This window comes from Dasypus novemcinctus, chromosome 12 (genome assembly GCF_030445035.2).
Source record: "Dasypus novemcinctus isolate mDasNov1 chromosome 12, mDasNov1.1.hap2, whole genome shotgun sequence".
Lineage (NCBI taxonomy): Eukaryota > Metazoa > Chordata > Mammalia > Cingulata > Dasypodidae > Dasypus > Dasypus novemcinctus.
Genome location: NC_080684.1, coordinates 34,398,287 through 34,459,162, shown reverse-complemented (window position 1 = coordinate 34,459,162; position 60,876 = coordinate 34,398,287). Strand labels below are relative to the sequence as shown.

Below are 60,876 nucleotides of genomic sequence, written 5' to 3'. Positions count from 1 at the left end.
AGGGCAAAGGGGAAGGCCGCCGACCGGCCCGGGGCCTCCTGGCCCCCGCCTCGACCCCTAGTCAGCCCAGAGCCCTCTCCCCGCACTTCCTTGGCCGAAGCCCTGTTGGCTTTGGCCTGAACTCACGCCGAGCCCCCCACCCCAGGGTGAACTGAGCACCTACTGCCTCCCGGAGCCTGCTGTGCCAGCGCGGGACGCACAGCGGGCAAGTGCGCGCAGCTCGGCGCTAAGGCCACTCCGGGTGGGGGTGGGCTCCGGGGAGGAGACGAGCCTAGGACGGTCGTGGGCAGCAGAGGGTGGGCAAGATGAGGGTGTTGATTCTCGCAGGGCCGTGCAGGCTGAATGGCGGGAGGCAGCAGGCGGAATCCCAGGCCACCAGGCTGCTTAGGCACCCAAAGGCACCAGGAACTGAAGCATTCGTTCATCAGATCCTTACAGGGCCAGCGCTCTATGCCAGCCACTGAGCTAGGCGCTGGCAACACCCGGCCTGGGCACCCTCCCTGGCATATGCTCCCCTGCCTTCCCCTTGTGGCTCTCCTTCCCCCAGCTACCCCCCCCCCCCCCCCGCCACTTCCCTGCCCGCGTGGGGCTGCCGGTCCAGGAGTAGACAGGAATTCCGTCACACTCAGGGGCAGGCACACCAGTAAGAGAGGAAGCCTGCAGGGTGCGCGGCCGGGAGGCTGTAGGAGCCGCTGCCGGTAGGCCAGACGGTCCAGGTACATTTCCTGGAGGAGATGATGAGCACTTAGAGGATTCCAAGGCCAAGGCCGCCCTTGTCCCCACCCAAGGGCAGGCGTAAAGGTCCTCTCTTCTGAGGTGTCTCTTCCTTTGCGTGGCTGTTCAGCCTGAGTACTGGGTATTAGGACAAGATGCTCACCCCACACACACGCACACCAGCCAGCCGGGTAGGAACCCGTCCTCTAAACCACCACCACCCCTTCTCCTAACGGCACATCCTCCGCAGTCCCACAGCACCCACGGCAGCCCGGCCGTGCCACTCAGGGACAGCAAAGGGGCTGGCCCATTTTCCCCCCAGCCCACGTTTAGAAGCAAGACCTGCCCCCAAGCAGGTTCTGAAGCCCCCCCCCCAGGTCAGGGTCTTCTCCAGCCCCAGAATTCCTTCTCCCTCCCTGCCCCACAGCCTCAGGACCTCCTGCTGCAGGGGAGCGGGGTATCAAGGCTGGGAACAGTAGGGCAGCCCTTGCCTTCAGAACCAGAGAGCCTGGACGACTGGGCTACAGCGCCAGCCTAGGAGAGCCGAACTCCTTGCTGGAGGGACAATCCCAGGATAACTGACCTGGAAGGGACTATGAGCGTTTCTTTACTCATGGGGCATCTGAGGCCCCGAGAGGGCAATTGACTTGCTTGAAGTCACACAGGGGAGCTGGATCTAGAGTCCACTGCAGATTTCCCACCCACGTGTCAGAGTCCCCAGTGGCCTGAGACAGGAGTTAAGGGAGAGGCCAGTGTCCATAGGAGCTGAGGGAACTCTAGCGGGCAGGACTGGTTCCAGGTGGCCAAGCCTGTCATTGCGAGGGCATTGCCTCCAGCTGTCACCAGGAGCCACACTCCTGCAGGCTCCAGGGTGGGGGTGAAGGACAGGATTGGGGTTGGACCGAGGGGCCCAGGTGGGAGGAAGGAGTTGATACTGTGCTTCCCTGGAGCAGGGCTTCAGTTCTCCTTCATCCCCCAGGAGCCCAGGAGAAAAGGACCTTCCAGCGCTGGCAGGAAGGATGAGGTTAGACGTAAGGAAGGCCTTCCCAGTAAGATACTAAGAATGTGAAAGACTTGGCTGGGTAAGCATGCCGGAAAAGGCCTTTCCTGGACTGGAGGTAGAGTGCAGCATGTTGGGGGTACCAGCTTGTGCCAGATGGACAAACTGCCATGGGCGACGCTAAGAGGTTTAGTTAGTGGGAGGATGAGCTCGGCCGCTTTACCCCTCAGTGCCCCCATCCTTCACCAATGTTCAGGCAATGAACTGTGGCTCCCCCTCCCCGAGCTCATTAAAATCCTCTTAATACATCACCCAGCCTCCTGGGCTGACAAATGTCCAATCCTGGCAAATGACCCTTCATCATGTCTCTACCTCCTGCCCCCCTGGGCGGGGCTCTGCGGGTCTGATCTCTTGAGGACTCCCTGCTGACCCCTCTCCTGGCTGTCCCCAGCCAAGAGGCCTGTGGCCCCCCAAGCCCCCGGCTGAGGTCAGGCTGGTCAGGCTGGTCCTCGCGATAATTGCCGGGCAGGTCAAGTGCCCAGGAATGGATTGGATAATGATGGTGGTAACGATGGCAGGGGGCCTGGGCTGCTGCAGAGGGGTCCCCGGGCTTTCATCACAGCCACGGTGGAGAACCCCAGCCCCCACCCCGCCTCCTGGGGAGGGGGAGGGCTCTTCCCGGGGATGCAGGCCGTGGGGGGGGGGGTCCACGCGTGGGCGTGGGGCTATGTGGGGCCCAGAGACTTGGAACAGGGCCTTTCTGAGAACATTAAGAAAAATCACGCCAGCTGATCCGGGGCGGAAAAACAGCAAGAAGGGTTTTGAAGAGCCGGAGGAGAGGTAGAAGAAGGAAGCAGAAACCAGAGAGAACCGGAGGCAGGGAGGGAGGAGCAGGTGGGGTGAGGAGGAAGGAAAGGAAAGGACCCCGGGGAAGGACAGGGGCTAGGGGCAGTGGGGGGCGGGGGAGGAGAGGAAGAGGAAAGGGCGGGGAGCCCTCTCTTTGTGGGCCCCTGGACCTGCCACTCAGGAATCGCTCGGAAGCAGGAGAGGAAGGAAGCGTGTCCTGGCTGGGGACTGGGGTGGGTGCCCAGAAAGCGGCCACGCCCCGCCGGCTGCTGAGTGCCCCCCTCACCCTGGGCTCAGGCTGCTCCCCGGCTAACCTAGAGAAAGCCCTAGCCCTTCTCTTTCCTGCGCTCGGCCTTCAAGGCCCCGTTTCCAGGGCCGCCCCAGCCCTGCTTGCCCCCCACTCACCGCACCCCCCCCCCACGTCCTGTCTTTGTACTTACGGCCAGCTTTGCCTTCCCACTGACCAGGGCCAACCCCCACCCCCCATCCAGCCCGGGAGCCCCCCAGAGCCTCCGTGGGAATTAGAAAGAGGTATCCTTTCTTCTGAAATACAGAGGGACTCTAAATCAGGCGGGGTTTACTACGCATAGCCTCTCGGTGTGCAGTAACAGGTTGGGTGGAAGAAAAACACACTAATAAAAGGGCTAAAAGGAAAGTAACGCTTTTCTCCTGTATTTTTACTCTGTACAAAGAAAGAAGTTGCGTCTTGTTTCAAAAGACCCCTTGCCTGTGTCCTGCCGTGGCCCACTGGGCGGCCTGGGGCAGAGTGTGGACTACAATGTGGACCACTGTCCACATGGCACAGTGGTGCTCCAGAATGTACGTGCCAGGCGCAGTGCATGTGCTGCGATGATGGAAGAGGTTGTTGATGTGGGAGGGGTGGGGGTGGGGCTGGGGGTATATGGGGACCTCAAATTTTTTGAATGTAACATTTAAAAGAAAATAAAGGAAAAAAAAAAGACTCCTGTTTCTCTGTGGCCCTCTTTGCATGTACCCCCCCCCACCCCCGCCTTGTTAGCAGCCGTGGCTTTGGCTCTGAGCTGAAAGAGTGTTGGGGGTTAGACGAGGACTCAATTTCCCATCACATAGGTACCAAACCTGTGTTTCAGAAATGTTGCCATGTTAATGGGATGATTTTCTTCATCTCATAGTTAAAATACCTAACTGTACACAGAATAAAATGATAAGGAGCTATGGATATATATATATATATATACACACACACATATGTTTGATGACTTTAATGCTACGTTTTAAAAAAAGAAAACAAAGTAATAGACCTCAAAAAAAAAAAATCCATTAGAAGCTCTCCTTTCTCCTACAGCACAGCCTCTGGGCCAGCCTCCCCAACTAAACTGAGATCCCTACCATGTATTTTATAGTCTAGTCTCATGGAACTTCTCACTAAACATTCAAAGCCTTTCATACCTCAGAGGCCCTCTGTCTGGAATATAATTTCCTCTTCTTTACATGGTGAGCTCCTATTCATCCTTCAGAACCCAGCTCAGATGTGCTTTCCTCTGTAAAATCTCCCCTGGCTGCCAACCACCCACAGCAGAGCTGTAACTCCTACCCTAGGGCTCTCCTAATCCTTTTTTCTATGTTTCAGGGTTGAGCCCAGAACCCTGCTTTCCAGAACTCTCTCCAGCCTTGTCCAAAGGCAGAGGATTTCACCCAAGCCTTCATGGCCCACCCACTGACATGCCAGCCCTACTGGAACCTCACTGGGCTCCGCCTCTCCCCAAAGCTTACAGACCAAGAGCAGAAGGGGAACTGGAAACCCGAGAGGCCCGGGGGGCTCCCCACCCCAACTCTGCCCTCACCGGGGCTGGGCCTGACAGGAGCTTCCCAACACATCTGGTTGCACTTAAATCACCCAGTGCCCAACTGCTGGCCGAGTTCCTACTTCTCGCCCCTCTGCCCTGCGTCCTCTCTGTCCTGAACCTGCCTCCCGGTCTCTCCTCCGGGATGCTTACCTGATTGGCCAGCCTCTGTATCCACAGCTCACCCTTGAACCTCCGCCTTCCTGGGTCTGGGTCTGGGTGGGAGACGGTGTGGAAGAAAGGGGTCTGCTCAGCACGGCTTGGTATGTGGAACGCATACTCTTAGCCATCTTCCAAAAGGCTTTGCGAACTATTAAAGAGCAAAAGGGAGACACGCACAGAGAACACAGCAAGCATAACATAGATGTGGGCTACGAAGAAGAGCTTTATGAGTCAGGCCCTGCTCCACCAGGGCTCCAGCTCTGAATGCTCATTCATTCGTTCACTCGGCAGCACGTGCTGATACCCAAGTGGGCCCTGTACTAAGTTCTGGGAATAAGGACTCAAACAGGACCCCAGTGCTTCCTAGAGAAACTCTCAGTCAGTGGGGGAGAGGGACAGGTGGATGAACAAATGCAAGATGCCGTGATGGACGGGAGTGGGGGAGGCGGTGGAGGGCAGCGGCTGAAGGTCGGGGAAGCTGGGGTCAATCAGGGCTCTGCCGCTGTCCCGCTGTCCTCCCCAGGGGAGCTGCTTAGCTGGGGCCTCACCTGTTAGAGGGGCACGGGGCGGCCTCACAGGGTTGTGGTGGGATTCCAATAAGATCATGAGTGTGGCAGCACTTTGTAAAGGGCTGAGTTGTTGCTATTATTACTAGGCTCAGACTTTGCCTGCCTGACACTCGTTTTTCTGACGCCTGGACAGCTGAGTCTGCCTCCCCGGGAGGGCAGGAGCCACACTGGGGAAACTTCGGGAGAGAGACGCCAGCCCAGGGCCTGTGTGCCCATGCACATGCTCTCACGCACGTACACACACATACACCTTTGTTACACAAGTCGAGCTCCTTTTTACAAAAACTAGAAAATGTCATTAAGTGCAAAACAGAAAATAAAAACCCAAACATCCTTAATCCCACCCACCCCGAGACAATCACTAGTATCATTTTGGAGTTGGCCGGACATTATTCCAGACATAAGTTTATAGAGACGTTTCTCCACACAGTTTTGTTATGCTTCTTACAATTGACAAACATTTTGGACAACTTTTCCTACCTATAAATACATTTATACCGCATCATTTTTAAAGATGGCTTAATATGCCATCATGTGGCCCTACAAGACTTAATTTAACAAGTGTCCTTTGTTGTCATGTTTTTTCTTTTCTGGTAGAAATAAGTCTTTATGAGCAAATGTGTTGCATCCCCCTTTGTGCACAAGTTTATTTCCTTGATAAATTCCTGGTAACGGGAGGCAGGGAAGGCACAGTCCCACCCTTCTAGCCCAGGCCTCTGAAGCGCAGCATCTCCTCCAGGCAGCCCTCCCAGACCAGTCTTTCTGGGTCCAGTACGTCCCTCGTGGTCCTCTCCTTTCTGACCCTTTCCGAGTCGCTTCATGTCCTGCCCTGAAAGCCCCAAAAGCCCTGAAAAACACTCTGGAGGCCTCACTGGTGAGCGCCAGCAGGGCCGGGTGGAGGCACAAAGCGGGCCTGTCTGGGCCCCGGGAAGAGGCCCCGCCCCTGCATGCTGCGGGCAAACATTCCTTGGGGACAGTGGCCGCCTGAATCCTGAGAACCCAGAAGGCCGGGAGCTTCCCGGGTCCACCCCGCCTCCGCCCCCCACCACGTCCGTTTTTCCCAAAATGGAAAGCGGGGCACTTTGCCTTGGGGGCGGGTGAGGAGGGCAGCTGCCGCCCACGCCCACAGCCCCGCACCCTTCTACCCACCCTGACCCAGCCCAACCGTCCCCTCCCTCGCAGTGGCCCTGGGGCAAACCCCTCCCCGGGCCCCAGCTTCCTCGGCTGTAAAACCAGGGCCTCGGATGAAATGGCTGCTAAGCTTCCTGGCGGTCTGAAAGGGAGGAATCTCTGCACAGGCTTTGGAGCCAGACTGCCTGGGTTCCAGCCCTTACTCTGTGAGCTTCAAGCTCCCGGGGACCGCAGCCTCCTCATCTGTAAAGTGGGTACACGATACCTACCTGTCCCCACCCGGGGCTGTTCTCACCAGCTGGATCCCCAACCCCCGTCCCCTTCACGCCTACCCAGATTTTGTCCACATACCCCTGTAGAAGAGCCCTCCCACCTACCTCCTATATTTGCTCTCTCATTTTCTCACCTCCCCCTCCTCTCGACCCTTCTCTGCTCCCCTGAACTGAGATCCTCTGCCACAAGTGCCAGAAAACTCTTCTCACAATGGCTTGTATAATAAGGAAAGCACATGGCCATATTTCATCAAATCTGGATGCCGCTGATATCCAGAAGCACTGTTACTTTATTTACCATTAGTGGAAAAAAACCCTGCCGGTGAAACTGACACAATGATTTCTTATCACTTAGAATTTTTGTTTTATACTTACTGAAACAGCTCTGGTAGACTTATAAGGAAATATATTTTTAACACAAATCACTTTTTTTTTGTCACTGTGGAGGATCTTATTTTGTGGCTTTTTTTTTTTTTAAGATTTATTTTATTTATTTCTCCCCCTCCCCCCTTCCCCCCATTGTCTGCTCTCTGTGTCCATTTCCTGTGTGTTCTTCTGTGTCTGCTCGCATTCTCATTAAGCTGCTCCGGGAACTGATCTGGGACCTTCTGGAGTGGGAGAGAGGCAATTACCCTCTCGTGCCACCTCACCTCCCTGTTCTGCTATGTCTTCTTATTTTCTCTGCTCTGTGTCTCTTGTTGGGTCATCTTGCTGCACCAGTTTTCCACATCAGCCAGCACTCCTGCACAGGGTGGCTTTCCCGCACTGGGGGGCATTCCCACATAGGGTGGCACTCCTGCTTGGGGCAGCATTCCTGCGTGGGCCGGCACTCCACATGGGCCGCTGCGTGGACCAGCTTGCCCTCATCAGGAGGCCCTGGGCATCTAACCCTGGACCTCCCACATGGTAGACAGGAGCCCAATTGGTTGGGCCACATCTATTTCCCCAAAAAATCACTCTTGCTCGTATAAAACAAAAAAAAAATAGGAGTTAAATAAATTGGTTAAGGCTTTCTTAAAACTACTTCACATTCAGAGTTTGATTCTTCAGAATACTTTTCAATTCTGAATTGTCAATATCTGTTTTTCCACACAGAATTATCATCTGGGCCATCACGAGGGTTGGTGATACAGCATTTCTTGAGAGTGCTCTACTGAATTAATTATTGCTGCATAAAAAATTACCCAAATCTTAGCAGCTTAAAGCCACATTTAGTATCTTACAGTTTCTATGGGTCAAGAATCCAGGAGCAGCTTAGCTGAGTAGTTACGACTCAGGGTCCCTTGTGAGGTTGCAGCCAAGCTGTGGGCAGGGGTCGGAGTCACCGGGGCCTGGAAAGCCCACTTCTGAGCTCCCCCACATGGCTGGGGGATGGATACTGTAGTTCTGCGCAGCCTGGGCCTCTCCGTGGGCTTCCTGGGTGTCTCCATCATAAGGGATCCAAGAGAGAGCAGCACTGAGCGGTCAAGACCCTAATATCAGAAGAGACACATCATGGTTTCCGCCGTGTGCTGTTGGTCACACAGAGCAACCCTGGACTGGTGTGGACAGGGCGATACAAGGGTGTGAGGAATAGGGGGCAAGATTGTTGGGTGCCATTTTGGAGGATCATTATTGTCTCCAGGATTTCCTTCTGAGCCTCTGACATCCATTCTGGGAAAAAAAAAAAAAAATTAAGATTTATTTATTTATTTATTGCCCATTTTCCGCTCTCTGTGTCCATTCACTGTGTGTTCTTCTGTGTCTGCTTGTCTTCTCTTTAGGCGGCACAGGGAACTGATCCTGGGACCTTCTGGAGTGGGAGAGAGGTGCTCGATCTCTTGCACCACCTCAGCTCCCTGGTCTGCTGCATCTCTTCTTTCTCTCCTCTGTGTCTCTTTTTGTTGTGTCATCTTAAAGCGCCACTCTCCACTCAGGCCAGCACTCCAGAACAGGCCAGTTCTCCACTCAGGCCAGTTGTCCGCTCGGGCCATCTCACCACACGCACCAGCTCGCCCTCACCAGGAGGCCCTGGGAATCGAAACCCGGACCTCCCATAAGGTAGCTGGGAGCCCAACTGCTTGAGCTACATCCACTTCCCCGTTCCAGAAATTTTGATGCTGGCAGATGATCTTGCCAGACAGTCAATAAAAGTTTCTGGTATCAGCTAGGATTCAAGAAGTTCTTACATGGTTTATGGACTGAAACGCGATAGGGTTGTAGTGGTCTTGTCATGCCACCAGGAAAGCAACTGTGTTTGCACATGCACCAGGCAGGCAGCTAAGCTGCAACTGCTGTCTGGCTGACATTTTGATTATAAGGCGTATACTGATTTCAGAAATGTTAAACTGTGAACATATGTGCATTGTAGAATTGATGGAATATAGTATTTAACATAAGAAGAAATCTTGAGAAAGTGCAGCTCCAGGGTTGATTAATTCAGAGGCTCAACACCTCTGGACCGAGGTTCGCTCCATCTTTACACTCCAACACCTTCAGCGTATCTGCCTTGTCCCCGGAAGTTTCCCTCCAATGTCATAACATGGCTGCTGTAGTTCCAAGCATCCCATGTAGGTTCAACAATTCCTCTCAGGTGGCTTCTTTTAAGAAGAGCAAAGAATCCTTTCCCAGAAATATCTAGAATATTTTCCCTCTTGTCTCAATGACTGGAATTGTGTTACTGCCTATATTAGTTAGGATTAGGTTCAGTTGCATATGCTAGAAAAGCTCAGAGTGCTTTAAACAAGGTGGACATTTATTCTCTCGCGCATAAAAGAAATTTAGAAGTGGGAGCAGATGTGCCTCAAGCAGTCAAGCTCCCACACGGGAGGTCCCAGGTCTGGTTCCCAGTGCCTCCTGAAGAACAAACAAACAATAAGCAAAATAAACAATAAAACCAACACAGGGAAGCCAATGTGGCTCAGTTGCTGAGCACCAACTTCCCATATACAATGTACCAGGTTCAATCTCCAGCCCCTGGTACTTAAAAAAAAAAAAAAAAAAAGGAAATTTAGAAGTAGTAGTGCTGGCATAGTGGCTCAGTGTCAGTGTCATCAGAGACCCACCTAGCTCATGTGATTTCACTCTCAAATTTACCTCACCTTCTAAAATGGGTGCCAGGGTTCTAGCCATCAGACCCATATTGAAGGCCAGAAAGAACGAAAGCAGACAGGCAAAAGGTTGTTCTCCAGCAGTCAGCTCCCGTCAGCAGCCTTCTCAGATGTCCCAGGGAACATCTCTGTTTACATCATGTTTGTTAGAACTTGGTCACATGGTTACATCTAGCTGCAAGAGAAGCTAGAGATGCTGTTATTTTATCTGGGCACTCCATCACCCTAAATAAACGTTTACTCTTTTAGAAAGGAAGAAGAGAGGAAAATGGATATTCGATGGCTACAAATAGTGTCTTCTTGCTTACACCAGTCCCTGGTCAGAGGGTCAAGATTCCCAGGATTGGTGTAGATATGTCAGGATTTACTCCTTGATTAAATATGGGGTTACCTTTCTTGAGGGGTGGATGCCTGAACAAAATCTGAATTCTGTTAATGAGGAAAGAAGCAGCGAATGCCCTCCTTTCTTGCTAACAGAATTGTGATTTTGTTAGGGGATCAGGCTGCCATGTTCTTCAGGGAAGGTTGGGTCCTTTCCCAACCTGGGGGTAAGTCTTGATAAGCCTGAGGAATTCCATTCGCTCTGCCAGTCCTAAGCTTTAAAATGGACATGTGATATGATCTAGCCAATGAGACATAAGGGAATGTTTTCTGGAAGACTTCTGGAAAGATTTCTTAGAAGCTCAAAGAAAAAGTTTTTCTTGGCCACTGAATGTTGTTTGCACATGATGTCTGGAACTGCAGCAACCATTTTGTGACTTTGAGAGAAGTCAAGGTGCAAAGACAAAAATCAGCATGATAAGATGCCAAAGAAAAAAGAAAGTAATATAGTATTGTAGCAGTTGGATATAGTTACGAATTCCAAAACTAGATATTGGATTATGTTTGTAAACTGGTCTGTACCTGGGTGTGATTAAATTATGATTAAGGCTTTGATTGGGCCACATCAGTAGGGTGTTGACATCAGACATGGCAAAGGACAGAGTTGGGGATTTTGATATTGGAGTTTTGATTTGGAGTTTGATGCTGGAGTCTTGAGCTGGAGGTGTGGAAATGTTCTGTATTTTGATTGGGGTGGTGGTTATCATGTACAGGTATATACATTTCAAACTCATCAAACTATACTTTTAAAATCTATGCATTCTACTGGATGTAAATTATATTTTTTAAAAGTTGATGAAAGAGAGAAAGAAAAAGAAAAGAAAGAAGAAAGGAAACAAAGGCAGGAACCTAGGCCCTTGGTAACATTGCTGAGCCATTGAATTAAATAATCATTCCACTTTGGGATTTTGTGTGTGTGTGTGTGTGCATGAGAGAGAGAATAAATAAGTATCCTCACTGTTTATGCCATTTTTAACTTAGCTCTTCTGTAACTTGAAGCCCATAGCATCCTGACTGGGAAGTTCTTTTGTGAATCCCAGAAAAGATAATGTTCCTAAACTAATCTATTCCAGTGGGTCCTTAGATTGCATTAAGGGATATTTTGATTAGATCACTTGATTAGATCACTTTAGGGCCTCTGACTGAAATACATCAGTGAGGTCTGACCAGGTTGGGACTCCACCCTCTTGCTGGGATCTTATATAAGCTGAGAACTGGAAGCAGACACAGAGAAAGGCAGCACTGACCCTGCCATGCGACAGAGAGGACCTCAGGTTCACCAGCTGCAGAAAGACAGGGCAGCCCTGAGAAGATGGAAGAGATCAGGCCCAGGGAGAGATACCTGATCACCCACAGCTGACCTGGAGGAGAAACTAGAGCGAGACTGGCAGACGCACCATCTTGCCTCACCACATGGCGGGCTCCAGGATCAGCTAGCAGCCAATCTTTGATAAGAAAGCGTCTCTGATGAAGCCTTGATTTGGACATTTTTGCAGCCTCAGAACTGGAAGCTTTTACCTTAACCCATTTCCCATTATAAAAGCCACCCCATTGCTGTTATCTTGCACAGGCAGCCTTAGCAGACTAAAACATTGAAGATTACAATCCCTCAGGTCAAAAGGGAAGAGAAGCGCCGGAGAGGTCAGGGCACAGCCTGGGAAACAGGGGCTGTGAGGAACAGCTGAGAAGGGCAAGAGGACTTTGAGCCCTGTACTTCCCAGCCCACCTTCCTCCCAGCCAGGCCTGATGTGCTGGGGTCCACTCCCCAGCCCAGTACAGGCCCTGGCCTACCCCACCCCCATTTGTAAACTGGCAAGCTGACCCATCAAAGGACCTGCTCTCAGGCTTCTGGGAAGGACTAATTAAGAGAAGATGCACAGGAGCTCCTAGCACAGCACCTGGCACACAGCAAGGGCTCCGTAGAGCTCCTGCCTTAGCTCACCTGGCCCTGGGGAGCAGGAAAGGCCTGAACCAAGCAGAGGCAAGGGGAGGGACTTGGGGCAAGGAGGGAGCAGAATTTAGAAACTCTGAGGAGGTAGATCATGGGACTGTCAATGACTGATGACATCAAGGACTCAGGCAGGCTTGGGTGACAGTGTAGATGGATTCGATTCTCAGACTTTTGATAGAGATTCCCTGCAGTACCTGTTTTTGTCGCTGAGTAGGTGCTGATAAAGGGAGATAAGCAGCAGGAAGGAGAAGCATATTTTGAGGGTAAAAAGAAGATTGTAACTTGAGTGTGAGGTGCCTGTGAGCAGTACAGAGTGGTGGATAAGAGCCAGCACTCTGCTACCCACTAGCCATATGGCCCTGGGTAAGTAACTGCTTCTCTTGGAGCCTCAGTTTGCTCATCGGTAAAATGGGGATTCAAAGCCTGGCACATAGTAGGTACTCATTAAATAGTGATACAAATTCTCACCATCCCTCCACTCTCTACTTCATGTGTCCAGGCAGGCAGCCTCATGCTGACCTACTGCTGCTCCTGTAATAACCACAGCTGCCATGTATGGAGCTTTTCGAGCTTACACTTAACCCTCTCCTGCCTCAAACAAGATGTTACCCTGTAGAGGATTTCCTCTCCGTTTCTTCTCTGACCCTGCCCTACCCTCCCTCTTCCAGGAAGCCTTCCTTGACTCCTGACTCCCCATTCCCTGCCAACCTCTCCACACGCTCCCCAGAGGGCTGGCCTCCAGTACCTGCCTCCCCAGGAAGGACCGCCAGGGGCCTTCCAGGTTCCAGCTTAGCTGAGGCCTGGACCTGGAGATGCCTGCCTGGGAAGGGAAGGGTGCCAGGCCTCACCGCACCCCGGTGGATGAGGGCCTGGAAAGGGTGGGGCCTGGGGAGAGGAGGCCACCCTGCCAGAGTGGCAGCAGACGGCCCGCTAAATCCTTGACCTGTGATTTAAGGGGTCAGACAGAGTTCAATAGAGCACTCCCGGCGGAGTCCCAGCTCATTCACACAGGTCGGGGGACGAAGGTCACACGGGGGGGGGCACTCCTCTCAGAGCCCCCCCGCCCGGGCTTCATCCCCAGCCATAACCGAGCACCCTGAAAACCCACGGCGCAGAGCCGCTCCCTGGGGTCGGGGTGGGGAGAGCGGGGAGGGGGGCACGCCGGGCAGCCAGGCACGGCCCCCCTCCCCCTCCCCGCTGGGGGCGCAGCCCAGGCGGATGGTCCCAGGTCCGTGAGCTCGGGCTTCCTGTCTGTACCACGGCGCCCCTAGGAATCAAAGGACCCTCTCTGAGGCTTCTGGTGAGAAGTCAGAGGAAAGCGCGCGGGTGCTCTTAGCACGGCCCCTGGCGCGCAGTAAGGGCTCGGGAAGGCGCCTGAAGGCCGCGGCTGGCAGAGCCCTTCCAAGTCCGCAGCCCCGGCAGCGCGCGCGGCTTCGCCAGGGTGGCTCCGGCCTCCGCTCCTCCTCTTCCTCTGGAATTCCCCCTCCCACCCCGGCGCCGACCACCTCAACCCGGCCAGGGGGGCGCGGGGCAGGGGCTCGCGGGGCGGGGACGCCGCGGGCAGTCCCACCGGCGACGGGGACAGAGGCTTCCCCGCGCAGCCGGGCTCCGCCAGGAGGCCCGGCCCCGCTCTCCCCGCCCGCCGCCTCCACCGACCCCGGGGCTCCCCGCTCGCCCCCACCCAGGTTCGCCCGCTGGGCGCGTAATGCAAATGAGATGCAAAGCAGGCCGCGGCAGCCGCGGATTGGCTGACGCGGGCGACCGTGCCTGCCCAATCCCTGGCGGCCCCGCGGCCGGGGCGCCCCCTCGCGGGCCCGGGCCCGCCCATAAATCAGCTCCGTCAGCGTTAATGGCTCCTGACTAATTGCCTGGACTTGGGCTCCGGGCTCGGGTCGCCCGCATTAAAATTCAATCAGGCCGAGCGCTGAGCTATTAAATATTCATTGGGAGAGCTTCCCGAAACCGGCCTGGGGGATGGGGGCGGATCGGGTCGGAGGGACCACCGATTCCTCAGCCCAGGAGGCCCCGCTCCTCCCCAGCCGCCCCGTTTCCTGCAGCAGCCGTCGGATTTCCCTTCCGCTGGGCCTGTTTCTCTCTGGAAGCCGCTGAGCCCTCCCTGGAGCCTTCTGGGAGCCTGAGCTCCCTGCAGAGTGAGAGGTTAACTCAAGCCAGGGCCCCTGCCCCGAGACCCCGCCGTGCCTCACCCCATGCACCCCTGACCCAGTGTCCACTGTGGACTCCCGTCTAGGCTGCAACCTTCGGTCCCACCAGGAGTGCAATAAGCTCAGGGCACAGATGGCGTCATCCTTGGCAGAGGCCAGGAGAGGCCCCCAGGTCCCCGGCGCTCCTGCCCTGGCCAGGGGCTTTGATGGCACTACACAGGCCACATCGTCAGCCTGGCTAGAGAGGGCATCAGGCTGGCCCCAAGGGGCCTGTGCTGGAAGGAGGGGTCTGCGCAGTCCTCCTCCCCTCTCCCCTTCCCCCAGGAATGCAGCCTGTCGCAGCTTCCAGGCTGCCTGGAAGATCTCAAGGAGGGACCAAGGGGAGGGGGAGGGGCTGGGGGTGCACTGGGAGCCTCAGGGACTTAAGCAGGAGGTGCACACCTCCCCCGGCAATACACACTAGGAAGGGCTATGAAGCCGGCTTGGCCCAAAGCCTGGGGTAAGCCACTTAGGTGAAGACCAACATTTTTTCTAAGCCCTCCGTGGTGTCTTGAGACATCTTTTCAAACAGCCCCAGTCCCTGGGTCAGGAGGTGTTTGGGTTGGGGAAAGGAGCAAGTATCAGGATATATGCTAGGAGCCACCCTGAGCCCCTCCCTCTGTCTTTACAGTGACTCCTCAGGAGCAAGCCACCTGCTCTTAGGGCTCCAAGCCTGCCCGTTGGCCTGCTCCCCGCTCCTGGTGCCTAAAGTGGGTGCAAGAAGTTACCCTTGTGGGGCGTGGGGGAGGCTGAGGTTGCCGAGTCCTGAAGGTGGGGAGGGGGGTGACACCTGGGGGCCAGGGGCCTGTGACCATAGCCTCGTCCCACATCTCCTGTCCCCGGCTGCTCTGCTCAGCCCCTCTCCCATGGGGGGACCTTGGCCAGGCTGTCCTTTAACCTACACCCCTTCAGAGCTTGGGGCCCCTGGAATCATCTCTGTCATGCGCCATGCCCTTGTTCCCTTCCTGGTTGCCCTGGCTCCTGTCCTCCATGAAACCAAATAAAATCTATCCACTGTCCACCCTCCAAAAAATCCTGCCTACCCCAGTCCCTGCACGGGCTTCAGAGTGGCCTGATCTGGTTAGACTCCCAGTTCTGCTACTTACCCGCCGTGAGGCCTCGGCCAGCCCCCAGGAGCCTCTGGGGCTCCCCTTCCTCCTCCCTGAAATGGGGGTGATAATACCAACCTCACAGGATCGTTGGGAGGGCTAAACGGGCAAAGGCCCCTGCTCCTCATTTCTCTAGGTCCTCCCAAATCTTATTCATCTTTTAAGGTCCAACCTGTGAGCCCTCTTCTGCAGACAGCCCCCCAAAGGCCGGGCCCAGACCGTTCCTTGCCTTCCTCGCACCCCCCTCAACGACGGCTTTCTTTCCCAGCATTTGGCTGCATTTCCTTAGGTTTTCCAGCTGCCCCGTCTGAGGGTTGGAGCAGGCCTTTCACTCTGCCAGGCTCAAGTGCTTCGAGCCCCAGGCTCCCACCCCAGCCCAGGCCGAGAGCCAGCGCTTGTGGTCTGGGGGCAAGTCCCATTCCACCAGCAGCCTCGGAGCTCCCTGAGGTCAGGGCGCCTGCCTTTTCCTTCCTCCGGATCTGCCATTCTTGGTGCCCAAGAGAGGCCCTGCCGCACACGGAGAGACCCGCACTGCCGAAGAGGCCACTGCAGCAGGTGGCGGAGCACCCCCACCTCCGGGTGCCACAGCCACGGAGCGCCCCACGCCAGTGGGGAGGGCTGCGGGCTGAGGGCACCAGTTTCTACCAGGCCAGAAGCAGCTCAGGACTGCAGGGCAGGAGGGATGTGAACTGGAGAGGATGCTGTTTTGGAGAACAAGGGGTCATCCCTTTTGAGACCCCCTCTCCCTCAGCGCCCTCCCAGCAAGACAGGGAGGCCAAGAGGCGCGCCCTCTCCAGGAGGCAGGCAGGCCCCGTGGCTGGGTGCCCGGGAGGAGGGTGCCTGGCAGTGATTAGGGAAGGGCTGGGCAGCCTCAGGCTTCAGCGGGTGGGGGGTGACCCCAGTCTAGCGTCCAATTCCAAAGCCAACTGCCGCGTGTGGTTCTCATTAGGGGTGACGGAGGTCTCCCCGAAGGCCAGGCTGGATTCCTGAGTCCCTCTCCCAGCACAGTCCCCTCCCACCCGGGCACTTGGGAACGCCGCGCCCAGCCCTGTGGGGTGACCTGCCAGCTCCCAACCTGGGCAATTTTCAGGGGCATCCCACTTCAGCTGGGTCCCCCCACCCACCAGATGGGGTTTGCCACCCACCAGATGGGGTTTGCCGTCCCTTAATGGTGACAACGGGGAAAGAGACCGAAACGCTTAACACCCTGGGAGGGCTAAGCCCTGAAGACCCTACACTGCCTGGAGAGCCGTCCCTCCAACCCAGGTCAGCTGCCATTGCCCCGGCAATCGCAAGTGCCCAGCTGGCCTTCAGCTGCCAGGCCCTTCCCCCAGGCTGCCCCGGAGTGGGTGCCCTAAAGCCCCAGGCCTGCCAGTCAAGGCATTTCCCTCCTGACCAAACTTCCAATCCGGGAACTCTGCAGTGGTCACAGATTGGCGGTCCAGGAGCCAAACCTGGGTCCCCGATATGTATGCATTTGTGTGTTTGGGACAAACAGAGTATTTTAAAGTTTTTAAAAATAGCTGTCAACATTCAAAAACCAGGAGGCATCACATGAGTCTACAGTTGTTTTTTCTCAAAAATAGCTGGCAACACTAATTCTGCATTCCTGCAGACAACAGCCGGCTGGAGCTGAGTCACCGGCTACGGCCTTCGGAGAGGCTCCCTAGGGCTCACGTGCCCCATTGTCCCCACCTGTCCTTATACTCCCAGGTCTGACGCTCAGGTGAGTGCAGTGGCCTTCGTGGCAAAGGTTTGCCACTGACCTTTTTGTCTGACATCCTGCCAGCATTACTCTTTCCAGCCCCTCCTTGTGCAGATATTTCAATTTGCTATAAGTTCAAGTCTAAACTACTTGGCCCGGTGTGTGTGTCACTTCATCCTCCCTGCACATACCTGTCTTCTTATCGTCATCCATTCCTCCCCTCCAAGACTCTATTTTTTTTTAAAAGATTTATTTATCTCTCCCCCCCCCCTGCCGCCCCAGTTGTCTGTTCTCTGTGTCTATTTGCTGCGTGTTTTTTTTTGTCCGCTTCTGTTGTCAGCGGCATGGGAATCTGTATTTCTTTTTGTTGCGTCATCTTGCTGTGTCAGCTCTCTGTGTGGTGTGTGCGGCGCAATTCCTGGGCAGGCTGCACTTTCTTTTGCGCTGGGTGGCTCTCCTTACGGGGCACACTCCTTGCACGTGGGGCTCCCCTACGCGGGGGACACCCCTATGCAAGGGACACCCCTATGCAAGGGACATCCCTGCGTGGCAGGGCGCTCCTTGCACATCAGCACTGTGCATGGGCCAGCTCCACACGGGTCAAGGAGGCCCGGGGTCTGAACCGCGGACCTCCCATGTGGTAGGCGGACGCCCTATCCATTAGGCCAAGTCTGCTTCCCCCTCCAAGGCTCTTGCTCCAGCCACATCAAACTTCTCGCTCTTCCCAGACACGTCATGTACTTTCACACCCCCGGTCTTCACAATGCTGTTCCTTCAGCCTGGTGCACTCTTCTCCTCTTCTCTGCCTTTGCCTCTGGTGAACTCCCAACCCCAGCCCCAAAGCCACTGCCTCGGTGGCATCCTCTTGACCCCTCCAGATGGCAGTAACTTCAGGTTCTCCAATTGGTCCCTATGATTCCAGAACTTTTCACACTGTGTCTTCTCCCTAGAGTGGGAGCCCCTCCCGGGCAGGAAGCAGGCCTGCTCTTCCTTGGCATCTCCCAAGGGTCCCCTGTGTTGAGGAGTCAGGCCGCTGCCTGGTGGTGGGGATGGTCGGGGGACTGTGGCAGGGTGAGAACCAGGGCACCTTGGCATGGGGAGGTGGGGAAGGGACTTGGCATGCCGGGAGCCTGACCTTGTTCAGGATCACCTGGGCCCTCCAGGGTGGCATGGAGGTTGGGGGAGATAAAAATGAAGCAAACCAACCCATGAGCATTTGGGGGGACAGATTCCTGTACTAGGGCAGTGAGACGCTCTCCACTGCCCTGTGAGCATTCCAGCAAGGAGATTATACTTTCAAAACAAACACCCAAAACCAAAAAAACAGGAGCAAAACATCAGAGCTCAGGGTGCTGGGCCAGGGTTCTTAGGAGAAAAAATGAGGCGGATTATTTGAAACTTGCTGGCCCTGGGGGTGAGTCACAAACATTTCTCTGCTGCCTGAATGCTGCTGCTGTTACCGGGGCTAGGATGGAGAGGTAAGACCGAAACACCCCCTCCTCCTGCAGCTGACGTTAAGAGAGCCCAGGAGATGGCCCAGAAACCAGCAAGGTCCATGATCCTCCAGCCTCCCTCTTCCCCAGCAGAGTACCCGCCTCTAGGCTCCCTGTGGGGTGGCAGAGCCTTCCACGGGGATGACCACCCCTTCCCAGTGCTCCCAAGGCCGGGCACAGGCCTGACATGGCAGGGCCTTCCAGGGAGCGCCCGCCTGCTGGTTATCGCTCCACTGTCCCTGTGGAGTCAAATCTTCAGGACGCATCCAAGAAGGAGGGCCTGCGGTATCCTGGTTGTGCAGCGCAGGAAACGGGCCTGGAGCCCGGCAGCCACTTGCTCAAGGTCCCCCAGTCTGGGAGAAGCTGGGTGGGCTTTTCAGTCCAGCACTGCACCGAGTGCTGTCTCCCGCCTCCTGCCCGCGGGGCCCCTTCCCCTCCCACACACCAAAAGACAGGCGCGCGGTTCAGAGATGGCTGCGTGGAGGACCCCAAACACCGGCTAAGTATGCTCTGCACCTCCCGGGGCGCACGTAGGGGAGGGCGGCCCCAGGGTCCTCCCCAAGTCCGTCCACGACTTGCAGAACCAGAACTTGGGCCTTGGAATGCTGTGTGATTGCAATCGGGGGCTACCCCATCCTAACCCCCACCCCAAGAAAAGAGGCTAGTGGGGTGCTCTCCGTTCTCGCCCGCCCTCGCCCCGTGGCGGGCTCGCGGGTCACCCCGGAGCTCCCCGCGCCTGGGTTGGCGGCGTGCGCTTTAGAAGGGGCGTTCGCAGCATTGGGGCTTGAGGTGCGGCGATGGCCGGGGACCCTCCCCCAGGCTTGGGGTGGAGGGGGAGGAGAGAGCAGATGGCAGCAATTACAGCGCCGACCCTCCCCCGCCGGTAGCCCGGGGCCGGAAGATCAGCGTGGTTCGCTCAATCCAGCGGACGGGAGGGGCGGCGGTGTCCCCCGCCCGGGGCTGGCGGGGTGGCAGCCGGGAGGGGGGCACACGTCCGAGAGCGGCTACTGCCGCGGCGCGCAGGGGCCCACGCTTCTGGGGGGAAAGGGTCTGAAGGCTAGGTTGGGACCCTTCCTTCCCCCAAGAAAGGGGGGGGGGGAGGGGGAGATTCCCTTAAGAAAGGCCAGATCCCCCTCTTCTTCGCCCCCACGGAGGCCCCAGCCTGTCTCCGTCCCCAGAGAGTTCAGGCGGGGCCCCAACGGCCCGGGCGCCTGCAGGTTCTCAAGGCTCCCAAGATTTTCAGGGTGGGCCACGCTGTACGGTTGTGCAGGTTGTGCCCTAAACCAGGGCCGGGCGGAGGGGACGAAGGGGGTCTGATATCCAAGCGGGCCGCCCTGGCAGGTGCTGCCTCGTTCTGGAGGAAGAGGGGCACCTTTGCTGATTCTCACAGTCACACCTGGATGCTGGGATTCTGAGCTGCTGACTCCAGAGAGAAAGCACGTGAACAGCCAGTGTTGGCCTCTGTGGGTGAGCGGCGGGGCGGAAGACGGCAGAGGGAAACGCTCTCTTCCTGAATTCCTCTCCCACCTTCACCTCTGGTGTCCAATCCATTAAGAAAGCTTGTGCCTTATGCCTCTAAGTTATATCTTTTAAAATTTTTTTATTGTATTGTGATTATATATATATAGGATATAAAGTTTCCCATTTTAACCACTTTCAAATATACAACTCGGAGGTATTGATTACATTTACAACGTGGTGCTACCATCGCCACCATCCCTTACCAAAACTTTCCCATCACCCCAAAAGGAACTCTGCACCCAGAAGCAATACCTGAGTTCTTTCTTGAATCAGCCTGGTCTTCCACCAACTGTCCAACCCCAATTACAGCCTTGCACAAGTGCAAAGCCTCTGACAGCGTTCCAGGATTCCCAACAATCAATTCTCCACACAGCGGCCAGGGGGACCTTTGAAAATGCAAACCAGAGCATGTCACTTCCCACTTAACAACCTCCCATGCCTTCCCTTGGAAGAAAGCCCCAGCCTGCTGACCTCTCCTGCTACCCTTCGCCCCTCTTCCAGGCCCTGCTCCCACGCGCTGCCTTCTGTTCCTTGAACTTGACAAGCTTTCCCCCTCCTCTCACCTTGCCCTTGCTAGTCCCTTTGCCTGAAACACTCCGTCCCTCTCCTGCACCGGGACGTCCCCTCCCCATCGCCCCTGACCGTGCTGTAAAGCATGCCCCACCCACCTGCCCACTCGGCTTTGTCACGTTACCTTCTATATTAATCTCACAGAACTTACCACTTCCTATAATTATTTACGCTCTTGGTTTGTGGTCTCTTTTCCTACCAGAACGTCAGCTCTGTGAGTGCAGAGAGCCTGCCTTTCTTGTCCACTAGCAAAATGCCTGGTGCAAACCTGGGAGCTGCATTTGAGGAACGAAGGAGTCCCTGGAGAACCGCCTGGATGCTGGCCCACGTGGCTGCTCCCAGGCGGCTTCTCCCTACAAGGGGCTGGCTGCACTCACCTGCGTCTACCTGTGTGCACCCAGGTGCCCCAGACACACGCGCAGGCCTGTGGCTGACAATCCTGTCCTCTTAGCTGCAACTCCCCAAGAGCACTTACTAACCGCCAGGCAGGATTCTAAGCCCTTTGCGTGGCTTCACTAGCTTCTTACAACTCTCCGCTGGAATGGGTGTCAATATTATCTTCAGTTTACAAGCAGAGGCTCACCAAATATACACCCACCTCCACAGCAGGACGTCCACAGGAAGGCACGTGCATTGTAAACACCGAGTGTACCGTTGAACGGATAAATGGGTGGAGTCAGGAAGCATGAGATGGGGGTGTGGGAAAGAGTTTCACCAGTTCTATTGTAGATGTTGCCTTATTGTAGATGTTGCCTTATTGTAGATGTTGCAGTTGTTCCCTATTATTGTAGATGATGTTGCATTTCTAATAGCAAACAGCTGCTCGGTAGTTTCCAACAAATAGGAGGTGGAAACTAGGGTGGAAGCTCTCAGTTCCAGAAGCTGTGAGCCCCCGGTCCCATCTTTACCTCCTCTCTTGTGTGTCTCTCTCTGTCTTTTATTTTGTAAAGTTTGGCATTGCCTTCCCTTCGAGCCAACTTATCGCTGATCTGACCGCAGCAGCTGATGGCCAACGTGGGGCCCGAAGGGAAGCTTGGCATGAGGGCATTGGATGACTACTGCAAGAGGATGGACAGAAGGAGAACCACAGGAAAGGGTCAGCAGGGTGGGGGTGGGGGGCATCGGGCCAGTTTGGCCAAGGGGGTGGAAAAGGAAGCTTAGGCCCGAGCTTGTGAGCCCGCTCGGGGGTGCAGCTGTGGCAACAAGGAAAGGACTTGGTTCCAGATTTAACTCTGCCACCCACCACAGGATTGATCGATCTCGGGCAAACCACTTACCCTCTTGGGGCCACAGCAGCAAAGTGGAGTGGGAGGAGGGGGTTGTAATCACAGGGTGGGCATCAGGATTAAATTAAAAAATGCCCATGGAAACAGACTTGGCCCAGTGGTTAGGGCGTCCGTCTACCACATGGGAGGTCCGCGGTTCAAGCCCCGGGCCTCCTTGACCCGTGTGCAGCTGGCCCATGCGCAGTGCTGATGTGCGCAAGGAGTGCCCTGCCACGCAGGGGTGTCCCCCACGTAGGGCAGCCCCACGCGCAAGGAGTGCACCCGTAAGGAGAGCCGCCCAGCGCGAAGGAGGGAGCAGCCTGCCCAGGAATGGGGCCACCCACACTTCCCGAGCCGCTGACGACAACAGAAGCGGACAGAGAAACAAGACACAGCAAATAGACACAGAGAACAGACAACCGGGGGGAGGAGGGGGAATTAAATACATAAATCTTTAAAAAAAAAAAAAAATGCCCATGAGTGTTCCTCCAGGGACTCACTGCCTCCTCTGTACCTTGCCTGACACAGTTAGTTCTCAATAGGTGTTTGTTGAGTGAATACAGGTGTTGGTTGAGTGAATGCCTGAGGGACTGACCAGGGGAAGAATAAGAGGAAAATAAATCCATTGGTGAGTTAAAGAGTGAATAAAGCAGGGATTAGAACACCTGCCTCTGAGCCTCAGTTTCCTCATCCGTAAAAGGCAGTGGTAAGGCTTGGTCCGTCTTTCTCTCGGGGCTGTGGTGTGGATCAGATGCTGGGAGGCCGCCCCTTGTTCTGCAGGGCCCCGGAGGGGAGTAGCGGAAGCGGCCCGTGCTCCCCTCCCCCACACCCCTGTCCCCCAGAATTTATAGGTTCCTCATTGTCCTGCACAAAGGCCTTCTTGGGGAGGGGAGGGGTGGGTGGGCAAACCGGGGGATTAAAAAGTCAGAGGCTGAGTAACAGCCGGCCACACCCGAAGCCCCATAAATCTGCCTGGGTCCCCCGTCCATGCCCACCGACGGGCCCGGCCCTCCGCCGGCGGCTCGCAGGGTTCCTGCTGCTCTGATCCGCTCAGCCTCCGCTCAGCCCAGCGCGGGAGGCTCCGGGGCCTCGCCGAGGTGGAGGGGAGGGGGCACGGGTCAGGAGCGAGGGGGTGGGGGGAGTTCTCGTGTCGGAGCCCCCTGCTGGGCAGAGCCCTTCCTCCTGCCTGGCTCCTGTGTGTCCCCCAGGAATTCCCACTGCTGCTGGTTCTGAGCAGAAAAATGAGCTTTCTGCGGATATTCTGAGTCTCTTGGTGGGAGGGGGTTGGGAGGGGGCTGGGAGGGGCGGACGCCGAGAAAATGGCCTCCTTCCCCGCTCTGTCCTCTCTGGTAGAGAGTGGGAGGCTGAGGGTAGGACTGGCAGATGGTGCAGTGTTAACAGATGACAGGCAAACAGAATTACTCAGCTGCTCCGTCCCTCCATCTTCCCCGTGGAAAGAGACCATGAGCTCAAGTGGGAGGCTGGAGAGGAGGGGGAAGAGAAGAGCCTCAGGGGACAGGGCACAGGCACACAGGAGACCTGCCTGGACTCCCACCTGCCGCTCACCGGCTGCGTTGTCTCAAGCAGGTCAGTTAACCTCTCAGGGTCTCAGTTTTCTTATCTGTGAAATGGGCCAATGGAAAATCCTGCCTTGCCTTTCTCACTGGCCTTTTATGAAGATAACGTCGATTTCTGAATTGTTAAAATGGGCTTTAAAACTTATGAATGAGGGAAGTGGATTTGGCCAAACGGATAGGGCATCTGCCTCCACGTGGGAGGTCTAAGGTTCAAACCCCGGGCCTCCTTGACCCGTGTGGAGCTGGCCCATGCACAGTGCTGATGTGTGCAAGGAGTGCCCTGCCACACAGGGGTGTCCCCCGCATAGGGGAGCCCCATGCACAAGGAGAGCCGCCCAGCGCGAAAGAAAGTGCAGCCTGCCCAGGAGTGGTGCCGCCCACACAGAGAGCTGACACAGTAAGATGACGCAACCAAAAGAAACACAGATTCCCGGTGCTGCTGATAAGGATAGAAGCAGTCACAGAAGAACACACAGGGAATGGACACAGAGAGCAGACAACCGGGGGGGGGGGGGGGGGGAAGGGGAGAGAAATAAAAAATAAATCTTTAAAAATAAAAACATAAAACTTATAAAGGGAAGTGGATGTGGCTCAAACGATTGGGCTTCCACCTACCACGTGGGTTTGGTTCCCGGTGCCTCCTAAAGAGAAGACGAGCACACAGCAAATGGACACAGAGAGCACGTAGCCACTGCAAACGATGTGGGGTGGGGGGGAGGGGAGGTGATAAATAAAATAAATCTTAAACAAAAAAACAACAACAAAAAACTTGTGAAGGTGTTTGAATCACCATAGGTGTTAAATGATGACTGTGTCAACCCATTAGTTGTTCATAAAAAATTATTTTTTAAAAAAACAGAATAAAGTAGAAGACATCACAGCGCAACACAAAGTTTTGTGAAAACTTGGCTTTCAGGGGAGCAGATGTGGCTCAAATCGTTGAGCACGTGCTTCCCACATGGGAGGTCCCGGGTTCGGTTCCCAGTGCCTCCTAAAAACAACAACAAAAACAAGCAAACAAACGAAAAAACCAACTCAGGGGAGCCAAGGTGGCTGAGTGGTTGAGCGCCGACTTCCCACATACAAGGTCCCAGTTTCAATCCCCAGCCCCGGTAACCTCAAAAGAAGCAGAACAAAAACCTGGCTTTCAGTTATATGTATGCAAGTATACTGGGTCCAATGTAAATGTATGGACTATGGGTGTTGGTCAAAAGAGTTTGAAACACTCTGCATAGAGGAGATTCTTCAGTGGTATCTCCAGAAGGGGATGGTGGATGAATGGAAACGTACAAAATGAAATGCACCAGCCCGAAGGTACAGGGCCGTGGACGGTGAACCCCAGGTGGGGGAGGCCTGGCCCTGGGCAGCTCAGCGTAAGGGACGGTGGTGGGGAGGACACCTGACTGCCCCCTCGGTGAGCCACAGGGTCCTCCTGGCCCTGCAGGAGGCCCGGGGTCCTGAGGACGCTGTCCCCGGATGCGTGCTGGGCGCCGGGCGCTGCTCCCAGGCAGGGCCCTGAGCTGGCAGAGAGAAGGGCTAGTGGGAGAACCGGGGACTCGTGTTCTGGCCCTCCCGCAAGCCCGCCAGGAGTGCAGAGGGACGGGCATGGGTGCAGCGGCGCTGCGGGCCCTGCCTGCACTTCACCGGTGACCCTCATCCCACACCCGCCACAGACCGGGGAGGGTGAGCTGGCCAGAGGGGCCTCCAATCAATCCCGGACTGCCCCTGTCGGCCTGGCGTTATGGCTGCGGGTTTTGTGACGGAGATGATGGTTGGGGACTGGGGGGCATGACCTATGGGAGGTGACACGGGGACCCCCAGAAGGGACAGGAGCCGGGGTCAGAGGCCACCTCCCGTCCTCCGCCCCACCCTGCACCCGCCCATCTGGGATCTAGTCCTTAAGTGGGTGGGGCCATTTCCCCACCGACTGCCGTGGAGGGGGAGGCGGGGACTTCTGCTGGAAAAGAGCCTGAGCAGAGGGAAGGGACGAGTGGGCAGGACATTTGGTTCCCCAAGGGTGGCCTGGGCCTCAGGCTCCAAACCAGCAGTGCACCGCCTTCTCAGTGGAGGTGCCGCTGTGCGCTCCCCAAATCTCCCCCTTCTCTCTCTCTTCTTTTTTCAGGAGGTCCTGGGAATTGAACCCAGGACCTCGTCCGTGGGAGGCAGGCGCTGCACGCTGGGCTCCACCCGCTCGCCTCCCCCTCCTCTGACTGATGCCACACCTCATGACTGGCAGAGCTCCAGCCCAAAGGAGTAGGTGGCGGGAGGCGCGGCTGGACAGTCAGAGGAACACAGAGCCTCGCGCTGCTGCTCGGACAGTGCAGGTGAGCAGATCTTCAGAGAGTCAGAGGGGCCGGGGGTGGAGAGACCCAGACAGGGAGACGAGGAAGGCCAAACGTTAAAAGACGGAGAAGGGATGGAAACAAAGAGGAGAATCAACTGAGGGCAAGGAAGAGGGCAAGGCAGAGGAGGAACTGGAGTGGCCAGCAAAGGAGCCTCCCGGTGAGCCACCCTCAGAGCCCAGCAGCTCAGGAGGAGAGCCTATAACGTTCCTTTACTTTGTGTACACTCAGGAGACTTGAATCTCTGGGCTGCCCATGTATCAGCTGGGCCCTGAGCCTCTGCGGAGTGGCGACTCCTACTCTTTGGTTCACTGGACTTACCCAGGTCAGCTAACCTGGGTAAGGTGAGGATGGTCAACCACCACACCAGGGAGCCAAAAGAGTCTACAGCTGCAAGCAGGAGAATCGCTTCCATCAGTCATGTGGGGTCTAAGGCCCCTCTTGATTTAGAGGTGGAGTGGACATCACCATCCCAGGGTCCTTGGGATAGAGGAATAAAATATGGATTAGAGTGGACTTACCGGTATTCTACTATAGAACTATTGTGACTCTAGCAATGGAAGAAATTACATAATTGATTGGAGACAGTGGCCACAGGACTTGTTGAAGGCAGGGAGAGGGAGGAAGAGGTGTGATATGGGGGCATTTTCGGGACTTGGAGTTGTCCTCAATGATACTGTAGGGACAGATGCAGGACATTATATATCCTGCCATAATTCACTGGGAGAGAGTGTAAACTACAACATAAACTATAATCCATGTTGTGTAGCAGTGCTCCAAAATGAGGAAGCGGTTGTGGCTCAACTGGTAGTGTGTCTGCCTGCCACAGGTCCAGGGTTCTATACCCAGGGCCTCCTGACCTGTGTGGTGAGCTGGCCCAGGTGCAGAGCTGCCGTGCGCAAGGCGTGCCCTGCCATGCAGGGGTGTCCCCCATGCGCAAGGAGCGCGCCCTGCAAGGAGAGCCGCCCCACAAGATAAAAAGCACAGCCCGCTCAGGAGTGGTGCCACACACACAGAGAGCTGCTGCAGCAAGATGATGCAACAACAACAAAAAAGCGACAGTTTCCCAGTACCGCATGACAAGAATGCAAGCGGACACAGAAGAACACACAGCAAATGGGCACAGCAGACAACAGGGGGGAAGGAGAGAGAAATAAATAAAACAAATCTTAAAAAAAAAAAAGCTCCAAAATGTACTCATCAAATGCAATGCATGTACCACACTAATGAAAGAAGTTGTCGATGTGGGAGGAGTCGGGAGGGGGTTGTGGGGAGTGGGGTATATGGGAACCTCTTATATTTTTAATGTAACATTTTGTGTGATCTATGTATCTTTAAAAAAAAAGATTAAAAAATATGGAGATACAAGGGAAAATATAATGTAATGTGTAGACTAGAGTTAAGAGTAACATTGTAATGTTTTCACAGTCACGGTAATTAAGGTGGTATATCAGTGCTAAAGGTCAATGACGGTGCATAAGGGGTGATGGGATTTTTCCTTTTGGAACAATGAAAACATCTGAAACGACTGAGCCAATGACGACAGTACAACTCTGCTGGAACTGAGATCACTGACGGTATGCTTTGGATAGATAGTACAAAGCACGGGACTACATAACACAGGAACATCATGTTAATAAAGCACTGTGGTTAACAGTGCAAGTATGAGAACGTTCTCTCGTGAACTATGACAAATATACAATATTAGTACATTGTTTTAATAGGATGATTTGAGTGAAATATACACCAAATAAGCTTTGGACTATAAAAAAAAAATTCCTTTACTGGTAACCCTAGGACTCCCACATTGAGACCCCAGAAGGCCCCGATGGAAATGTCCGTCTGTCACCCTGGGTGTTTCCCATTATTTTACACATTAACCAGCCACCTCCACCCTCCCAGTGTCTCTGTCAACAAAGAAACACACATGGAGGGTCAAGCGCTGGACTGCGGGCCTGGGCGGGGCTCGGGAAGGGCCAGCACAGAGTCCTTCTGCCGGGGGACGCCCGGGGAAGACACCCGGGCACAGGTGACGAGTAAGCAGAAGGTGAAAGAAACCTCGTAAACCGTCTGGGTCCCCAGCCGGCTTGGCTAAGCTGATCCTGGGATCTGCTGAAATACCTCCCCGACCCTCGGCTTTGGGCCGGAAGTGGAACCCCCCACCCTTCTCTTGTGCACCTGCCCTCCAGAGCTCTACCGCTGCACCCAACCCCAGAACCCTGTGCTACAGCCTGCACCCCGGGGCGGGGGCGGGGGGGCGCCCGGGCTGGTCTCCCAGTTCCTGCCCATGGCTGCCACCTGCTGGCTGAGGGTGGCCCTGCGCCAGCAGGACTCGGGGAGGGGCCGGTGGCCTGTCCTGGTACAGGGGTAGCTTCTCCAGGGCTGGGGGAGGACAACGTCAAAAGCAAAATGTGAAACCCCCTCTCACCTCGCTCGTTGTCCTTGAGGCCTCTGAGCACGGATTAAAGTCCTCCTGTCCCTCGACAGCCGTCCCCGGGCAGTGCCAGGGCGTTCCTCAGGCGAGAGGTGAGCCGAGCTGTGTCTTTACACACACGGCGCTGGGTGCGGCCCACACAGAGGGGACCCAGGTGAGGGAGACAGCCGAGGAAGAGCTGGGTGCGGCCCACACAGAGGGGACCCAGGTGAGGGAGACAGCCGAGGAAGAGCTGGGTGCGGCCCACACAGAGGGGACCCAGGTGAGGGAGACAGCCGAGGAAGAGATCAACGACAACTGGCCCGAAACGCGCAAGAGCCGAATGGCGGGCCTGACACAGGGAAGGCTGCGGGGAATAGTGATGCGATGAAGAATAAATGAATGAATGTCCAGAAAGAGCGCTGAGGAGTGATGGATTCGGCCCAATTCTGTGTGTGGGAGAGGAAGAGGAGGAAACACTCCGGGAAAACTTTTGGATTTTTTGTCTTTCTTTTGTTGTTAAGAGATAATTTTCTTGGTGGAAGATTCAAACATTATACAAGTTTGAAAACCAAAAAAAAAAAAAAAGGGAAGGCCTCCTGTCACCCTGCTTCTAACTTCCTAACCACTGTCAACATTTTAACGAGCATCCTTTTGTCCATGTTTCTCAACCTTGGCTGCACATGAGAATCACATGGGGGAGGTTTTAAAAACCCAGTTGCCCAATTCATGCCCCAGACCTCAGAATCTCCGAGGCGGTTGCCAGGCATCACTATTTCTAAGAGTCCCTAAGTGATTACAGTGTGCAGTCAATGTTGAGAATTACTGTTCTAGGCATTTACACACAGTAAAGAGCCGATCTCAATCACATACACACTGTGTGTGTGCGCGCGTATGCTACATTTGCTCCCTCCCCCTCCTCCCCGTTAACAACATATCTTGCAAATAGTCCATATGAATCTACCTCTTTCCTTTTCTTTTTAAATGATGGCATACCTTGCATGTTCATACTTCTCTAGCCCTTCCCTACAGATGAACATTGAGGTTGCATCTAACTTTTTAAAATTTTTTTTTACTATTACAAACAATGCTTCAAGGTATATATAGTAAATCTTTGCTCACATATGCAAGCATTTTTTTGGGGGAAGATTCCAGAATTTTGGGGTCAATGTCTATGTGCATTTTTTATATTGATAGCTACTGTCAAATGCTTTCCAAAACTACTTCACTAATTTACATTCCCTCCACAGTGTGAGCACTTAATAATTATTAACGTTTAAGTTTTGCTAGGCTGCTGGGCCAAAAAGAATATTTCATTATTGTTTTAGTTGGCCTTTTCCTATTTACTTGTGAGGTAAGCATCTTTTCATTTGTTTATTGGCCATTTGTATTTCTTCTGTGAATTATTTGCCCATGTCTTTTGCCCATTTTCCTATTGGGTTGTTTTTTAAATTATTTAGGATTAGAGGAAATTCTATTTTCAACAATGGGATTGACAAATCTTTCTGAGCAAAACAAAGTAAATATGCTGGGTAAAATATAAATGCAACTTATTTTTAAAAACTAGAAAAGCTGGCCAGATTGCTATAATTTATTAAGTTAATATAAAAGGGAAATGTACTCTCTGCAAGGTTTTTCTGTAAACTTACAACTGCTCTACTAAAACAAAAACCTGGGAAAAATGTAAGGGAAGGCAGGAACTCAGGGAAACCGAACAAAGAAACTCTTTTTCTCTGAGGATATTTATTGACCTGGCAAACTCGTTTCAATTTCCACAGACTTTACCTTTGACAGAACCAAATTGAGGAGTCTAATAAGAGATTTTCCGAAAAATCTGGGACTCCAAAGAGGTACACCCGCAATGTAAAACAGGACCTGAAAAAAAATCCAGCCCAATGTCCCCTGCAGGGGGCGTCAAGGAAAATTGCCTTAGCGCTACACTGATAGGGAGGAGCCTCTCTGACTTGTAACCACTAGTTGGCCCTTGAGCTGGTCTGCACCCAAGTTCACATCACCTGGGTGATCTAAAGCTCTCCAAGTCAGGAATTTAGTCTAAAGTGGTCAGGAGGTGCTTGACAGGCGCAAACCCACATTATCTCTGAAGGAAGATACCTTCATCCTCAGGCTCAAGGAATTTCCACCATAATTTTCCTGGGAAAATAAAGAGCTCACAGTAAAAACTACAACAACAAAGAAATAAAACCCTAACATAAAAAAGAAAACTGACACTGTGAGCAAGATCCAAGAGACAGAGTCAGCCGAGAAACAGACTTGCAAGGTCTTTAGACATTGGAATGCTCACATCCAGAATATAAAATACTCGTGTTTAATGTGGCCAAAACATGAAATAAGCTTGAAAATATCTGCAGTGAATAAAGAGGAAACTGTAAGGAATGACTACAGAGTTTTGACCAAAAAAGCAAAAGGAAACTCTAAAAATGAAAAAATAAAATAATTAAATCCATTAATTTATTGTTTCTAAGCATACTTTATTTTTATATGGTATAAGCAGATAAAATAGCAATGTACATTAAAGATTATTCCTGGGAAACGGACTTTGGCCCAGTGGTTAGGGCGTCCGTCTACCACATGGGAGGTCCGCGGTTCAAACCCCGGGCCTCCTTGACCCATGTGGAGCTGGCCATGCGCAGTGCTGATGCGCGCAAGGAGTGCCCTGCCATGCAGGGGTGTCCCCCGCGTAGGGGAGCCCCACGTGCAGCCTCGAAGGAGGGAGCAGCCTGCTGAGGACTGGCGCCGCCCACACTTCCTGTGCCGCTGACGACAACAGAAGCGGACAAAGAAACAAGACGCAGCAAAAAGACACAGAAAACAGACAACCGGGGGAGGGGAGGGGAATTAAATAAATAAAAATAAATAAATCTTTAAAAAAAAAAAAAAAGATTATTCTTTATATTTGAAATTGAAGAAATTTTTGAAAAATAGATATACCTAATTCTTAAAATTTTCATAACTGGCTACTCCTCTAATTTGAAATATAAGAAAACAAATTATTTTTCTTCTACACCAACATATCCATCAGTATCCGTTCTTCTATCTTGAGTAGCAACATGCTGTATAGAATTCATACTTTAATCCTTCAGCTGAGGACAATATTTAGTTTTATCAGTTTCATAACAGAAAACAACTATTTACAAACTTGGATACTTCTGAACATGAACAGAATCTTTGCATGGTGGTTTTTATATTTAGGATAACCACTCCCAAGATGTATGTAGAATTCTGTTACTCCAGCATCATCGTATTTAGTATTCAGTATTCAGTACCGTGTTGCTCTGCAATTCAAAAGTATCCATGTATAGCTCTTCATTCTCATACTATTCATTGATAAAGAAAAACTGAACAACTGTATCATTTTTCTATTGCTGCTGTAGCAAATTACCACAAATGTAGTGGCTTAAAACAGCACAAATGTATTCTCTTATAGTCCTGAAGATCAGAACTCTGAAATGTTCTTTCTGAGGTGTCAGCGGGCTGCATTCCTTTTGTAGGGGAGAATGTGCTGCCTTGCCTTTGCCAGCTCCTGTGTTCCTTTTCTTGTGGCCCCTTCCTTGCATCACCCCAACCCTCTGTTTCTGTCACCAAATGTCCTACTGTGACTCTCTCTTGTCAAATAGCCTTCTTTCTGCTTCTGTCATCACATCACCTTCTCTCTGATAAGGACCTTTGTGATTACACTGGGCCCACCCAGATAATCCAGGATAGTCTCCCATTTCAAGGTCCTTAATTTAACCACCCTGCCAGGAGTATTCTACCATGTATGGTGACATGTTCACTGGCTCAAGGATGTGGACATGGATATCACAATAATGTTAGATCATTTTCATAAAGTTTTAAATCACAGAACCTTAAAATAACTAACTGGGCAGATTTAACAGCATATTAGATACAGTTGAAGAGAGAAATGGTTACTAGAAGATAGGTCAAAAGAAATTATCCATAAATGCAACACAGAGGGAGAAAAAAGATGAAGTTTCAAGAGATGTTGAGAGACATGGACAATCAAGTGAGAAGGTCTAGCATATGTATAATTAGAGTTCCAGAAACAGAGGAAAGAAGAATGGGACAAAGGTAGTATTTGAAGAAACTTTTCCCGAATTGATGAAAGACAACAATTTACAGATCCAAATGCAAAATAATAAAAATCTATAGAATGAGAAATAATAAGAAATCCCTACCAAAACGTAATGGCCTTATACTTCAGAATACCAAAGACAAAGAGAACATCTTAAAGGAAGCAAGAGAGAAAAGACAAGCTTCAAAGGACACAAGATTAACTTTCCACAGCAACAATGAAAGCCAGAAACTAGTGGGATATTTTTAATGTATTGATGCACCCAACAACTATAAAATACACATTCTTTTTAAGTACATATGAAATATTTGCAAATTTTGACCATATAGTAGACCATAAAGCAAGTTTCAACTTTATATATATATGTATAATATATATGTGTATTTTATATATATATATACATATATTGTTTTTTTTTTTTAGTTCCCAGGAAGTGGGGATTGAACCCAGGACCTCATATGTGGGAAGCCAGTGCTCAATCACTAAGCCATATCAGCTCCCTTGAGTTGGTTTCTTAAATTTGCTTTGCTTGTTCTTTGGTTTTTTCAGGAGGCACTGGGAGCCACACCCAGGACCTCCCATATCCGAAGCAGGCACTCAACTGCTTGAGCCACATCTGCTCCCCTCAGCTTATTTTAAAGTTACAAAATAAATGTTCTGTAAATGCAATGCTAAAGTCAATAACAAAAATATAATCCCAATTTGCTTGGAAGTTAATAAACACATGTCTAAATAATTTGTTGACCAAAGAGGAAATCATAATGCAATAACTAAGAGAGTAATTAGTGGAAAATTTTAAGTTTCTTAAATACGTCTATTCAAAAAGAAGAAATGATGAAAACTAGCAATGTATATATCTCAAAAATTCAGAAAAAGAACAGCAAAATAGGGTCAAAGTATGTGGAAAAAAATAAATTTTAATAGATAGGAGCAGGAACTAATGTATTAGGAAAAAATAGGCAACAGAGAAGATAAAAAATTCCTTGAAAGATAATCCGTAACAAATGTTACACAATAATGTAAGGTGTTGGGGGAGGAGTGATGTATGGGAATACTGCACATTATACATGGATGTTTTGTAAGCTCACAACTCTTCTAATAAAAAATATATATACTGAAAAAAAAGTTTCTTGAAAGAAAAGACTAATAAACTTGACAAACCTTGGTGAGATTGCTCAAGGAAAAAAGAAAGGAGAAGGCACAAATCACCTATAAAAGAATTAAAATGAGGTCTTAACTATAGATGCTAGAAGCATAAAAATATGGTAAGAAGATATTATAAACAACTTCATAATGTGGGGTTGGGTCAACATTAGAAAATCAACTAATTCATGTTCAAAAGATGTAGGTAAAGCATTTTATAAAATTCAATTATTTTTACTTCCTCCCTTTAAAAATAAAACCTCTTTGCTAAATAAGAATAGAAAGGACTTCTTTAACTTGATACAAGATGTCCACAAAAACCTTAAGCTAATATAATACTTGGTGGTGAAACATTGAAAGTTTTCGTTTTAAGATAGGGAACAAGGGGAGTGGATGTGGCTCAAGCAATTGAGCTCCCGCCTACCACATAAGAGGTTCGTGGTTTGGTTCCCAGTGCCTCCTAAAGAAGATAGTGAACTGGCACGATGCGCAGGCTGATGAAACAAGATGACACAAGAAGAGACACAAGGAGAAAAAAACATAATGAGAGACACAAAAAAAGCAGAAAACAGAGATGGCTGGAGCAATTAAGCACCTCCCTCTAACATCGGAGGTCCTGGGTTCAGTTTCCAGTGCCTTCGAAAGGAACAAGGAAGGCAAACAGACACAGCAAGTGCAAACAAGGAGGGGCGGGGAGAAATAAATAAATAAAATAACAAGGCAAAGATGCTCGACATCATCATTCGAGTCAACATTGTACTGGAGAACATACAGCACAGTAAAGTAAGAAAGAGAACACATATAAGGACTTGAAAGGATGAAACAAAAACCTCGTTGTCATAGATGATGTAATTGTCTACATAGAAGAGCTAATAGCATTGACAGATATTTTATTAAAATCAGCAGTTTATATATATATATATAATATGTACTTTGAAAAAATAATAAAGATACACAAAACAATAAATAAAAAGTAATGGAATAATGGACATTAGATTCAGGACAACAGCAGTCTTAGGAGGGGGAGGCAAGGCATATGTTGAGAGAATCATGTTTAGATATAGCTTATTGTCAAGTGCTAGCTTTTGTTTATTACAAAAAAAATTATTTAAAGTAATTATATTACATTATTAAAAGTAATTAACTAACCAATCAACTAAACAAAAGCAAACCATGAAGGGACCTTTAAGGAATGGTCATTAACTAAGGATTGTGATTAATCTAATTCATTATATATGAGGTCTAAGAAAGAGACAAATACTGCATCTATATCAACAATAAGCAAACAAAATATAAGGCTTGCTTCAGCATAGTAAGAAAGACTGTAAAGAGTCTGGGAATCAACCTAACAGTGAACGCATTAAAACTATTATGCAGAAAAAAGTTTAACTCTATTGAAGGAAAGAAAGGAAACCTGGAAAGTGGATAAATATATCATGTTCATTGAAGAGAAGATTTAACATTCTGAGGCAGTCAGTTTTATCCAAAATAATCTATAAATTCCATGTGATTCTTATCAAAAGGCCAGCAAATTTTTTAAAGAATTCAACAAATTTATTAGCAAATTTCTATGAAAGAATAAAAGTAAAATTTGAAAATGAAATTCAAATATGGAGAACTCACCCTATCAGATACTCAGACAGACTACAAAGCTAGAGTAATAAATAATTGTTGGGAAATGGATGTGGCTCAACCAACTGGGCTCCCGTCTACCATATAGGAGGTCCAGGGTTCGATGCCCAGGGCCTCCTGGTGAGGGCAAGCTGGCCTGTGTGGTGAGCTGGCCCACATGGAGTGCCGGCCCATGCAGGAATGTGGCCCTGAACAGGAGAGCCATCCTGTGTGGGAATGCCACCTCACATGGGAAAAGCCACCCACTGCAGGAGTGCCAGTCGAAGTAAAGAGCTGGCGCAGCAAGATGATGCGACAAGACACAGAGGAGAGAAAATAGAAGACATAGCAGAACAGGGGAGCTGAGGTGGCGCAAGGGAGTAATCGCCTCTCTCCCACTCCAGAAGGTCCCAGGATCAGTTCCTGGAGCTGCCTAATGAGAACACAAGGAGACACAGAAGAACACACAGCGAATGGACACAGAGAGCAGACAATGGGGGGAATGGGGGAGGAGAAAGAAACAAAAATAAATCTTTAAAAAAATAAATAAATAATTGTGTTATTGGCACAGAAACAGCCTAATAAAACAATGGAAGGGAAGCGGATGTGGCTCAACGGATAGGGCGTCCGCTTACCATATAGGAGGTCCAGGGTTCAACACCCAGGGCCTCCTGGCCTGTGCGGTGAGCTGGCCAACACGCAGTCCTGTCACAAGCAAGGAGTGCCATGCCACGCAGGAGTGCCCCCCTGCGTCGGGGTGCCCGCCGTGCAAGGAGTGCACCCCGCAAGAAGAGCGGCCCCACGTGAAAAAAGTGTAGCATGTGCAGCCTGTGGTGCTGCACATATGGAGAGCTGGCACAGCAAGATAATGCAACAAAATGAGACACAGACTTTTGGTGTCACCTGACAAGAACGCAAGCGGATGCAGAAGAACACACAGTGAATGGACACAGAGAGCAGACAACAGGGGGGTTATGGGGGAGAGACATAAATAAAAATAAAACTTAAAATAAAATAAAACAATGGAACATAAAAAGAAAAGTTGAAAGGAATGGATGTGGTTCAAGCAGTTGAGCGCCTGCCTCCCAAGTGGGAGGTCTCAGGTTCAGTTCCTGGTGCCTCCTGAAAAAACAAAAACAAACCAAAAAAACAAACAACTGGGACAACCAGCAAGATGGCAGTGGAGTAAGGAGCTCCTAGAGTCAGCTCCTGCTACAGGGCAGTTAGTAATCACCCAGAGCTCTCTGGAGGTAGTGGAAACACCTGTTTGGGGGCTCCAGGAGGCCAGAAGGGCATCCTGCAACGTCCCTGGGGGAGTGGAAGGAGGAGACTGCCCGTCTGCCAAGAAGACTTGTAAGCAGAGCGCTCCACGCCATGGAGGCGGGTGCCCATCCTCCACTGGAGGCACAATCTGACTCAGGAGCTGTTCCGCAGCTGGAATTGAAAGCTCCACTTCCCCAAAATGGGGGAGGAAGAGACGGTTGGGCACCAATTTCAGCTATGATGAGGAAACTCATTGGGCTGCAGTATGATCCTGAGAACAGCTAAGGTTTGAGCCTGTCCAAGTCAGAAAGAGGCCGGTAGCTGCCATCTTAACTCCACGCCTGTCACGAGGGGAAGTGGGGCTGACTGAAAATCCCAGCGCTGGTGGGGACCGGCTTCTTCCCATCCAGATCATATTGCAGCTCTAGCCTAGGCCCCAGTGCCACCTCCAGCAGGGAGGAAGCTGCGGGGACCTGCACCAGGCTCTCCGGGAAATTACTGGCCAAGCCTGGAGGCCGGTGATTATCCTACTCTGGTGGCACAAGCTGCCCCAGAAGCTGCTCTGTGATGGGAATTGGAGGCTCCATTTCCCAGAAACAGGGGAGGAGGAGACGGTTGGCTGCCGATTTCCGATACCGATTAGTAGACTTGGCTGGCTAAGAGATAACCCTGGGAACAGGGGTGTGTGAACCAGCCCAAGTCAGAAAGAGGCCAGTAGCTGCCATTCTGACTCTGCCCCCAGCCTGAGGGAAGCCGGGCTGACTGAAACTCTCTGTGTTGGCAGGAACCAGTTTCTTTTACGCAGACCAGCCTGCAGCCCGCCTAGGCTTCAGCCCCGCCTCTGGAGGGGAGGAGCCTGAGGACCCCTGCACCAGCCTACATAGTAACTGCAGGGAACTTTGACTGGCATAGACCAAAAATCAGAAGTCTACCAGGGCAACTGCGGTCATCTTGGACCCACACTGCATAGATTGCTGCCCACACCTGCAGCTCCATCCCTGCCCCAGGCAGGGGACAAAGGGATGTGGAGCTTCATCAGTCTCTCTGGGCAACTACAGTCTAGGCCTGCACGTGGATTATTCCACACAGCTGTGACTCTGTCCCTATCCTTGACAAAGGAGAAAGTTGGAAGAAGCTTCATTGGTCCCTGGTGCAATGACGGCAGCTTGAGCCTCCACAGCTTATAGCACCAACTACATACTTCGCTCCTGCTGCATAACCAGCAAGGGAGAAATGATAGGAAGCCTAAACTAAAGGGAAAAACTGCACCCAGAAAAAATAATCTAGTAAGCCAGATGCAAAGACACCAACAAAAAATTACAATCCACACCAAGAAACAGGAAGCTATGGCCCAGTTAAAGGAACAAGTCTCCAGATGATATAAAGGAGTTCAGACAACTAATTATAGATGCTCAAACGAATCTCCTTAATAAATTCAATGAGATAGCTGAAGAGATTAAGGATATTAAGAACACACTGCATGAGCACAAAGAAGAATTTGAAAGCATACATTGAAAAATAGCAGATCTTATGGGAATGAAAGGTGCAATCAATGAAATTAAAAAACAATGGAATCATATAATAACAGATTTGAGGAGGCAGAAGAAAGGATTGGCAAACTTGAAGAAATGGCCTCTGAAAGTGAACATACAAAAGAACAGATGGAGAGAAAAATAGAAGAAATTGAAGGTCTCAGGGATCTAAATGATAGCAAAAGGTGCGCAAACATACGTGTCATGGGTGTCCCAGAAGGAGAAGAGAAGGGAAAAGGGGCAGAAGGAATATTTAAAGAAAAAATGGTAGAGAATTTCTCAACTCTATTGAAGGATAAAAATATCCCTGTCCAAGAAGCACAACGTACTCCCATCCGAAAAAATCCAAATAGACCAACTCCAAGACACAGAATGTCAAAAGCCAAAGACAAAGAGAGAATTCTGAGAGCAGCAAGAGAAAAGCAATGCATAACATATAAGGGATATCCAAAAAGATTAAGTGCTAATTTCTTACCAGAAACCATGCAGGCAAGAAGACAGTGGTCTGATATATTTAAGATACTACAAGAGAAAAACTTCCAGCCAAGAATCTTATATCCAGCAAGACTCTCTTTCAAAAAATGAGAGCGATATTAGACTATTCACAGATAAACAGAAACAGAGAATTTCTAGGCAAGAGGTCAGAATTTCAGGAAATACTAAAGGTTGTGCTAGAGCCTGAAAAGAAAAGACAGGAGAGAGGGGCCTGGAAGAGAGTCTAGAAATCAAGTTATATCAATAAAAGTAACTAAAAGTGTCAAAAGAGTGGCGAAAATAAAATGTGACAGGTAAAACTCAGAGTCAGGAATAAACTTAACCAATGATGTAAAGCACTTGAATTCAGAAAACTGCAACTCAATGTTAAAACAAATCAAAAAAGCCCTAAATAACTGGAAGAACATTCCATGCTCATGGATTTTTTTATTTTTATTTTTTATTTTTTTTATTTCTCCCCCCTTCCTCCCCGTCCCAGGTGTCTTTTCTCTGTGTCCATTTTGCTGCATGTTGTTCTTTTGTCCGCTTCTGTTGTCGTCAGCAGCATGGGAATCTGAGTCTCTTTTTGTTGCATCATCTTGCTGCGTCAGCTCTCCGTATGTGCGGCGCCATTCCTGGGCAGGCTGTACTTTCTTTTCGCCCTGGGCGGCTCTCCTTACGGGGCGCACACCTTGTGTGTGGGGCTCCCTACATGGGGGCACCCCTGCGTGGCATCAGCACTGAGCGTGGGCCAGCTCCACACGGGTCAAGGAGGCCTGGGGTTTGAACCGTGGACCTCCCATGTGGTAGATGAACGCCCTATCCACTGGCCTAGTCCGCTTCCCGTTGCTCATGGATTTTAAGACTAAATATCATTAAGATGTCAATTCTACTCAAATTGATATACAGATTTAATGCAGTCCTGATAAAAATTCCACCAGCATTAAAGAAAAAATTGAAAATATGATCATTAAATTTATTTGGAAGGGTAAGGAGCCCTGAATAGCCAGAAACATCTTAAAAAGGAAAAGTGCACCCTCATCTCCAGACTTTAAATCATAATACCTACCTAGAGTGGTAAAAACAGCATCGTACTAGCCTAAAGACAGACACAATACAATGGAACCAAATTTATGGTTCAGAAACAGACCCTCACCGGTACGGTCAAGTGATTTTTGACTAGCCTGTCAAACTCACACAGCTTGGGCAGAACAATCCATTCAACAAATGGTGCTGAAAGAATTGGACATCCATAGCTGAAGGAAGGAAAGAAGACCCCTCTCTCACACCTTATCCAAAAATTAACTCAAAAAGGATCAAAAAACTAAAAATAAAAGAACCATAAAACTTCTAGAAGAAATCATTGGAAAATATCTTCAAGACCTGCTGGTAGGTGGTAGATTCTTAAAGGAGATAAGAGAAGGACTGAGTGGACTACTGATGTTTAATGTATGCAGAAGTTTTAATTAGCTTTACTGTAAAATTGTGGAAATGTGTAGAGTGGATGGTAACACACAGTGAGTAACAGCTAGTTTATAAATGGGGATGTGACTGAAAACGGTAGTCTAGTTATGCAAATGCCAATTGACAGAATGCTTGAGAATAATGTAGGAACTGGACAGCACAGTAAACCAAGAGGTGGGTGAGAATTGCGGTTGATGGTACAGATGCAAGAGTGTCCTTTGTTAGCTAGAACAAATGTATATCACTACTCCAGGGTGTTGAAAATGTGGAGAAGCATGGGAAAAATACAACTGGAGTGAACTATGGACTGTGGTTAGTAGTAATAATAATATTCTTGCATCTATGCAAAAGATGTCCTGTGTCGATACTGAGGCAGTATGGAAAATATGAGCCAAATGTACACTATCGACAGGGTAATAATCAGATGATATTATTTTATCTGTAGCAAAGACACACCACATTATGGTGTTGATGGAGGGGTGTTGTCTGGGAATTCTGCACATGTGCATGATAGTTTTATAAGTTTACAACTTACGTCATAAAAAAAATATATTTAAAAAATAATGATAGGGTGGGTTGGGGGAAAAACATACCAAATATAAGATAAGGACTATGATTAGTAGTAAGATTTTGACAGTGTTCTTACATAGTTTGTAACAAATGTCTCATGACAATGCAAGGTGTTGGTGGAGGGTTGATGTATGGGACCCCTGTATGATGTTATGCATGTTTGCTCTGTAAGTTGACAACTTGTACTGTACACTTGTTTATGTATGTTCATATATAAATGACGTAAAGATAATAATCAGATTGGTTAGGGGAAAATACTTTGTTTAGTAGTAATATTTTGACAATGCTCTTTAATCTTTAATAAGGTTTAAAAACAATGCAAGTTATCGGTGGTAGGGTGAGATTTTGTTTGTTTGATGTTATATATATTTGTTTTGTAAGTTCACAACTATTACATACTTATTGTTTATATATGTTTATGTATGTGATATATTTTAATAAATTTTTTAAAAATTAAAAAAAATAACAAGCAACAAGCAAAACAAACAATAAAACTAACAGAAGCCACTGTGGCTCAGTGGTTGGGCACCAGCTTCCCACATTTGAGGTCCCAGGTTCAAACTCTGGCCCCAGTTACCTCAAAAAAAAAGAGAGAGAGAACTTGAAGTTTACATAAGATGAAGACAACAATGCAAATCAGAGAAGACAGAATTGTTTTCTAATAGCTGAGGTTAGAAATCTGGCTCACTAAATGAAGAAAAATGAGTTTGAACCACCTCCTCACACCATATATAAAAGTGATGGACTAAAGACGTGATATTAAAAAAAAACTGAAAAACTAAGAAAGGAAACAAAGATCTTTGTGACTTTGGAGTTGGAGTCTTCTTAAACAAGACCCCAATGCACAAACTATAAGGAAAAATGTTGATAAGTTTAATAATCAAAATTCAAGATTTCTTTCCATGAAGGTCACCATAGATGAAGACAGGCTGAGCGTATAGTTGCCATCTCTAGAACTGACAATGGGTTTATTATCTAGAAGGCACGAGATATGAGAAAGAATTCCTGAGAATTCAATTTTTTTTTAAAGATTTATCTTATTTCTCTCCCCTTCCCCCTCTCCTCCCGCTCCAGTTGTCTGCTCTCTGTGTCCATTCGCTGTGTGCTCTTCTGTGACCGCTTCTATCCTTGTCAGAGGCATGGGAGTCTGTTTTTCCTTTTGCTGCGTCATCTTGCTGTGTCAGCTCTCCGTGTGGCACCATTCCTGAGCAGGCTGCACTATCTTTCGCGCTGGGCGGCTCTCCTTACGGGGCACACTCCTTGTGCGTGGGGCTCCCCTATGCGGGGACACCCCTGTGTGGCAGGGCACTCCTTGTGCGCATCAGGACTGCGCATGGGCCAGCTCCACACGGGTCAAGGAGGCCCGGGGTTTGAACCATGGACCTCCCATGTGGTAGGCGGATGCCCTATTCACTGGGCCAAGTCTGCTTCCCGATAATTCAATTTTAAAAGACCAGAAATTGCCTAGAACACTGGGCAAAGGCTGCGAACGGGTAATTCACAGAAGGGGGGTGGGACAAGAATGGCTGTCAGTTGTGGAGAGGCCTGCTGATAATCGGGAAAAATCCCACATAAAACAGCAAAATCACTTTATGGTGCTATCACACTGGCAAAAATTAAAAGACTGAAAAGTTACAAGCATTGACAAAGATGCAGGAAAATGCTTTTGCACTGCTGGTGGGTACACCGCAAAATTGAGAGCAATCTAACAGTACCTGGTCAATATGTGCCCTATGACCCAGTAATCTCAAAGATGCTCTCTCACAGGTCCGCAGGCAGACATGAACAAGGATATTGTATTAGTCAGCCAAAAGGATGCTGATGCTAAACACCAAAAATTGGTTTGTTTTTTTTTTGTTTTTTTTTTTATTTTATTTTATTTTATTTATTGACTTTGTAATAATATTACATTAAAAATATATATGTGAGGTCCCATTCAACCCCACCCCCCCACCCCCCCTCTCCCCCCCCAACAACACTCCTTCCCATCATCATGACACATCCATTGGATTTGGTAAGTACATCTTTGGGCACCTCTGCACCTCATAGACAATGGTCCACATCATGGCCCATACTCTCCTCCATTCCATCCAGTGGGCCCTGTGAGGATCCACGATGTCCGGTGATCACCCCCGAGGCGCCATCCAGGGCAGCTCCACGTCCCAAATACGCCCCCACCTCTCATCTCTTCCTGCCCTTCCCCATACCCATCGTCCACCATGTCCACTTTTCCCAATCCAATGCCACCTCTTCTATGTGGACATTGGATTGGTTGTGTCCATTGCACCTCTATGTCGAGAGGAGGCTCAGATTCCACATGGATGCTGGCTGCCATCCTCCCATTTTCAGTTGTAATCACTCTAGGCTCCATGGTGTGGTGATTGTCCTTCTTCAACTCCATCTTAGCTGAGTGTGGTAAGTCCAATAAATCAGATTGTAGGTGCTGGAGTCTGTTGAGGCTCAGGACCTGGCTATCACATTATCAGTCCAGAGATTCAAATCCCCTAACTATATCTTAAACCCCAACGTTAACTGCACCTCCAGCAGATTAGTATGAAAGTCTTATGAAGGGAGATCCCATCTGAGTCCAGATTCATCACACATAAACACCATTTCCAGAGAGGGGCCATCTGCCCTGGTAGTAAACCCCATCGGCCATGACCATAACTCTCATGGGTCTCTTTAGCCTTCATAGGAACCAATATCTGGGGGTTGTATCTGCTTTATCTGTCTCTCTGACTCTGCTCAGTTGTGCATGAGGGCAATCCTTCTGCCAGCCTCCAGACTCTTTTTTAGAAACTCGTAGCCATATAGACTCATTTCTCCTTTCCATTTCCCCCTTACTTTAGGTCAAACAGCACTTTAAAGTCATGTTGTTTTATGTAGACATGGATATTCTGCTGATCCGCATTGAACCTTCCATATAAGGTCCTTTTCCAGTTGCATCATCAGTTGGTATTTGATAGTGGTCCCTCGTTGCCAGGGAGGCTCATCCCCGGGTGTCATGTCCCACGCTGGAGGGAAGGCATTGCATTTACATGCTGAGTTTGGCTTCGAGACTGGCCACATTTGAGTAACATGAAGGCTGACAGGAGGAAATTCCCAGGCACAATGTTGCTCTAGGCCTTGTTCTTATTTTAGGTTTATCAGCTCACAAGCATAGTCATTAGCATCAGGGGCTCACTGTTGAACCCTCACTCCCTCCCGGTCCCCGCCGCTGTACCTGGGAGACTATCGCTGCTCCCCTAGGGACCACGACAGAGCACCACTGGCCAGGAACCCAGTACCCCCCCTGCTGGGTTTTTAATTGTTGCCACTATGAGTATATCCAATCATTACCATGCACCCTGGACATATGTTCTGTACAGCTCCCTGTCAGCCATATATCACCTGTCATTGGTATCCCATACCAGTATCCCTCCATTGCCATTTTTGAAACACTCTGTGATCCAGAACTCCCCGAAATTTGAAGCCCAATATAATGTCATGGTCCCTTACTAGGGAATGGCATATAGCGATGGGTTTAAAGGATAGATAAAGAACTTGGATAAAGTTAGATAAAGAACTTCGATAAAGAATGTTGACTTGAAAAAATTCCACATCCTATCCTTTTTTTTTTTTTTTTCTCCCCCCCCCCTAATTATTCAGTGTTTCTTCGTAGGAGTCCTAGACCACAGCAATGCATATATATAATATACAACACTCCCATACATTCACCACAACACCTTTTTCCTTCCACAGCGATACTCTTACACCCTATTCACATCATATTTACTTAAGGTGATGTACAGAGTCTGAGATATTAGCTTTCTAACATGGTAATATCTGTGCTTACATTATGGTGCATACTTTAGGATACACAGTTCTTTACATTTTTAGTTCTCCTATGTTTTACATTATGGTTTACATTATCAGTCTGTCGTCTCCTATATGTTATGGTGTAATATTACATGTTTTATATCCATCCTTGTGTACTCTCAAGAAACTCCTCCCTTGCCCCCCATTTACTTTGGTTCCACACATTTAACGTCCATTTTCCCTTCCACCTTGGTGCCCACAGTGACAGTCAACCTCCGTTTCCTGAGGAGCCACTTCCAGAGATAGATGGAATAGTGTTTAGGGCCTAACTTGCTCATCTGCCCCAATGCCCTGGGAGCCACCCTTTCTCTCGAGGGATAGAGTTCCCTCTATTTGGTGGCATTAGTCCTCCCCAGGATGTGGGTCCACCCCCACTCTCACTACTTGGGATTCTACCCCATGGTGTCACCCACTCTGGCAGAATGAGCATTTAGACATTCCCCAGGAGCCCGTCCTGCATCAGACCCTCCCCTCCGAGCATTCTAAACAGGTAACCCTCTTTATTATATTTTGATATTATTTTCTCGGCATTTTACTCTCCACCACCTCCTAACCCTCTCCTGTGTTCGTATGCTACCCCTCCCTCCCCCCACTTTTGGGCAACATTACCCAACCGTCCCTCCCCAGCCACCCTCAAACCCGTAAAGCCCCAACCAAAGGCAACCCCTTGCCCCCATTTTATCTCTTCTTTGTGTTCATACTTACCACCATCTCGTCTTAAGTTCCACCCCTGCAGACATCGGCTCATATCCTTCCTCCACCCTCCGATTTCCTGTAAGCCTATCGTTCAGTCTCTTGCTATCTAGGGCAGCTTGGTTATTTCATATCATTGAGGTCATGTAGTATTTGTCCTTCAATGTCTGGGTTGCTTCACTCAACATAAGGTTCTCAAGATTCATCCATGTTATCACATGTGTTTGCAGTGTGTTTGTTCTTACAGCCGAGTAGTATTCCATTGTGTGTATATACCACATTTTATTGATCCACTCATCTGTTGATGGGCATTTGGGTTGATTCCAACTTTTGGCAATAGTGAACAATGCTGCTATGAACATTGGTGTACATATATCGGTTTGTGTCCTTGTTTTCAGTTCTGCTGGGTATATACCCAGCAGTGGTATTGCTGGGTCATATGGCAAATCTATGGCTAGTTTTTTGAGAAACCGCCATACTGTCCTCCAGAATGGTTGGATCCTTCTGCATTCCCACCAGCAGTGGATGAGTGTTCCCCTTCCTTCACATCCTCTCCAGCACTTGTATTCTTCTGTTTTTTCATAGCTGCCAATCTTATGGGTGTAAGATGGTATCTCATTGTAGTTTTGATTTGCATTTCCCTGATAGCTAGAGATTTGGAACATTTTGGTTTGTTTTTATAAAGGGTATTTATTTGCGATAGGATACCAGGCCATAAAGCATAAGTTACTTCCCTCACCAAAGTCTATTTTCCCGTGTTGGAGCAAGATGGCTGCCGACGTCTGCGAGGGCTCAGGCTTCCTGGGTTCCTCACTTCCAGGGTCTTGCTTCTCTCTGGGTTCAGAGTTCCTCTCTTCCTGGGGCTGGCTTCTCTTTCCTCATTGGGCTTACTTCCTGTGGCTCCAGCTTCAGCATCAAACTCCAACATCAAACCCAACCCTTGGTGGGTGGGGACTCACAGATAAAGGCATGGCAAAGGACAGAGTGGAGGGTTTTTGATGTTGGGGTTTTGATGTTGGAGTTTGATGCACAATACCCTAATTATGGGCCCAATCAAAGCCCTAATCATAACTTAATCACGCCCAGGTAGAGGCCACATTACAAACATAATCCAATATCTATTTTTGGAATTCATAACCATATCGAACTGCTACACTCCACCCTCTGAATTCCAAAAAGACATTACAATATTCAGATAAACCTTAAATCAGTAACAACGTAAGTACTAAATCATATCACAATCAATTTAAAGAAATACAGTTTGTTTTGGGGCAAAGACCTGTCTGCTATAGACCTCTGAAACTTACAAAACAATGTATCTGTTTCCAATACACAAATGGACAGACAAAGGATAAACGTTTTCATTACAATAAGGAGAAATTGGGAGGGAAACGAGTCTCGGGTCCTCTACAGCTCAGTAAACCTGCAGGGCATCCTCCATTCGATTTCAGTCTGAGAGTCATTCTTAAGATGATGGTTTCTTCTGCGTGGTGCTGTGGGAACCCTTTCACAGGCTTGCCCAATGGCCATTTTCTTGGTTCCACCCTCATCGAGCATCTGGGTGTTGACCAAGCTCCAGACCTCTCCCACCAAGAGTGTTGGGGTGATTGCCACACCTCAGCCAATATTTGGGTTAGAGTCTTAACGCCCCTAGTACAGTGATGTGAAGACAACATTCTCCCTAAACTTTGGCATACACGCTCAACCCTCTCAGAGCAATGAGTTGATCACCTGGCCTTCCCTAACCTTTGGGGACAGGTCCACCCCTCTCTTACCTGTGGGGTGCTGATCTTAACCGCCCTAATCCTTGGGGAATGTGCTCCACCCTCTCTGCACCCTGGGGCAGCAAAACTCTTCCGGAACATTAGATGGGGATATCCACCCCCTTCAACTGCTGGGGCAAACTCACCCTCTCTGTACACATGGGTGGGGTTCCTCTCTTGGCCCAAGGTGATGTCCTAATTCCAGATCTCAGCTTCCATGGTTTTCCTCTTGAAGTCGTTTCCCCTTCAATCCCTCCTTTCCATGTCCCTTTTATTCCAGGCAGACAGTGGTTTTGTTCATACAGCTCTCTCAAAAATCTTGTTGGTTTAGCATGGAGGAGGCAGGGGTCCAAGTCATCAGACAGTAAGACTTTCCACAAGTCTTTCTGACATAACTGCATCTTCAATCTTGATTTACCAGTTCCAAGTTTAGTTAAGTCCTCCAATGGGGCACTTTCATCTGGGAGCTTGATTTCCAGAGGCTTGGAATTTCCAGAATTAGTTTCTGTTTTCTTTGCACCTGACAGTTCAGTCCTCAGCATGTCTCTCTCGTCTAGCATTTTGCTATAAGCTGTAAGCAGAAGCCAAGCTACATTCTCCAGGTTTGTTTTGGAAATTTCTTCAGCTAAATGCACAGGCTCACCATTTTCAAATTCTGACTTCCATAAAACACCAGGAATTAATCTTGTTAAGTTCTTTGCAACTTTAAAACATGGAATGCCTTTCCTCCAGTTTCCAATAATAGTTTCATCATTTACTTCTAAGGCATCATAAAAAGTCTCTTTAGCATCCATATTGCTATCAACAGTCTCTTCAAAGCAATCTAGGCCTTTTCCATCAAGCATCTCACAATTCCTCCGAAAAATACCCCTTACCCATTTATAAAACCATTCCAGCATTTTGGTAATTGCAAAAGCACTTCCCCACTCCTTGGTACCAAATTCTGTATTAGTCAGCCAAAGGGTGCTGAAGCAAAATACCAAAAATTGGTCGGTTTTTATAAAGGGTATTTATTTGGGGTAGGAGCTTACAGCTACCAGCCCATAAAGCATAAGTTACTTTCCTTACCAAAGTCTATTTTCACATGTTGGAGCAAGATGGCTGCCAACGTCTGCGAGGGTTCAGGCTTCCTGGGCTCCTCCCTTCCAGGGTCTTGTTTCTCTCTGGGTTCAGGGTTCCTCTCTTCCTAGGGCTTGCTTCTTCCTGGGCTCAGGTTCCTCTCTTCCTGGGGCTTCTCTTTCTTCTGCATGCTGACTTCCTGGGGCTCCAGCTTAAGGCTTCAGCATCAAACGCCAACATCAAAACCCCTCACCTCTGTCCTTTGCCATGCCTTTATCTGTGAGTCCCCACACGGTGCAGACTCAAGACCTAATGACATGGCCCAGTCAAAGCCCTAATTATAGCTTAATCACGCCAGTACAGACCAGATCACAAACATAATCCAATATCTATTTTTGGAATTCATAACCACATCAAACTGCTACAGATGTTCATTACAGCATTATTTGTAGTGGCAGGAAGTTGGAGGCAACCACGCATCCATCACTAGAAGAGAGGATCAGTAAAATGTGGTTCAGGCCCACTATGGAATTCTAGGTAGCAGTTAGAAGAGATTTACCAGATTATGTGTCAGGCATTGTTGATTAGCTGACACAGTCCCTCTCCACAAGCCCCCTTCTCTCTAGTCACCTTTTAGGTGAGTGTGATCATGTAACACCACTCTGGCCAATGAAACGCAAGCAGTAATCTGATGGGCAGGGTTCCTGGGAAAATCTTTGCTTTCCTTTTTTTTTATTTTTTAAGATTTATTTATTTCTCTCCCTGTCCCCCCCGCCCGCCCTGCCCCCGCCCCAGCCCCAGTTGTCTGTTCTCTGTGTCTATTTGCTGCATATTCTTTGTCTGTTGTTGTCAGCGGCACGGGAATCTGTGTTTCTTTTTGTTGCGTCATCTTGCTGTATCAGCTCTCCATGTGTGCGGTGCCATTCCTGGGCAGGCTGCATTTTCTTTCGCGCTGGGCAGCTCTCCTTACGGGGTGCACTCCTTGCACGTGGGGCTCCCCTATGCGGGGGACACCCCTGCATGGCAGGGCACTCCTTGCGCACATCAGCACTGTGCATGAGCCAGCTCCACATGGGTCAAGGAGGCCCGGGGTTTGAACTGCAGACCTCCCATGTGGTAGATGGACGCCGTAACCACTGGGCCAAGTCCGCTTCCCTGCTTTCTTGATAAAAGACGCAGTGTGCACCTTTTTACCTCTTTCTTTTTCCCCACTTCTTCCTGCCTGGAAAATGGATGTGATGGCTGGAGGTTCAGTGGCCTTTTTGTGGCCATGAGGAAAAGACAAGAGACTCCCAGAAAAGGTCCTGACATCAAGCTGCTCAATCAACACCAACAGCCTTTAATATCTGAACTTTTATCTTATGTGAAAAAAACAAATCCCTATTTGTTTAAGCAACTTGGATCAGTTGTTTAATTGCAGTCAACAGAAACAAATTCAGCTAGTTTGAACAGAAAAGGATGGAGAAGCAGGCTCTAGGTCCAAGAGCAATTCCCAGCTTTGAGAGTCACATGGGGGAAACGGACTTGGCCCAGTGGTTAGGGCGTCCGTCTACCACATGGGAGGTCCGCGGTTCAAACCCCGGGCCTCCTTGACCCGTGTGGAGCTGGCCCATGCGTAGTGCTGATGCACGCAAGGAGTGCCCTGCCACGCAGGGGTGTCCCCCGCATAGGGGAGCCCCACGCGCAAGGAGTGCACCCTATAAGGAGAGGCGCCCAGCGCGAAAGAAAGTGCAGCCTGCCCAAGAATGGCGCCGCCCACACTTCCCGTGCCGCTGAGGACAACAGAAGCGGACAAAGAAACAAGATGCAGCAAATAGACACAGAGAACAGACAACCGGGGGAGGGGGAGGGGAATTAAATAAATAAATAAATCTTTAAAAAAAAAAAGAAAAAAGAGAGTCACATGGCTTCTCATATGTTTGGGAAAACAGTAGTTATTACTACAGGAAGCTGATGAGTCAGGAAGTTGCTCACCACAGAGCCTCAAAACTTCTGTCATGATCTGTGATGGCAAAACGGATGTCTCGTGACATTTAGCTCTGTTCCAAATTTATGTGTTGCACAAGAGCATCTGTTTGGCAGAACCTAAATCACAGATTCCCAGCTCAAGGGATTCTGGGAAGTGTAGTTTTAGCTTTCCAGCTCCTGCAGTTTAGAAGAAACACTAAAGGGAGTTTCAGATTGATATTGTGCAGCCAATCTATAATAGCCACCCACTCCTGAGGTCAGCTTTTGCTTACAAACCGTTACAATGGATATAAAGCAACAAGGGTAGATCTTTAAAACACAGCACTGGTTGTAAAAAAAAGAAAAAGAACTCTGTAGCACATTTCATAGGATAACAATAAAAAATATATGGGGAAGGGGATGTGGCTCAAGCGGTTGAGAGCCTGTTTCCCACAGTTCCAGTGCCTCCGAAAACAAACAAACAAAATAAAAAAAGAAACAACAAGCAAAACAAATGAAAAAACCAAATCAGGGGAGCCCATGTGGCGCAGTGGTTGAGTGCCAGATTCCCACATACGAGTTCCCGGATTCAATCCCTAGCCCTGGTACCTCAAATACACACGCACACACACACACACACAAAGCAACACTATGTTTTCCAATAAAATGTACGTTTCCACATAAGAGCCGACTGATAAAGGAAGGGAGGAGTAGGAGAGTGGGGATAGGAGATGGAAGAGAATAGAATAAAGAAAAATAAGGGAAATGGATGTGGTTCAAGTAATTGGGCTCATGTCTACCACATAGGAGGTCCAGGGTTCAATGCCCAGGGCCTCCTGGTGAAGGCAGGCTGGCCCGTGAGGCGAGCTGGCCCACACGGAGTGCTGGTCCACACAGCTGACACAGCAAGATGACGCAACAAAAAGAGACACAGAGGAGAGACAATAAGAGACTCAGCAGACCAGGGAGCTGAGGTGGCGAAAGAGAATGATTACTTCTCCCCCACTCCGGAAGGTCCCAGGATCGGTTCCCAGAGCTGCCTAATGAGAATACAAGCAGACACAGAAGAACACACAGTGAATAGACAGAGAGCAGACAATGGAGGGAGGGGGGAGGAACAAATAAAATAATTTAAAAAAGAAAAAGACAACAAGAGGTCTTGTAGAGTCTGATGGTAGGAGTGAGATAAACAGGAATACCATTGCCTCAATTCTCTACACCTGAGGTTCAAAACTAATCCATTACATTTAATATATCATAATTTCTGTACCCCTAATCTGCTAATTCTTCATGTTTTAATTTCCCCAGACTTTATACATCCTGCCATAACCCACTGAATGTACTGGGGGAGAGTGTGAACTACAGGGTAAACTATTATCCACGTGGTGCAGCAGAGCTCCAAAATGTGTTCACCGAGTGCGACGAGTGTGCCACGATGAGGGGAGAGGTTGCTGGTGTGGGAGGTGTGGGGTGTGGGGGTGCAGGGTATACGGGAACCTCATATATTTTTTAATGTAACATTTTTTTGTGATGTATATATCTTCAAAAAAAATACAATTTATAAAAATGATGGGGTGGGGGGTGGGGAGTGGGGTATATGGGAACCTCTTATGTTTTTTATTTACTTTTATGTTTTTTTAATGTAACGTTCTTTGTGATCTATTAACTTTAATTCAAAAAGTCTAAAACAAACAAAACAAATGAAAATTTCCCCGGAAACTCAAAAAACAGGTCCAGGTGATCCCTCTTCGCACCAACACCCCTCACCAAGCCCGGCTCCTGCACAGGCTGCGGAGCTAGGCTGGAAGGCCCCATGCCCCCCCCCCTTCCCCCCCCCCCCCCCCCGCACCTCCCCAGGGCGTTTGTGAAGGGCGAGTCTCCGGGGCCAGGGGGAGGAGCGGCCGCAGCCCGCCCGGCTGTGACGCGCGTTGTCGGCTCTCGGTCCCCCGAGGAGGGTGCCCGCCCCGCGCGCCCATCCCTTCCCAGCCCGGCTTGCTCCGTCCCAGGCGGGAGGGGTTTGCAGCAGCCCTTCCCTTAACTCTGCCATCTGTTGCCTGCACGGCCTCCTGGGGAGGGACAGTCACCCCGAGCCACTCCCAGGAGTCTGCGGGGAGACTGTGGGCTGCAGACTGCGCCCCAGCAATGACTGCGTCGAAGGGACCCCCAAACCCCCAGTTAAAAGCCCCATGGGGAACAGAAGAAGAAAAGGCCCTCTCTGCATTTCCCCAGGATCCGGACCTACCAGGGACCCTGTCAGGCTCCGGCCTGTCCCGGTGGACGGGGCAAGACGGTGGACGGGGCAAGACGCCCCATCAGAGGTGGGCAGGGGTGGACTTGGGGCGCTGGGGCCCTGGGAGGCTGAGAGCCACGGCTGCCCCCGTTCTGTGTCCCAGGTGCCAGCTGCAGTAGGAGCGGGCCTCGCCTTCTCGTCCGGGCTGGACGCGGAGGAGCTGCCCTTGCGCGAGGGCGGGCCGGGGGCGCCTGCGGCACTGCCCTGCCCGAGCAGTGAGACCCCTGGCCCGGGCTGCAGGCCGGGGGCCCTGTACTGGGCCTGTGCCCGCAACGACCCCCGGCCAGCTCCGAGGCATGCTGGATGGCGGTGGGCTGTCGCCAGAGGAGGCCGCGCAGGTGGACGGCAACGGGAGGGCGAGGAAGCCGGGGCCTGCCCGGGACAGCCGCGGGCAGCTCGGCGTGCCCACCGCGCCCGCCCCGCGGGCTCCGGCGAGAGTCTCAGGGTCAACACCCCCTGTCCGGGTCCTCAGGAGGAGGACAGGGGGTGAGGGTGGGAAGCCACAGGCTGGGACGGGCATGGGGCAGGTGGGGGACCCCGGGGAGAGCCTGGAAACGAGAGCAGGGGCTGAGCTGCCCCCTGCCCCAGACAGGTCTCATGGTGGCCTGCTGCCGTGGCTTCGCGGGCGTCGTGGCCCTGCTCAGCCGCTGTCCTCACCTCGACGTGAACCAACAGGACAAAGAGGGGGACACCGCCCTGATGCTGGCGGTGCAAGCAGGTGTGTGCGGCGGCTCCCAGCCCCCGCTCGACCGCCTAATCCTGCCCGAGCCCCGGCCCGCGCGCGCTCGGCTTTTCCCACCCCCGGCTGGGCCGCGGCGGGTGCGGGTGCGGGTGGGGCTTCACTGCCCCTCTTCTGGGCGCCCTGCAGGCCACGCGCCCGTGGTGAGTCTCCTGCTCAACTACTACGCGGGTGTGGACCTGGAGCGCCGCGACCAGCGAGGGCTCACGGCGCTGATGAAAGCCGCCCTGCGGGACCGCGCCGAGTGCGCGGCTGCGCTCCTCATGGCAGGTGCGCGCGGCGGGGGCCCGGGGCGGGGCCTCCAGTCCCGCCCCCAGGCCTCCCCTCTGGAAGCTGGATCAGCTCTTCCAGTCGCGGAGAGGGGAGGGGCGGAGAAGGGGGATCCCAGCGACAACCTCGGCAGACTTCCTGGAGGAGGGGAATGTGCTTCGGGCTTCTCCCAATCCACAAAGTCCAGCGCTTGATAGCTCCATTTACAATGTGAATGGCTGACCCAGAAAGCTTAGGACAATAACCTCGACCCACTGGACAACCTAAAACAAAAAAAGTGTTAGTATCTGGAAGGTTCTAGTCCTGGCCCTGCTGCTGTGTGACCCTGGGCAGAAGGCGTCTTTCTCTGGGCCTCAGATGGCTTTCTCTGGGTGACTTCCAGCTCTGACAAGTCAGGGCTTCAGGGCACACAGTGAGGTGGAGTTGAGGCCTGTGGCCCCGAGGAGCTCTGGGATGCAGTCCACGCTGAGCACAACATCGCAGGTCCTGGTTATTTGCCAAGGGGGGGGGGCTGCCTTCTGCTGGTCACCTGGGGGACCCCAGCCTCTGGCTTCTCCCTTCCCCACCCTACCAGGAGGGGCTCGGGTGAGAAGGGAGGAAACTGTGCAGCCCTCCTTGCTTTAGCGTGATGCCACGCCTCTTGGGATTGGAGGGGCTGGTGATGCAGAGACAGGAGAGGGGGCCAGTGGAACCCCACACCTGCCGCAGGGGTGCACCTCGGGGCTGCCCTGGACAACCTGCAGACCACCCCTCTGGGCAGCTCCGGGATTCCGGACGGCCCCCTGCTCTGCTCTAGGGTTGGAGACCCCCCGTAGGTCTTCCTGAAATCTTTCCCCCTCTCTGGCCTTCAGTTTCTTCATCTCTTAAATAGGAGGTTGCAAGACTGGCTTTCCAGCCACAGCAGGGCTGGAGCCTATTGGGGTTTTGTTTTTGTTTTTGTTTTAAGATTTATTTTATTTATCCCCCCACCCCCACCCAGTTGTTTGTGCTCCCTGTCCGCTCTCTGTGTCCATTTGCTGTCTGCTCAGCTTCTCTTTAGGAGGCACCGGAACCGAACCTGGGACCTCCCATGTGGAAGAGAGGCGCTCAATCACCTGAGCCCCTCTGCTCCCTGGCTCGTTGTGTCTCTCATTGTTTTTCCTCTTTGTGTCTCTTTCGTTGCGTCAGCTCGCTGTGCCTTCCTGCTGTACCAGCTCACCTTCTCCAGGAGGCACCGGGAAGGGAACTGGGACCACTCATGTGGTAGGCGGTAGCCCAATCACTTGAGCCGCATCCGTTCCCGAGCCTGTAGTTTTGAATCTAACCCAAACCAGTCCTGCTGCGGAAGATTCTGCCCTTGCACGAACTGTCAATCCCTGTCCCACCTGCACCACAATCCGTGCCCCTCCAGGTGCTGACCCCACAGCGGTGGATCCCGCTCAGGGCAGGACGGCCCTGGAGTGGGCGGTGCTGACCGACAGCTTCCACACGGGGCGGAGGATCCGGCAGCTGCTGCGGCGGCCCTGCGCCGAGCAGCTCAGCCGCGGGTACCAGCCCGAGGGGCCTGCCTTGCGCGGCCTTGTGGCCCACACCCGGGCCCCCCCCGACCCTCCTAGAGCGGCTGCAGGCCGCCTTGAGGCTCCCCTCCCCCCAGGCCCCTCCTCAGGAGGGCGGAGTCCTGGACCACTTTGTGACGGTCACCACCAGCCTGGCCAGCCCCTTCCTCACCACTGCCTGCCGCACCCTCTGTCCCGACCACCCACCGGCACTGGGCACCCGGAGCGCATCTGTGCCAGAGCTGCTAGGCAATGCCCCAGCCCCTCCCCTAGTGCCCCGGCCCCCCCAGGCAGTCCCCGAACCCGGGCTTCTTGTCCCTTACCAGAGCCCTCAGGGCATATTGAACCTGTGCCCTCAGTGGCTACGGCCCAGGGACAGTTCCAGCCCCAGACCCCGGCCCCCCAAGATCCTCCTCTCTAAGACGCCCTCACCCCCCAGCCAGTGCGAGCCTGAGCCCAGGCCTGCAGGGCACTGCAGCCTGGCCCTTCCCGTCTGGTCCTACCAGGAGCTCAGGATGGAGAAGAGCAGACAGGAGGGGGAGGCCAGGTGGGCCCAGGGCCGGGGCAAGAAGGTCTAGATGGGGCTGGGAGCAGGTAATCAGGCGCCTCCCCTGAGCTCCTTTCCCCTCTAGAGCATCCTTTTGACTTCTCTCCGCCCCCCTCCTAACTGAATCTGTTCTCAACCCAAGTACAAAATTGTTCCTCGCAGCATTGTTTGCAACAGTAAAAGAGTGAAAATAACCTAAGCATCCATCAACAGGGGACTGGCTAAAATGATAATGGATGTAATTACTGTATATACGCTCTGTTTTAGTTTCCTAGGCTGCTCAAGTAAATACCATGAAATGGGTAAGGCTGAACAATGCGAATTTGTTCACTCACAGTTTTGAGGCTGGGAAAATATCCAAATCAAGGCATCATCACGGCGATGGTTTCTTCCCGGAGACTGGCGTTCTGGGGCTGGCTGCGGGTGATCCTTGGCTCCGCTGTCACATGGCCAGGCACGTGGCGGCGTCTCCTGGTCCCTTCCTTCTCTTCTGTGTTTTCCTCTCTCTCTGTCTCAGTTTCACTCCAGTTATAAAGGACTCCAGCAGCAGGAGTAAGACCATCCTGATGGAGTAACCCCATCAGAAGGTCCTACTTACAATGCATTCACACCCACAGGAATGGAGGAGACTTAAGAACTTGTTTTTTTCTGGTGTGCAAACAGCTTCAAACCATCACACACCCATACAGTGTATTCTATGAAGTGGTAAAATAAGAGTAAGCAAGCTATTTATGATCGGATATGAAGCTTCTTCAAGCTTCTCGTGGCTGTGATGGTTTCTCAGACTTTCCTTGTTCTTGATGATCTTGACAGTTTTGAATAATCGTGGTCAGGTATTTTGCAGAATGTCTCAGTTGGGATTTGTCTGGTGTTTTCCTCATGATTCGACTGGGGTTATGGATATGGGAGGACCACGGAGGTACAGCACCATTTTCATCACGTCCTGTTAAGGGTCCACATTAAGAACACGACTTGTCACTGTTGATATCCACCTCGGTCGCCTGGCTGGTATTGTGCGTCAGGTGTCCCCGCTGTAAAGCTACTGTTTGTTTTTATCAAACAAAAATCACGTTTACCTCAACAGCTCAAGGTACAAATACAGCAAGTGAGTTCAGAAATTCAAGATACAGATTTAAGTATAAAGAGAACTTGATAATACAGAAATGAAAGTGTAAAACACAGAAATAAAGCTCAATTTTAAGAAACGCAAGTAACTTTGAAAAACTTTAGACTAAAACATTCCACTTGCTTTAATTTACGGATGCCAGTGGTGCATTGCGGGGAAGCGGCTGTGGCTCAAGCAGTTGGGCTTCCGTCTACCATATGGGAGGACCTGGGTTCGATCTCTGCGGCCTCAAGGTAAAAGTGAGCCAGGCCTGAGCGATGCAGCAAGATGACACAACAAAAGAGAAACGCAGGGGAGAGTCAAGGGGAGACACGACAGAGACCAGGAACTGAGGTGTGCAAGGGACAGGGAAGCTCTCTCCCACATCGGAGGTCCCCAGGATCAAATCCCGGTGAAGCCCAGAGGGAAAAAGAAGAAGAGAAGACAAAAAGAAACAGACACAGAAGATCACACAGCAAACTGACACAGAGAGAAGACAACAACAGGGTGGGAGAAGGGGGGGGAGAAGAAGAATAGTGCATTGCAGTAAAAAAAGTTTCAGTCACTCACTTGAACAACTTCTATGGTCCAAGCCATGATGTTTTGATCTTTAGGTAAATTTTGAAAAAGGTTTAAAGTTCAGTAGGAGGCTAATACCATATTACAAAGAGCTCTTTGAAATGGGCCTACTCTACTTAAAAGATTTAAATACCAATTCCAACTTCAGCAGAAAAGAGATAAATTGATACTTCCTCTAGTTCTTAAAACTTTTTTTTATAAGATCTGCAATATGACTTTTAAAATTTCATCAAAAAACTGTACTTAAATATATATTTACTTCTTTCTACATATACAGAAATTATATGTAAATTAGAAGACATTTCCACTAGAACGATAACTAACGTTGTTAACGTCCTTTTTATCACTTAGCTGAGGCTCCTCTTTTACTCCTTTCTCTGGAAGGAAGTCACTCACATGAACTCCACACTTAAGGAGGAGGAAGTTACATTCCATCTCTTTGAGGATGGAATATAGTAGCCAAAGGAGTGCTGATGCAAAGTACCAGAATTCTGTTGGCCTTTATAAAGGGTATTTATTTGGAGTAGAAGCTTACAGTCAGTCACAAGGCCCTAAAGAGTCCAATTCAAGGTACCAAAGAGGTACTTGCTCGGCCAAAGGCATTTGCCACGTGTTGAAGCAAGATGGCGGGCGATGTTTGCGAGGGCTCAGCCTTCCTCTTTCTCCTAGCTCCGTGGCCCCAGCTGCTTCCAATCTCAGCTGCAGGCTGGCGTAGGGCTCTCCTCCTCTGGGGCTCATTTCTTTCAGGGTTCAGCTGCTCTGATCTCTTCACAAGATCAGCTGTAAACGATCAGGCTCATCTCTCTTCCTGAGGCCACAGTATTCTCCGTGTATCTTCTCTGTGCGTCTAATTCCATGTGTGGGTCTGTTTTATCAGCCCAAGGAAACTGGGACTCAACCCTGAGTTGCACTCTAATCAAGTGATGGAATCCAAGCCCTCATCTTAACATAAGTTAATCAGACATGTCAGCTGAATCTAATACAATCAAAGGGTATCATGCCCAGAGAAACAGAGCAGTTTACGGACTTAATATCTCTTTTGGAATTGATAAATAATATCAAACTGCCACAGTGGAGTATCTACACAAATTATTTGGAATTCTTCTGCTCAGAGAGTTTTGACTTTTTAATCATGTGTTACCTAATTTAAAAAAAAAAGGAAAGGGAAGCGGCTGTGGCTCAGTCAGTTGGGCTCCCGTCTACCATATGGGAGGCCCTGGGTTCGCGTCCGGGGCCTCCTTGTGAAGGCAGGCTCGCCCACAAGCATTGCAGAGTGCCAACTCAGCAAGGTGCTGCAACAAAAGAAGGGAGACAAGAAAAAACACAGAAGAGCATGCAGCAAATGGACATAGAGCAGACAATAAGCAAGCCGCAAAAGGGGGGAGGGAATAAAAAAACCCAACTCAATTATTGAAAAAGAAAAAGAAAAAATAAACCTGCTCTTTGAATAGGGGAAAGCACACACTCCGAGATGCACATGACTCATAGAGTTAGCTCGTGTGTGATTTCTCCCAAGGGCTCTGAAGGCAGCTGTGCTGGAGTGGAATGGGTTCAAGGCTACCTTTGCCACTTCCCACCCGTGTGACCCTAAATAAGGCGTGACTTTTCTCTTGCCTCTGTTTTCTTAAATGGGGGAAAACAGAGTCCTTGGAAGGGTCCATTCAATAGAAGGGTAAACTGTAAAGTGCTACCGAGAGGTATCATGAAGTTTGAGCCGTTTCAGGGCCTCCAGGGTGGAGCTGGAGGAAATGCCCATGACATCAGCTCTGGCCTTGGGCATCAAAGACAGGGAAAGAAACTCCATCTGCAGACCGAGTACAGCGTGGGGCGACAGCCTGCAGCCCGGGAGCCGGCCTGTGACCTTGGGCAAGCTAATCAACCTCTCTGCCCCTCAAAGCCGGCGGGTGTAGGGCAGGGCTAATAACACGTTCTCCGTGGAGGTGCCGTGAGGATTAGATGAGCAGTGCAGCGCTCAGCACTGCGCCTGGGCTTATGCACATCGTTACCTTATGTGACCTGCCCAACGTTCCTATTTTACCGTAGAGGACACTGAGGCCATGGAGGCCCAGTGACTTGCCCAAAGTCACCAACTTGTAAGTGGCAAAGCCTGAGCTCCTAAGCCTGTGTTCTTTCCACTGCGGCTCGGGGCCTCTGCCCACAGCCGGGTGCCCCCCTCTCTGACCCTCTTCCTCTCACCTCCAACCTACTTAAGAGCTGCAAGGCCCTGGGATGACCTGGCATCCTCAGGGCGGGAGAAGGAACCCGCTGAGCGTCTTTCCGCCCCCTCTCCCCAGCAGGGGGCGCTGATGCACCTTGAGGAGACACCCCCCCCCCCCCCCCCCCCGGGGCTCCTCCAGGGAGGCTAAGTCCCAGGCGGGCACTCCAGCCCTCTCTCCTCCCGGGCCAAGCCATTTCTAATACCTAACAGCTCCTCTGAAGCCTTCCCTCCTTCCCCTGAAAGCATTTCATTCTGGTCCACGGGAGAGAAACCTGTCTGCGGCCCGCTGCTCTGCTTGGGCCTCCCAAAGTCCGCCTCTCCACCAACATCCCAGCTCCAGGCCCACCCCCCGCATTCCGTCCCCAAGTTCCCGAGCTTCCGAACAGAAATTCCTGTCGGCAGAGGCAGAGGAACTCGCCCCCTGGCTGTGAGGAAGGCCTGCCACGACAAAGCGGCGTTTGGGAGCCTGCATTCTGGCCCCTGCATTCTGGCCCTGCCCCTCCCCGTCTGTCTTCTTGACCAGGAACCTTCCCCCGCCTCAGGCTCCCCTTTGGTAACACCGGGTGATACCACTCTCCCAGGGTGGTTGTGCAGCCGAAACAAGGAGACGGACGTGGGGCACCCAGCGCCCGGCATGCCGGGTAAAGGGCATCCTTTGTTATCGCGCCTGAGGGGCAGTGGCCGAGGAAAAGGCCAAAAGGGTGCCATGTTGTGGCAGCTTTGTCGAGGAGGCCGGCGGATGTGTCCTTGGGACCCTGTGGCCTCCCCTGCAATTCTAGGATACTATTCTGGTGGCGCCTGAGACGAAGCCATTTGCCCACCCCAGACGGCCTTCTTGGAGCAGCTCCTGTACAGCTGTGTCCACCTCCCAGCCTACTCCCTTCACCATGTCACCACGGCACTGATGGCACCGGCCCGGTCCCTGTGTGTGTCCACTCCCCACCTCTTAGGCTGGTGCTCCCACAAATGGACGGCATGGCTGGCTGTCCTGACGCACAGCAGGATGCCATCCAGGCTCGTTAACTCACCAGCGGGAGCTCCTGGGGAGCCACCCTTTCACTCCTGCGTGGGCAGGGACAGTGCCTGTCACCCGAGGCCGTGCTCAGCTCCTGGGTAACTGTGTACTGAAGAGAACTGACGGGAAGCGGATGGGGCTCAAGCAATTGGGCTCCCGTCTACCATGTGGGAGGTCCAGGGTTCAATTCCCGGGGCCTCCTGGTGAAGGAAGCTGGCCCGAGCGGAGAGCTGGTGCAGCAAGATGACACAACAAAAAGTCTCAGAGGAGACACAATAAGACACAGCAGGCCAGAGAGCTGAGGTGGCACAGGAGATTTAGCACCTCCCTCCCATTCCAGAAGGTCCCAGGATCGGTTCCTGGTACCACCTAAAGAGAAGACAGACACAGAAGAGAGCACAGTGAACGGACACAGAAAGCAGACTAAGTGGGGGGTTGGGAGATGGAATAAATAAGCAAATCTTTTAAAAAAGAAAAGAACTGAGTTCGGGCTCCACCAAGGCCTGGGGTGCTTGGAGAGGCCTTTATTGCCCCCCTGCTCCTCTCAGGGACCGCAGGGGCCCAGGAGGGGCAGGGCCCCGGGTTATTCCAGGCCATGCCCTGGGAAGCCCCTGCTGGGTCAGGAGGAACAGGAGAGGACAGGACGGGAGGGGACTGGGGCACCTGCACAGGCTTCTCCTCTCTCCAGCAGGCAAACTTCCCCCACAGTTGAAACTATCTGTGCATCTTCTACTGCACTAGGCAGCAGGCCAGCCGCGCCCCTGCTCCCCGCCCCCCCCCCCCCCCCCCCCCCCCCCCCGCCAGAACTCTCACCCTTGAGTCTCCTCTCAGGTCTCAGCCGGCCGCCTCTGGCCAGGTTGCTCGCAGAGGTTTAGACCTGCTCCCTGCTCCCTCTTCCCTCCAACAGGTCATGGCTTTTCACATCTAAGGAAGATCGCCTGTCTGAAGGGATGACTGGGAGTGGGACCTCAGAC

The 60,876-nt window shown here is 50.9% G+C and overlaps 1 protein-coding gene across 1 annotated transcript; it reads left to right on the top strand.

Annotated features, from left to right (window-relative positions):
* The first annotated feature begins 18,633 nt into the window (after nucleotides 1–18,633).
* On the top strand, nucleotides 18,634–55,287 carry ANKRD33 (ankyrin repeat domain 33). Its single transcript, XM_058309110.2, is given in 9 exon segments — nucleotides 18,634–18,731; nucleotides 19,266–19,356; nucleotides 19,625–19,690; nucleotides 51,998–52,177; nucleotides 52,179–52,250; nucleotides 52,483–52,612; nucleotides 52,763–52,879; nucleotides 54,294–54,480; nucleotides 54,482–55,287. Coding segments are annotated over 9 exon segments (1,476 nt in total). The 3' UTR covers nucleotides 55,017–55,287.
* The last annotated feature ends 5,589 nt before the right edge of the window (nucleotides 55,288–60,876 follow it).